At 36.1% G+C, this 72,089-nt stretch overlaps 2 protein-coding genes across 2 annotated transcripts; one reads left to right on the forward strand and one right to left on the reverse strand.

Annotated features, from left to right (window-relative positions):
• Positions 1–10,287: 10,287 nt before the first annotated feature.
• Positions 10,288–10,551, reverse strand: LOC121013090 (translationally-controlled tumor protein-like). The gene has a single exon (XM_040448627.1). The coding sequence runs from the start codon at positions 10,549–10,551 to the stop codon at positions 10,288–10,290; it is 264 nt and encodes an 87-aa protein (XP_040304561.1).
• Positions 10,552–15,112: 4,561 nt separating this feature from the next.
• Positions 15,113–33,616, forward strand: NMBR (neuromedin B receptor). The gene is made up of 3 exons (XM_040449023.1): positions 15,113–16,172; positions 28,904–29,252; positions 32,288–33,616. Exons 1-3 carry the CDS (start codon positions 15,751–15,753, stop codon positions 32,687–32,689), a joined length of 1,173 nt encoding a protein of 390 aa, XP_040304957.1. The 5' UTR covers positions 15,113–15,750; the 3' UTR covers positions 32,690–33,616.
• The last annotated feature ends 38,473 nt before the right edge of the window (positions 33,617–72,089 follow it).

Genomic DNA, 72,089 nt, shown 5'->3' on the forward strand with positions numbered 1-72,089 from the left:
CCACAAATTGCCATTAGCAAACGAAAACCTTTGACATCTGGATTGGCTATGTGCATGTGATTAATATTCTTATTAATAACTTCATGATGACTATGAATATGAGTGTGTTAGCATACACCTTCCAACATGTTCAAGTTTTCATGTTATTTCAAATTATTTCAATGCTAAAAGAGTTAGTGAGCATTATGGCACTGTGACTGGATCCTTTAGATTTATTATTGGAGGTTATTCTCATCTTTCTGAAAAATATTGAATTTTTAAATTTGGGCATGCCCAGTTTTATTTATTTATTTTTCATGAACCAGGTTTCTGTAAAGAGGTACACATCTGATAGCACAAGGTTTTTTTGTTTTGTTTTGTTTTAATTATTTCCTGTAAACTCAAACTCAGAAAGCTCATGCCTAATACTACTCTTTGTTGGTGACTTTCCCTTATTTCACACCAATTTTCATCAATATAAGTTCTGTAAATCATCAATTTGTTGTTAAGTTTTCAATGTTGGACATACTGAGAAATTGTAAATACTCCTGTTGTATGCTTTCATGTGGGGAGAATTTGTGATTCTTTTATGTTTGGTAACTGCTGCTTTATTTTACTATATGTTGACTCCTACTTTGTGTTTTTGAAATTCATAGCATTCCTTTAATTTGTGAAATGCTTATAGAATCAAACTTTAGTGCATATATTCAGTCTTATGTGCACAAACTCCAGATTACTGAATTAAAACCCCGTGCTAAATTGTTGGGCTATCATTAGAATTTCCATTCCTTATTCCCTTTGTGACATGTTACCAGGGAAAATTCATTGCTTTGAATAATAATGAGCTGGAGACAAATTTAGCCTTTGAAAGCTGATTAATGCCTTTCTCTGTTTTGAACACCTAATATATAAGCCACCTTTACTTCTTTTTATAAGGAAAATTTAATGGCCATTTTTCTATGAATTCCTACTTATTAAGTATTGGAATGTGCTAATTTATCTTTAAAATGCTAATATAGATCTTGGGATGGAAATGTACTGGAGCTAGTAAAATATGAAACCATATGTGAGATGACTTTGTTAATATGCTACTGACTATAATTATTTGAATTTTATGAGTCATATGAACTAAAACCATCACATATTCTGATAGTTTCAAAAAATGATTTTTCCAGCTTTATATGTTAGGAGTATAAACTTTTCCAGGTGTATTAAAAGGTCCTGTGAATATCTAGTCACCCTATGATCACCCTGTCTATCACCCTGTGATATCTAGACACTGAAGTGAATGGATACCAATGCCATTTTTTGTTGGTTATCAAGATACAAATAACTTAAGATGAGTGTTGTGCTGTTTCTAATAACATTTTTTATCTGTAAAATTAATATGGGACTTCTTAACTTATTTTGGGTGAGGTGGCAGGTTTCTAGCAATATTAATCATGATAATGTTAGAGGTTTATTTATTAAAACCAATTATATTAAGGATGAAGATAATAAATATGGAGTTATTTGGCTAACAGCCATTCAACTTTACGGTAAGTAACAATAAGCTGAAAGATGACTTTGTGCCAACAGATCTGTTAAAAACTTGTAACACTGAATTATGAATACAAATTTAAATGGATAAGAAAATGAAAATTGTTCATTTGTTATCAAATGACCTGAAAAGATCTTGTAAAAAAGCAAGACTCTTTTGGGGTCAATTCCCTGGAGTTGATAGAACAATTTGGAATTGAATGGTATCACAGACATGATATACAGCCCTTCCATTGATTGCTGATACGTGAGAACTCAAAAGTATCAACAATCTATTAGGGTTTTGAGACTGTCAGTAGGGGCACCTGGGTGGATCAGTCAGTTGTGTCCGACTTGGCTCAGGTCATGATCTCACGGTTCATGGTTTGAGCCCCACATGGGGCTCTGGGCTGGTGGTGTGGAGCCTGCTTAGGATTCTTTCTCTCCCTCTCTCTGCCCCTTCTCCACTTGTGTGCTCTCTCTCCCTCTCCCTCTTTTTCTGTCTCTCAAAATAAATAAACTTTAAAAAAAAACTATCAGTAGTTGTGTGGTTCTATTAGTTTACCCGTGAGTCCTTCATAAAATATAGAAATCCTTGGTCTTCTCTGTGTCCAAATAAGATTTTAATAACTCTTCACACCCCCTTGGAGCCAAATATCCTATATATATAGCTTCTTATAGTAACTGTAGGCTGAAGATATATTTTTGTGTAGACGTGGGTATATGTGTTTGGGTAAGTGTATCTTTTTGTGAGATTAAGAGACTGCAGAGAGCCATGGATATTGAAGTTCTTTCTTTGATTTAACATTTTTGTAAAATCACAATTCAAGGTCTTTGGATAGTTTTTCACAACCATTAACCCTATATCAAATCTCAAAAGATCTTGGTGTTTTAACTCGATGCCTACATGGAAAAATATTAGAATAAGAACTTAAAAAAAAAAAGCGTTCATAGGAAGAAGGAACAATAATGCATTTCTAGTGATTGATTATCTCTCCCCTCCTCTTCCTCTACTTCTACTAGTGTAGTTCAGGTCTGGTATTAATAGTTTGAGGTTGTCTTCTTACTGCCATATTACCTGCTCAAATGCTTCTACACCCAATGTCAGAATAATTGTCCTACATGTGGTTTTGTTGTTTCCCTCCAAAATCCTCTTTGCTCCCCAAATCTTAATCACCAGAGACTACATGCCTTAATTTAGCATTTGGAGTATTCTACAAGTTGGCCTTTTTCAGTCTGTCCTCCCATCCTTCTAGAAAATTCTATGCTTCAGCCCCTCCAGACCATGTTATATACCTCAAATGTGGCTTTTTTCCCCCATATGTAGATCCTTTGCATTTTCCAAAAATGTCCTCCTATTTTATCTTCCCACCATACTGTTTATTTTCCTCATTAAAATCTTACCTATTTTTTATGGCTAAATTTAAATTTCTTACATCTATGATTCCATCTCTGATCAACTGAGCAAACAGCAAACTTTCTCTCTGAATTTTCAAAACATTTGGAAACGTACAGGGCTAATACTAAACAAATTAGAAAAACCCACTTCATCTGGACGGACAGTCCCATAGGCACACAGCACGGTGAGCAGACTGATTAGGAAAAGGACCTCCTAAACCTTGTAGATGAAGCTCCTTGCCAGAATGCGGGGCTTAAAGAATGGAGATTTGCTAGACTTCAGTTCTCTTTTCTGTCACTGTCTGGCTGACCTCAGATATATTATTTTACCTCTCTAGGTTTAGTTTTCTTCCCTGGGAAATGGGGATAATAATATGAAATTCATACTATTGATAAGAATAATATAGAAAATAATGAATGTAGATGTCTAGCTGGATATTTGGCATACAAACTCTAATCAGTAAACTGTATTGACCTTCACAATTATTATGTTTTATGCTACCATGGTTAGTTTCAGGGTTAGTCTGTTTTTCTCCTTGAATTAAAGTTTGGGGTATGGGAATTAAATCTATTTGTAGACACGGATGGACTTTTGTTTCTTTGACTGAAATGTTTACTGATGATCGTTATTAGATCAGTACCTCTTAAATAAATATTAACAAGACTATGTTTCTTGAGCCAAGATGTTATTTTCTTCTGCTGTTGATATTAGCTAGATACATATAGACATATGAGCCTAGAGAGAGAGAAAATAAATATGAGGAAGGTAGTAGTCTTATTAATACCCTGACCTTGATTTAAAGTTATGATAGATTTTGAGAAAGACATTTGTTAGTATGATCAATCATTCCCATTCAACTAATGAGAATATTTTCCATTTTCTGAAAGACAATTGGTGAAAAAATATCAGATTACTGACCACAAAAATGTCAAAACCACCTAGTTATCTGGAAGAAACAGCGATAGAGATGATTCTCCATACAACACCAAAGAAAAAGACCTTAGCCTTGACCCATGGAGATTGCCTTCAAGGCAACAAAGTAATTTATTTTTCCGACCTAAGCTCATTCAAATTCTTGTCTTCTCTGGCAATATTGCTTTAGGTTATATTCAGTGGACCAAATTCATATCAGTCTTTTAACCTCTCCAGAGCACTTTGTAACTGTATATATCGGCTTTGAGTGGAACTTTTCCTATTTCATAATTGGGCTCTTCATGCCAAGAAACCTTTGGGGGATGAGGAGGGGCAGACAGGAAGATATGAATGTAGGAGGGAATTGGGCCAAAGGAAGATATTTGTTAAACATTCGTATATGTGCTTTGGGAGAGTGTAAGTGACTTTAATATTTTGGCTATGTTTATATTTATAAAATATGAAAGCCTCCCTGTGAAAAGGAAGCATTCAGGTAAAAATTGACAATTCAGGCAAAAATGACAAATATTTGAATGTTTATAGATATTTAGATGCTTCCAAGTTCTGTAATCTGCTTGTTATAAAACTGGATACTGTGGATAAGAAAATAAACAATGTAAGCCTTTGTTGGATTCCTCAGTCCTGGTCTTCTACCTGTACTATAGTAGAAAAAAAATGAGTAGTAATAAATTCACTTAATCAGATATATGGAATTATTTCCTTTTTATTTTATTAATTATTATTTTATATTATTTTATTTTTTATTATTATCTTATTACTTCAGACAAGATTCACAGGTAGGTGGTGAAAGAACCAGACTTTGTGGGAGGAACTTTCCTTACATGAGATCATTGTGTTTCATAATACTCACCAGCAGTCAGAAGTCAATGAACTTGATACTTAACCACACTGAGTTTTTCATGTGCTTCGTGACTCAGTAGTTGCAGCAAAATTAAAAGTTTGAATTACCAACTATGTTTTTGTTAATGAAATCATCTTATGCTGTGTTTAGTGTGTGAGACTCAATGTATTTTCAGAACTGAAAAATAAATATGACTTTAGGCTATAAGGCTAACTCCTTTATTTTTGTTTTTACAAATGAGAAGATAAGAGAAGGGTGTTCCAAACCGTCAAATGCAGGAAAATGCTTTTCAGTGAAATAAAATATTTCAGCTTTTCGAAGTGCTTAAGTCAATGGAACCTAAAGTATCAGTCTAGCTTGGATCATAAATTCAGCTATGGAATTTTAAAAATTTTTGAAGAAAATAAAAATAAAAGTGAAAATACCATCCCATTGTGGGTTGAATTATATAGCATGTTTTACATTTTAAATGTTTTGTGGCTTGCAAAGATTTCTTTTTTGCATGCATTATTTTAGGTAATTTATATCATAAATCCATGACATGTGTAAGGTAACTATGACTTAATAATATTTGTTTTTGTCAAGGTAAACCCTCTATTAATCAAATTAAGTATCATCCTTGTATAAATAAAATTTAAAGCTAATTATTTTTCTGACCTCACATTCAAGGTCTGGTTACTGCACCTATACTCAAATAGCACAGATGAAAGGAAAATGCTGGAGATGTAATAATTCTATTGTCATTCTTTTGTTATTTTGATTTGGTTCTTGCATTTACAAGCAGTTGATTTGTAATTGAGATTTACGAAATGTGAGCAGCACTCAGCAGGTGGCGCTAATGAGACACAAAATATTGAATCGTCAACTCCAAAGCCAGAAATGTATTAGTTTAGCAAATAAGAATGTTGGGGGTAAAGACAGTCTGATCACATTTTTTTCTCATTTGAGGAGTGCTGAGGCCACATAAAATGATTTTAAAGATTTATTCAGCCCCTACTTTATACTCAATTCAAAGATAATGTTTATTCCTTCTTTTCTACTTCAGAATATTTGAAAAAAATAAAGCACCTTCTTTCACTGAAAGCTAAACTTTCAGTTTGCTCCTTTGCCCGTATGAACTTTCTTCCATTCATATGCTGGAAAAAACTGAATCACATTGTGGTTATTCCTTTAAGCACAAAATGTGGAATTCAAAAGAGCCACTAACTCCCAAGAAATTATAATCCTTTTTATCTTTGACGATTTTTAATCTTAATCTTAGTAGATTATTTACTAGTTTAAGATTTAGGCCAAGTGTTCCAAGGGGGGAAATTCTTTTGGTCTTGTGGCTCTACTAAACATTCAGAATAAAAACCTTTGTACTGTGGCAATTAAATGAACTTTTCAGCATAAGGAAACACTATTTAATTAGAAAAGATAGAAGTATTTGCTTATTTTGTCAATTTAACAAGCTACACAAAGAGCATACACTCATGTGTTATAAAGTGCCTCGGTGGCCCCTGAGCAAGTTATTTGAGCAATATCCCACCAAGAAATAAAGAGTTGCATTTTAAATGGGGAATTCATCAGAGTTAGCACAAAAAACATACTAATACATGTTCTCTGAAGTTACATTTCTACATAGATAAAGTGTCCATGGACATTTTGGTATCCTCAGTTTCTCAAAGTTTAATTTTCTTCCAGTAAGAACCAATATCATCCCAATTCTATGTTCTATTTTGAATAAAGTGGTCAATTTCGCATTTTTGTGTATCCTATTCGAAACTAGTGATAGATAAAACTGCTTCAAGGAAGTTCCCTCTAAATGACTAAGGTTAAGAGACTGCTATGTAAAGGATGGTCTAGTTAACTTTCTTTTTTTCCCCTAAATAACATTGGTGATTGGAGACTCATAGAAATCACATTATTATATAACCAGATCAATTTTTTCTCATGAAGAAACATATTTAACTTTGGTTTTTATCAACAAATCAGAGATTATGACTGTTGTATCCATTGCCCTTTCTCAATAGAAATGATCACTTCCTGGTACCAGATTTTGTTGTGCATAGTGGTATAACCAAAGGCCATACATTAATGAATTCAGGGTACAAATATTTTATGGACATAGCTATAGATCTTTGATAATTTTATAGGATCAAGTTGAAATGGTTTCTCAACGAAAGGAGTCTGCTAACACAGCCATTCAACTTTTTGGTAGGATTTTCTGAGAAAAATTTAATGTTTCCTGTCCCCACAAGTTCCCTAATTGGATATCAACTGATTAGTTTAGGTTGTTCTTTTCATTGCTTTAAGATGAACGGTTAGGGTAGTAAGTTGAGATTTTTCTTTTTTTTAAATATAGGTGTTTAGAGCTATAAATTTCTTTCTAAACATTGATTTGGTTGTATTCCTGTAATTTTGGTATGTTGCATCTTTATTTTCATCTTAAAATATTTTCTCATTTCCCTTGTGATTTCTTATTTGACACATTGGTTCCTGAGGAATTTGTTGTCTAATTTCCACACAGTTGTGAATTTCCTATATTTCTTTGTTAATGATTTAGAATTTTATTCCACTGTGGTCAGGAAACATATACTGTATGATTTTAATAATTCTATGTTTATTGAAGATTGTTTTGTGGCCTGGCCTATGACCTATCCTGGAGAATGTCTCATATGTACTTAAGAAGAATATGTATTTTTCAGTTGCTGAGCAGATTGTTCTAATGATGTCTGTTGGGTTTAGTCTGTTTATCGCCTTCCAGTTTCTTGTTGCTTCCTTGTCTAGTTGTTCTAGTCACTATTGAAAGTGAGATAGTAATGACTCCAGCTATTACTATTGATTATCAGTTTATCCTTTTTGTTTCACCAATATTTGCTTCATGTATTTTGAGATGTAGTGGGTAGGTACAAATGTGTTTAGAATTGTTAAATATTCTGGATGGACTGACCCTTTTATCATTATAAAATGCCCTTTATCTCTAGTACCCTTTTTGTTTTAAAGGCTATTGTTTTAAATGTTTACTTATTTGGAGACAGAGAGAGAGAGAGAGAGAGAGAATGAGCAGGAGAGGGGCAGAGAGAGAGGGAGAAGAGATTCTTGCCTCCACACTGTCACTGCAGAGCGCAGAGCCCAATGTAGGGCTCAGACTTGTGAACCGTTAAGATCATGACCTGAGCCCAAATTGAGTCAGAGGCTTAACCGACTGAGCCACCCAGGCACCCCCATTTTAAAGGCGATTTTGTCTGATACTAGTATAGCACTCCAGCACTCTCATGGCTGCTGTTTGCATATATTTTTCCATTTTTTTTCCCTTTCAACCTATGTGTAACTTTGAATCTACAGTGTGTCTGCCTCATGCAAATTTAGATCTCTCTCTCTCTCTTTTTTTTTTTTACTGCAGTTTGCCAGTCTCTGCTCATGACTTGCATTGTTTAATCCACTCACCTTTTATGTTATTATTGATACAGTTGGATTTTATGTGAAATTTTTCTTGTTGTTTTTTGCATGTGTCATATCTTTTTTGTTCTTCTGTTCCTCCTTTATTGATGTCTTTTGTATAAAGTAAATGTTTTCTAGTTTAACATTTTAATGCTTTAAATAGTTGTTCTACTATATGTTTTCTTTCTTTCTTTTTTTTTTTTAATGTTTATTCATTTTTGAGAGACAGAGAGAGACAGAGCATGAGCGGGGGAGGGGCAGAGACCGAGGGAGACACAGAATCTGAAAAGCAGGCTCCAGGCTCTGAGCTGTCAGCACAGAGCCCAATGCTGGGCTCGAACTTGTGAACTGAGAGATCATGACCTGAGCTGAAGTCGGATGTTTAACCAACTGAACCACCCAGACACCGCAGTTTTCTGCTTTTTTCTTGGTTTGTCTAGGGCTTATCACACATATATCTTATCAGAATCTACTTCGAACTTACACTAAATTAATACCTGTTTATGAGTGTGGTACAAGCCCAACAATACATTGTTATAATTTTTACCTTATATAATTTATTTCTTTTAAAGACTCTGGGAGAGGAAAGAGTGAGTATGTATTTCCTGTTTGTTATAGTAACTTTCCGATTTACCATCCTGGCTCTTTTCATTTGTTTTTGTGGGTTCATTTAGCATATTTTTCTTACTCGTATCTAGGTCTGTTCCCACCCACCTACTTTGTGCATTAATTGTCAAATATTATTATGTTTCTATATATTATGGGCCCAACAATACAATTTTATATGTATTGTTTTATACAACTGCTTTTAAAAATAAGTTAAGAGATATGCTATCCTTTCTAATTAAATTTACCCACATTCTTTAATTTTTCATGTGGATTTGAACTACTGTCCGAGTCACTTTCTTTGTTTCATTGTTTTTAAGAGTATCTATTAGCTTGGACTTCCTCATACTCTGTTCCTGATATGGTTAGTTCCCTTAGGGAGAGCTTTGGAGCTCTCTGCTTTCACAGCTTATCTTTTCCTTGTGCAGAATCTCTTTGTCATTGAGTGCTGATTTGACTATGATGTACCTTGGTACCATTTTTTTTAAACCATAGGTAGAGGTTTTATTAAAAAAAAAAAAGCAAGAACAATCCCCCAAAGACTTCTTTTGACATTAAAATGTAAAACAGATAATTCTACCAAGGAATTCTTATAGACATAAATGTTTAGGTAAAATGCAGCACCTTAGTAACTAAATATGATTTTATCATAGTTATCTCTTTTAAAAAATACTTTATTTTTTAGAGCAATTAAAAAAATTTTTTTAACATTTATTCATTTTTGAGAGACAGAGTGCAAGCAGGGGTGGGGCAGAGAGAGAGACACAGGATCTGAAGCAGGCTCCAGGTTCTGAGCTGTCAGCACAGAGCCCAATACAGGGCTCGAACTCATGAATCAAACCATGAGATCATGACCTGAGCCCCAGTCAGACACGTAACTGACTGAGCTACCCAGGCGCCCCTATTTTTTAGAGCAATTTTTAAAGTGGCTTTAAGTTCACAAAAAAAGTTGATTGAAAATTACAGATTTTCTATACATTACCTCCCCTCATAGCCTCACTATCAACGTCCTGCAAAGGTTGGTACACTTTTTATACCTAACAAACCAATACTGACAAATCATTATCACCAAGAGTCCATAATTTACATTAGACTTCACCTTTGGAACATCTATGGTTTTGGACAAATGAATGACATCTATCCACCATTATGATATCATATGGAGTAGTTTCACTGCCCCAAAACGTCTCTGTACACTGCCTCCTTTTCTCTGCATCCTTCCTAAGGTAACCTCTGGCAACTACTGATCCTTTACTGTTTCCATAGATTTGTGTTTTCCAGAATATCATATAGTGGAATCACACAATGCGTAGTCAGTTGCCACAAGTTCTGGCATTGTGTGGATGAAAAGCAGCAGCCAATTATGGCAACGGGCAGTAACATCCAAAGTAGCAGCCAATTATGTTACCATTTTGTCACATGTGAACCGTCCTTATAGAAAATCATATATGGGGCCACACCATCCTCATGATAGTCCAGCAGAACAACCATGTCCTCTGGATTTATGTTGTCATAAGTAGAGAATTGGTAGTTTTTGAAATTAGCAAGGATGTGCTTGATTTGTTCTACAGCCCCTGTCATAAACAGTTTAACTCTTTCTTGGTCTCTGTTCTTCAAGTTTGCCTTTGATTGATTTTATATAATCTTTGATGTGCTTCTCGTAGCTTTCTGTTGTGATTCTGGTTTCTTGCAAGTGATACTTCATGACAATATCAACAACAGCAATTAGCATGCTTCCAGTACCTTTGTCCTCAGGGCCTCCAGTGAAAGCATTTCCACTAAAGAGTGACTCATCAGTCTTACTCTCTGTCTCACTGACCTCATGGTTGATGAGGTCCCAGCAGATGATCATGACAATGGCTGAAGAGAGTCAATGGTGGTGCTAGCTTAGCATGAGCCCAGAGCTGGAAGTAAGTGGGATGCAATCAGAAGGGCATACTGGAGGAGGGGGAAATGGGTGGAAAAGCTCACTGTTTATTAATTTGTAATTCCCTAATTATGTTGAGCATCTTTCCATTTACTTATTTGCCATCTGTACATGTTCTTTGGTAAGCTGTCCAGATTCTTTCACCTATTTAATATTGAGTTTTTTGGTTCTTTATTGTTGACTATTAAGTGTTTGTATTTTTGAATAACATTTACCAGCTTTATGATTTAGAAATATTTCTTTTCCCACTTTGTGATTTGTCTTCTCATTTTCTTGACAGCAGTTTTGCAGTACAGAAGTATGTAATTTTGACTCACTAATTTAGTCAAGCTTATAAATTCTTTCTTTTATGTATCTAAAAAATTGTTGCCATGCTCAAGGTCATTTAGGTTTTCTCCTATGTTATCTTCTAGGAGTTTTATTGTTTTATGTTTTACACTTAGGTTGATGGTTAATTTTGTGTAGGGTATAAGGTCTGTGTCTTGATTCTTTTTTTTTTTTTTTTTTTTTGCATGTGTAGGTTCAGTCGTTCAAATACCATTTGCTGAAAGAAAATCTTTACTCCATAGTATTATGTATTATCCAAAATATTATCTTTGCTTCTTTGTCAGAGATTAGTTGATTATGTTTACATGAGTCTATTCTGTGCTCTCTATTCTGTCCCATTGATTTACTTGTTTATTCTTTTGCCAATGCCACATTGTCTTGGTCATTGTAGCTCGATAGTAAGTCTTCAAGTCAGGTAGTGTAAGTTCTCTGACTTTGTTCTTTTTCAATATTATGTTGAATAATCTGGGTCTCTTGCTTTACCATATAGACTTTAGATTCATTTTGTCAATATCCACAAATTAACTTAAGATTTTGATTGACATTGCATTGTAATCAAGGATGGAAGAAGTGACATCTTAAAAATATTGAGTCTTCCTATCCATGAACAAGAATTATCTCTCCATTTATTCCTTTATTCATAAGATTTCTTTTATCAAGTTTTTATGGTTTTCTTCATATAGATCTTAGATATATTTTGTCAGATTTGTGCAAGTATTTTATTTTGGGGGTGCTAGTGTAAATGGTATTGCATTTTTAATTTCAAATTCTACTTATTCATTGCTGGTATATAAAAAAGCAGTTGACTTTTGTATATTAACCTTATACCCTGCAACCTTGTAACTGATCATTTATTAGTCGCAGATTTTTGGTTGATTTTTTTTTTTTTGGATTTTCTACATAAACGATCATGCCATTTTTGAATAATGACAGTTTTATTTCCTCCTTCCTAATCGGTGTACCTTTCATTTCCTTTTCTTGTCCTATCACATTGCTAGGACTTTCAGTACAATGTGTAATAAAAGTGGTGAAAGAGGATATCTTTTCCTTGTTCCTAATCTTGGTGGGAAAGCTTCCAGTTTTTCTTCTTAGTAGAATTTTCTTCATCTTTCTTCTGCCTGGGATTTGCTTTCATCAAATTTGGAAAAATATGGGGCCATTATTTGAAATCTTTCTCTCCTGTCCTTCAGGGACCTACTTACAGAAAGATTAGGCCACTAAATGTTTCCCACAGTGTGTTGATACTCTGTTCATTTTTTTTCAGTTTTTTTTTTTTTAGGTCGATATTTTATTTTGGGTAGCTTCTATTAGTATATTTCAAGTTTACCAATCTTTTCTTCTGCAGTGTTTGGTCTGCTGTTAATCCTGTAATATTTCCCATCACAGACATTGTTTTTTTCCCCTGTGGAAATTTGATATATGTCTTTTTATAGTCATTTCTCTGTTAATGCTAATGTTTTCTTCTCCCTTACTCAAACACATGGTGTAAGGTTTTGGTTACATTTTTAATATCCTTACCTACTTGTTGTAGCATCTGTATCATTATTAGCTTAGTTTTCATTGACTTATTTCTTTCTTTTTTTGGTTGTGGTTTACAGCTTATTTGCATGAATTTTAAACAACAAGGAATGTTTACATATACTTCTGAATAGATTTTGTTCAGTTCAGGGAAATGAAATGTATAATATATATTTTATAAACATTGAATACTTCAGTTAAAATGTGTCTTTCAATTATATAGAAATCACATTTTTTCATGCAATTTTATTCTCTTGGTACAAATAGATACATAGACTTTGAAGGCATATATAATAAATGTCAAAATACCGTTTTACCAAAGTTTTTAGAAAATTAAGCAAGTTATCTTACCTTTATGGGTTTTGATTGTCTCATATGTTAAATTAAGACTCAAATATGTACCTCACAGAACACTTACAAACATTAAATTAGATATGACTCTAAGGAACCTAATGTGATGTAGAAAGCACTGACTATAATTTAAAAAATGTCCCTTTGGTAGATGTGTTTCTGATGTGTGTTGATTCTGTACAAAAGAGACAATACCTCTACACCTAAATATAAGTTGGTGATATATCCAAATAATAACTTCATAACATTTTAGTAAAATATCAGTAAGGCTATCATTATTTTTTTTTCAACGTTTATTTATTTTTGGGACAGAGAGAGACAGAGCATGAACGGGGGAGGGGCAGAGAGAGGGAGACACAGAATCGGAAACAGGCTCCAGGCTCTGAACCATCAGCCCAGAGCCTGACGCGGGGCTCGAACTCACGGACCGCGAGATCGTGACCTGGCTGAAGTCGGACACTCAACCGACTGTGCCACCCAGGCGCCCCAAAGCTATCATTATTAAATCATTCATTATACTCTCCAATCCCATGAACCTAAGATTTTGAGTTAATACATATGGGCTCACTTAAAGTGCAAAAATTTAGTGATCGAGATGCCTCATTTCTACAATGTCAGGCAATTATATATTTATTAATCCAATTTTTAGACTACACATTTTTTTCATCTGAATGCTTAGCATCATACAGACACAATTAGAGGAGAATACAGATATTCATAGAGCAATTTAGAGTATAATATATTTTCATATAAAATAGGTTAAAATGGGATAGTTGCAGGTTGAAAGTGAGAGATTTCATAATGTAGAAGATTGCTTTAGTAGTTAATTTACTTCACATAATAAGGTTGGATGTTAAAAGACAAAATTTAAATAACTTTGAAGATAAAACTCCTAGAGACATGAAATAAGTAATATGAATGGCCTTGATATATGATATATAAAAGTGACTTATAAAAATTGTGATTTATATACATATATCCAAACTTATTTTATTTAGCCAAACTTAACCTAATAGCAAATTATTTCAAGTAATGAAATCCAAGAAGAGTAAAGACTTGTAATCGAGTTAAAAAACATACAATTCATTATAGTGCAAATGTTTAACTTGTCTAATGAAACTACGATAATTAAATGCTGTTCTTGGTCAGAAACATCTGAAAAAAATGTGTACATTTTAGAAATGGGTTGGCACATTTCATTAGCTTCTGGCTACATCATTGTAGGTAGTTTTTGACTAATTTTCTTTTTATCACATAATTTTCTTCTTTAATTACCAAGAACCTGCCTGTTTTTCCTAATGAAGAGTGTTATTTGGCTCACTTCAGAACTGTGCCACTTCTGAGAAGATTACATTAAACTCAGATAGTGTGAATTTGGAAAGTCATTTTGATTTTAGGAACACCCTATTTAAAGCAACGTTGTCAGTGATGGAGATTAAAGAGTACACTTATTAGGATGAGCACTGACTAACATATGGAATTGTTAAATCACTCTATTGTACACCTGAAACTAAAAAATAGTGTATTACATATATATCAAGGATGTATTTAGGGGAAGCCTTGCCCAATCATAGGCATATGTATGTTCAGCCTTAATAGATATTGTCCAGCAAGTTTCCAGAAGGAAAAAAAAAAAAAAAAAGCAGAATTCACTTTGGAAAATTTCCCATTTCTGCTAAAGTTGAACATATTCAATCATTGTGACCTAAGAAATCTACACGTGGATTCAAATATGCACCAGAAGACAGGCAAAGAGTATTTATGGAAACGTTGTCCAAATCAGCTAAAACTATAGAGAATACAAATGTCTTCATAAGAAGGGTAAATACAGTGGGTATATTTATACTGGAATACTATGCAACAATGAAAAAATGCTACACACAAAATCATGAGTGGGTCTCACAGGTGCAATGTTAACTGAAAGAAACTGGACACAAGATTAAACACTTTATGGTTCCATTTATAGGATCCTCAAAAGCAGCAAACTAATCTTAGATGATAAAAGGCAGAATAAATAGTGGTTATTTCAAGAGATAGCAGCTAGATTGTAGGTTCTGAATGGTGATTACATTAAGCTGTACATTTAAGAAGTGTGTACTTTATGCATGCTATATTTCAATAAATATGTTAAAATTAATATGCAGCTGTTGGAAAGAGTTTCCATCTTTGGGGTGAGAAAAATGGATCAGAAAAGAAGAGAGTGTGTGTGGGGGGGTGCGGAATTCCGTTCATTTATTCCGTCTTTGTCACTCATTCTCTTTCCTAAATTCAGTGTTACAGTGCCAAGGCCTTGACAGCTCAGCCCCTGAATCCTGAGGATTGCAAACTGGGGCTCCTCCCGCTTGGAGGCGGGTAAGGATGTAACTATGTAGGGGCGCAGAGTGAGCGAGAGAGGACTCAGATCCCCTCCAATTCCGCACACTACGGCAGGCACTGCAGAAACAAGAGCAAAACTGTGCAAAGAGCAAAGTGCCTGCCGCCCCCAGGGTTTCACCTGCGGATCGCTGGGCAAGGACAAGGTGACTTCTTCCCCTCCCCGCGAACTGTCCGGCAGGTACTTTTTTTTAATTCCGGAGGGAAAAAAATCTTTGTTCACAAAAGGACTGGTTCCTCTGTGAAAGGGAACAAACCGTTGAAGACTGGAACGAAGACGCAATTGCTCTGCCTTTTTTTTTTTTTTTTTTTTTTTTTTTTTTTTAATTCGGAGCCAGCGGAAGCCGTGTGCCCCTTTCAGAAGTGAAGCCCCGAAGCGTGGGCAGACTTCTCCCCAAGGCCCGATCCTCTTCGGGACGCGGCAGCGTGACTCGCTCTCCCCAGACGGTAAACTTGTCCCCGTGAGAGGGAAACTGATTAAGGCCAAGTGGGTGTTGCACTTTTCAGGGCACCTGGGCGCATGAAAACCCAGCGGACTGTCCTGGAAAGGAGAACATGCCCCCCAAGTCTCTCTACAACCTCTCCCAGACCGCGGGCGCGAATCAGAGCGGCTTCGTTCCCGGGGTGTCCGAGGGGGACTTGCTGGCCGCCGCCGACGGGACGAGCGCCAAGTTCGCGATCCGCTGTGCGATCCCGTCCCTCTACCTGCTCATCATCGCGGTGGGCTTGCTAGGCAACATCATGCTGGTGAAGATCTTCATGAGCAACAGCGCCATGAGGAGCGCCCCCAACATCTTCATCTCTAACCTGGCCGCCGGGGACTTGATGCTGCTGCTCACCTGCGTCCCGGTGGATGCCTCGCGCTACTTCTTTGACGAGTGGATGTTCGGGAAGGTGGGCTGCAAACTGATCCCGGTCATCCAGCTCACCTCGGTGGGGGTTTCCGTGTTCACTCTCACCGCCCTCAGCGCCGACAGGTAAGGGCGCAGGTAGTGGTGGCCTGGAAAAGCGGCGCAGAGGGGCAGGGGTGCCCCTGGTGGGGGGGGGGGGGGGGGGAGAGGGAGAAAGGAAAGCCCGCAAGTGGGCAGGGAGAGAGGGAGAGAGAGTGTATCTGGGAACTGGAGTGAAAGGAGTTAAAAACGGACTGAGTTGTGAAGCTTGAAAAAATATATAAGAAAAATATTCCTTTAAAAATAATTAACGTTGTGTTAGTTTGAAAGTAGTTCTAAAATTGCGTAGCCTAGTCTCCCTCCTCCCCTGCACACACTCTGAAAATCTTTACTGTCTATTTCATAGAAAAGCTATAGAATAATTGGGCAACAGGGCACCTATCCCGTAGGAGCTTTGCGTCTGTGCTAAAATCTTACAAGTGCACTTTCCTTGTTCAGTCAATAGGTAAGAATGTCTAACTTAATATTAGGAAAGTGTTTGATGTTGTTTTTTTTTTTTTTCAAATATGGGGAAACATCGTTTATACTTATTAACCAAATTCTGTTATTTATTCCAAGTCAAACAACTACAATAGTAAATGCTCTTCAGACAGTTGACTACACATTCTTGCTTTAATGCCTCAAGTTGTGATTCCCCCTCCCCTGCAAACAGGTAGGTACTGAATTTTAGTATCTTAAAATGGTGGTGTAAAAATACAGGTTTGATATCAAACCTACTTTTCACGTATTTTAAAGGTGAGACAGGTCTAGTATTTTACCTTGCAGACCAACTAAGTCCAACCATGTCATTTTTAGGTGTTGAGGTAAGATATTGAGGCCCAGGGAAAGTGAATCCCGCTGGCAGGGCAGGCTGGAGAATCCAGGACTGCTGACTGCTGGTTCAAGCCTCTCCCTCAGTCTCTCTATCATCATGCTTTCCCGCATTTAAGCAGGAGAAATGTCTGCATGGGGGGTGCGGACAAAATGTCCTATTAGGCAACTGTGCATGGAGCCCTGGTTTAATTCTCTTCGGGATGGGGTGTTGACTTAAGCTATTTAGATAAACAATTGAACTTGGATGATTAAGGTGGTGGATGCACTCCTCTTCTTCAATTTACGTGTTATGAGTGGAAAGTGACTCCATCTAAGTGTCCCGGTATTTGCATTAATACCTTTCCATCACTCTGGTATTGAAGAGTTAATCTTTGGTGAAGGAAAGACAACAATCACTGGCGAGTTGAGAGCTTCTGTCTTTTTAAACCAAATATTATTGACTTTTTAGTTTGTGTCATATTCTTTCTAAAACCACATTCCTATAAAAATGGGTGCCTTTGGGTAAATTATATGTACCTCATTTTGCTAAGATGACACTATTTCTATTACCTTTTATGCAATTTTTTGAACCCTGTAATTAAAATATGACTTTTTAGTTTAGCTGCCCCTCTTTATAGGACCCATTTTAATTAGAAAGTTAAAAGAATACTACTTAATAATTAGAATAAAACATATTGAATAGCTATGAATACAATAGTTAACGTTACTATCATTGTGCTTTGATTTCTGCTAGCAGCAAGATCCAGGGCTAGAGTTTATTTTATGCCATTTTTCTCAATCTATTGTCATGGAGACCCACAGGTAAATTGGCTGGCTCTGACCAAGGTCTGAGAACATGCTATTACTCATGTATTTACTGACCTTTTTGCTCTGTTATATATATCATGTACTTTGTAAATGCAGCGTGGATACTTTAATAATAAGGATAAAGAAAGGTGGGTTGCCTCTTCTGCTTGGTCCACATTCTACGTTGTGTGTTTTGGAAATATAAATTAAGGAACTGGAATCACTGGTGATGAAATTACCCAATACATTCCAATAGTCAATTAAAGTAGTTTGGAAACGTTCTGCTATATATTGTCTACATTTCTATTTTTTTTCCAGAACATAGTGATCAAGTGTTGATAAGTATTTAATCTCCTCCCATTTTATCTCACCAAATGTTTGGATTTCCTGTGAATTTGGAAACAAGTAGAGGACTAATTGTACTTAGCACTGTGCTTTTCTGTGTGTGAGTTTATTACCCTCACAATACTACGAAGCAGGCAGTATTATTATTACTATTTTAAAGTGAAGAAATCTAAGCCTTGAAATTAAGCAACATTTTCACGGTCTCACAGTGATGGAGCCAACATTTGAGCTCAATTCAAAGTCCATACTCTTTACCATTAAGCCACAGTATTACTTTTCCAGTCCTAAGAAATTATTAATGATTTTTCCCATTTAATGGTAAATAGACTGAAAAATTCAATTTAAAGCAAAGCACCCAAGAGTACAAAAGGAATAATGATTTCGAAAGCTGATTCATTAGATTCAACAAAAGGAAAGAATATCATAAAAATTCAAAATTAAGTAGTGGTAGTGGCAATAGGAAAACTTTTTAAGCAACAAATTCAATTGTTCATTAAACCAAATATCCTATCTTCATTGGATGGCTTCAATGTCTTTCCTTAAGAAAATAGAGTATAGAAGTAGAAATCACTGTAATGTAGAAAAAGAAACAGGAAGATCATTCTATTTCAGAAAGCACATCCCAATGTGAAGCGGACTTCAGTGTTATAGAGCATCGATGACAGCATCACTGGAGAGCAGAGACTGAAATAAGAAATATAATATTTATGAGTCAACCTTGGGGCTTAAATCACCTTGTTCTATATGACCAAAGTGTTGGGTGGGTGACACTTTCGGTTCTTGAGATTATTATTCCTTGAATTGCCAAGCTTTTTTGAGAAGTTTCAACGGGTACATCGTAGGAAAGGTCTTTTGTGTCCACTGTAGATGTGCCTCAGGGGCATTTCATAACCCCAGTGGAGGAGGAGACAGGGCCCCATCCGAGATGGTGAGTCTGGTGATTTTAGTTTATTTTCTACTTTTATCTTGATGATTTTTTTTATGTTTTGAAAATGTACCTGTTTGCTTGCTCACATGAAATAGCTGATTAAAGGCATGTGCATAGTCCCTGTGGTATTATGTTTTTAACAGTTTTTCATACACACACATACACACACACACATACACACACACACACGCTGGGATACTGAGCAGGTGGGATCCCATAAACATACTTTGTTTGTGGTTGGCTTACAGGTATCTCCATCACTATCTATTACAGTGGCTTCATTTCCAAACTTAGGATATAATTTCTTTGATTCCTGAAGACCTTTTGGCCTCTAAAAACCCCTAATTAAAATGCAAATAACTTTTGAGAATGAGTTCTCCTATTTCCTTTAGAGGAAAAATTTCCCAGATTCCTAGGGCTGAACTATAAACTTAATAATTTTATGTATTTACCAGTGTAAAACTAGGCATCAACTCTTCTTATTTTTTAAATACAACTGTTAATTAAAATGCACTTTTATTTTTTATTAAAAAATTTTTTTAATGTTTATTTATTTTTGAGACAGAGAGAGACAGAGAGAGACAGAGCATGAACGGGGGAGGGTCAGAGAGAGGGAGACACAGAATCTGAAACAGGCTCCAGTCTCTGAGCTGTCAGCACAGAGCCCGACGTGGGTCTCGAACTCACGGACCACGAAATCATGACCTGAGCCGAAGCCGGCCGCTCAACCGACTGAGCCACCCAGGCGCACCTAAAATGCATTTTTAAATTAAATATTAAAAACCTGTAAAATAATAAAAATGCAATTAATATTAATTTAATGTATCAGATTATGTTGTTTTTCTGGTATTGAATAGCCAATGTTGGATTGAATGCAAACATAATTTTTTGCCAAATCTAACTAAAGTGTTAACATATTAATGATTTCAAGCTTTTAGTTGCAAGTTAGGATACTCAGATTTAATTCCATAACTAAGCTAGTTCTGTTAGGTATGATGAACCTTGAATCATTAACATTATTTGGATATTACACCAATGCAAACAGATATTCTCTTCGGTATAATTATTTGTTAAAATATTGAAACAGATGAAATGTACACCGTGGATCTAACAGTCCCAAGGCCTTCAGAAGCATTTTTATGAGTCTTAGTCCAGTGATGGGAGGGAATGCCATAATCTGTTTTCTGGGTTTTCACCAAAACTCCTGAGTGAAGCTCAGGTACTGATTAACCAGCTGGCCCCACTGGGGATGTTTTCTTCTTTGGTCTGGAGCCCTGGATAGTATGCTGAGAAGCCCTTACTTCTCGGTGCTGAAATTAGCACTTAGAGTGTGTTTCTAAACTCTTCTGAGGAGTTCAGATTGGCCATACCTACCTAAGAGAATACTCCACACTCACCCTACAGATAACCCATTTTACCAGAGCAAGGACTTTTTTTATTTTCAACTTGTTCCAAAAAGAATTTAAGGGAGCTTAAAAACAAAGATACAAACAACACACAGCAGATATAAAAAAGGGAGGAAATCCAGGGAGAGGAAAAATAAAAGTTGAAGACTATAAGGTGACCTATACCGTCACAAATGTGAGTCACATGTTTGTGAACTTTCTAGCTGCCAATGCAAAAAGGATAATTTTTCATAAGAAGTGCTCAGCTGTTATTTTTATGTAGTCATAAAACAGGATAAATTGAAATCTGCACTTAATGTATCAGTTTTTAATCTGAATTTATATGGTTTTTTTGTTGAATAAAAGTTGCTATCTTTGACTCCAATAACTCAGATATCTTTTATTCATTAGTCTCAAATGCTTCTAGCTTATGTCCTTTCTCTTTCTCTTTAGAAGGAATCTGAGACATTGGAGAGGCTGTATAATTCTCACAATATTCATACTATTGCCATAACTTGTGTACTACTTTATAGTTTTTGAAGATTATTCATGCACCTTGGTCCAAAACTTTTGGGACACACTATAACTAAGGAGGGATGCCCCGGACATGTGGGTGATAATCCTGTATCTGTTAGGTTCCGATGTTCTAGTTGGAGACGATAAAATAGTGCAAAACACATGCTCATAAGGCAGTATTTTCCTCATTTGCAAAATAAGAATAATGTCTTCAACTGTAGAGCCAAGGGACTGTAGATAGGATCCTATTATTTCCCTCCCTGAGTATTGAGTGGAGAAAGGCCCAAAGAGAAGAGACACTATATTGGTGAGGCAGCTGAATGGTGAGTTCTGTCTCTGGGGCTCTATCACTGCCCTCCACGTTGCAACAAGTCTTTCAGTTAGTCACTTATGCCGATTCTATTTGGTCCACTTCTCAGTGGAAACACTCTCTACGGTGTACCTTGTCAGTCTTTTGCCTGTGGTGGGGCATTTAAATAAGGGACCATCTGCTCCAGTTGAGCCAGGAAGTCAGTGAAGTTCAACACTTTCCCTATTGTTAGCTGTCCCACCAGTACACTCTCTGTGTGTTTAAAGAACAAAAATAACAATTTACATTGGTCCTTTGGTTGCTGATTCCTCAGGAGGATTGACTGATCTCCAAGGTCTTTAATAGTTTTAATTGCATTCTTATTTTTTCATTCTCAACAAGCTCTTTTTAAAAAAAAAATTAAAATTTGAGTATAGTTGGCAAACAATGTTATATTAGTTTCAGGTGTACCACATAGTGAGTCAGCTTCTCTATACGTTATATTATCCTTACCACGAGTGTAGCTATCATCTGTCACTGTGCAATGCTATTACAATACCGTTGACTATATTCCCTCTGCTGTTCTTTTTATTCCCGTGACATTCATTGCATAACTGGAAGCCTCTATCTCCCACTATCCTTATCCATTTTGCTCATCTCCCACCCCTCTTCCCTCTGGCACCCATCAGCTCATTCTTTGTATTTGTAGATCTGATTCTGTTTTTTTTTTATTCATTTGTTTTGTTTTTTAGAATCCACACATGCATGAAATAATATGGTATTTGTCTTTCTCATATGTCTTATTTAATTTAGTATAATACCTTCTATGTCCATCCATGTTGTCACAAATAGCATGATCTCATTCTTTATGGCTGTGTAATATTCCATTCAATAAGTTCTTACTTAAAGTTTTTTAGTTAGTCCTTACTTTTACTTACTGCATTTCTAGAAAAGTTGATGCTGATATGGGTTGTAGATGATTCTCTTTTAGAAGGTGTTGATCAAATATTCAGTACGAGATAGTTATATGCTATATTTGTGTATTTACTTTCCATTATTACTTTTACTTGTGAAATAGTATGTAGGTTTTAGATAATATTTATGTAACTAGTAGATTATTGTAAGCTCTATGGAGAACCCACCCACATACCAAATATACTGACAACTTTGGTATTTGGAAAGTTTGTTTATTTTTCTATACAAAAAGATACACGTCTTCATTACATTTCCCTTTTTAATTGTTTGTTGTTTTTATTCCTGTATTCTTACCGGTTTCTGTATGACCAAAGTTATTTTCAGTTTCAGTCCAAGCTCCAAAGTGATGACCGAGCTTAATATTGCTAGGTTCAAGCTTAATGAACTGTCTTTTAACTTATTGCTTTAATTATTGATACAAAATATTCAATGCTATTAGGCTCATAGCCCATCTTTGTGAAAGCCACTGATTTATTGACGTGCCGGGCAGTATTTTCTATTTCCAGTTATTCATGGATCTTCAAGGGGAACAAGAATAAACATTAAACATTTATTTATCCCAAGTCCTTATCTTGATTAATATATGTGCAATTAAGTTTTGATTTTTTTCTTCTGCAGATTTTCATTAAGAATATTTTTTTCAAGGGATTCTTGGGTGGCTCAGTCAGTTGAGCGTCCCACTCTTGATTTTGGCTCAGGTCATCTCACAGTCATGAGATGGAGCCCCACATCTCCATCAGATGGATCTGAGCTTAAGATTCTCTCTTCCCTTTCTGCTCCTCTCCCTGCCCCTCCAACTTACTTGAGTGTGTGAATGTGCTTGCTCACTCTTTTTCTCTCTAAAATAAACAAACAAGAATATTTTTTCAACTTTCAATGTAGAGCTTCTTTACTTTTATCATTTGTGGAAATTTGAGAAGAATATTTTGAAAATGAAATTTTAATAATTGTGATTTAAGTTAATTTTTGGAAAAGAATCACATTTTAAGAGAAAATGGGTAGAAGAGGTAAAGAATTTAATTCTTCAGTTGCATTCTCTGTGATGTGCCATAGCTGAAAAAATATAGAATCTGAAGTCACAAGATAGTCTTGTGTGAATTCTAAGTCATCTGCCTACTGGCTCTGTGGTTATTTCAACATCACTTAATCCCATAGTCTCAATGAGCTTTTCTGTAAAATGGGTACACCAATCAATTTTACTACACAGGATTATTTTATCAAATGACATAATTAACATGAACATAATTAACATAATTAACATAAACAGTAGGTTGCTGTGTAACTACTTCTGCTATGTCATCTATGTGTCAGGATGACAAGTGACCCGTTAATTCAAAACAATATTTATTCACATATGCAGTTAATTATTAGATAATAGGCAGTAAAGTGGGGTGCAAAATGAGCCTATTGTAAAATCAGTGATGGTGATCTCTCTACCTTCTATAGCCCTTCCCCAATTCCTTTAATCATAGACTGGCTAGTTCCAACCTGTTGCCTTCGTCAACATGACTTGTCATTGTCATTCCCCTTCTCATGAGACTTTCATGTGTCATTTAAGTCGCACACTTTAATGGGTTAAGAACAAAGTGATTTGGCCAGAGGGTAAATCCATTTGTGTCAAATGGAATTACTGAGCCCTCTGTAATTGAATCCAGTATTTTTCATTTTTTCCAAGGTGACATCCCACTTACTACATTATTTTTAAAAGATTATCATTTTAGACATTCTGTTCTATGATTGTGAATAGATATTTTAAATAATAAATTTAGTAATTTTATTCAGAATAAATTTTACTGCTGTGAGCTATAAATACTTTTTAAAACATGATGTGACGTATTATAAAGGGCAGGCATCTAGTTCTTAATGCTGAACTTTTGCTGGATTCCAGAAACTCTCTACTGCTGAACATATGTCCTTTGCACCAGACAAGCTCACAGGGGTCTTGCAGAAAGATGCTTACTGCCACAGTCAATCTACTTGAAAAGTGGTTTCTGAACCTGGTTTATATTCAGAACCATTTGAAAATCTTAGTAAAATGTAGAGCCTCACATTCTATATCTTAGAGAATGTGTAAGTCTGGAGAGAAACCTAAGACTCTATCTTTCTTCAGCTCTCTAGGTGGTTCTGAATATTGATCCAGCTTGGGCATCACTAGACTTTGTCTCCATCCCTGACATCATTTTCATCTCAACCTAATACCCGATGACCATCCCACTCTACCAAAACTGTCTTAATAAGCAATCTCCTTGCTGCTCGGACGGACCACATTTCCCTATTAGTTCAACAAACGTTTACTGAGAAATGACTGTGGGTCAGGCATTGTTATGCACTTTAGATACAACAATGAGTAAGACATAGGCTCCAGTTTCAAAGGAGGTTTTTGTTTTTGTTTTTATCTTTAAGGAGCATTTGACATAGAGGTCTACACTTCTTTTTGAAATTTCTTCTTTCTCTTGCTTTTGTGATATCTTTCTCTCCTTGGTCAGATTGTTCACATTTAAACTCTTTGTTGGCCTCTTATAAATGAAGGAATGACAAGCAAAAAAAAAAAAAAAAAAAAAAAAAAAGATTACGGATAGTCTAACTAGTATGTGTGCAGAAATGTGTAGAAGGAGATTTTGAGAAATTGAGATGACTTTATATGAGCTAAAATTGATCTAACTTTCATTATATGTATTTTAATACAATGACATTTCATTATCCCTTACATTAAATTTATACTATATACAGATATGGTAAGTGCAAGATTCAAAACAGAAATTAATGAAGAAGCATATGTATTTATTGATATTTAATACATGAATGGTGATTATGTTTTCTTTAATCCCTTTTGACTCATTATTTTTTATGTTTTCAATTAGGGATACCTTTCTGAGACTGTCTAAAAGAAAACAAACATAACTTTTCACACATTTGTATTATGTTACTAAATTTAATGAGATAGTTTTCGTACTGAGGGAAGGTTTCATTCCTATATTTTTTAAATGTTTATTTATTTATTTTGAGGGGGGGAGGGGCAGAGAGAGAGAAAGAGAGAGAGAATCCCAGGCTCCGCACTGTCAGTGCAGAATCTGATGTGGGACTCAGATCCACAAAATGTGAGACCATGACCTGAGCCAAAACCAAGAGTCAGACGCTTAACCGATTGAGCCACCCAGACACCCCTCATTCCTATATTTTCATAAATTTTTAAATAAAGGGTGATTAAACATGTCCATATTTGCTCTGTATTGTTTTACCTTTTATCCTTTCAAAGATGCACATGAAACACTGGTGTAAACCTTCTTCTCTGACAATTATAAACCATGGTTAAGGACTAATATTGATGCTTCACTAATCTGTTGCTTTAAACTATAATTTCCAGCTTTATAGAATTGTCAATACTCCCCTTTCTCGCAAATGTATATCATTTACAAGAAGATCCAAAGTTTATTTCCCTTTCCTGCAGGACATGGCTAAGAACTGTCCCTGTCGAAAAGGCCTTCTCTACCCCTTCCTTACACTCCAACTAGGTTTCTTACTTCCCTTAAACCAAGAATCCAAGAGCTGTTGCTACAGCTCTGTTATTACAATGTTAGCGGCATGTTATTGGCAATGTTATTACAATGAAGGAGGTATAACTTCCATTCCTCTTTGCAGTTTCCCCAACATGCTTTCTGTTTATGTGCTTAGAGATAAGGTGGAAATGGGAATAGGGGAGTGACGTTTTCCTCCTTTTTAAGTCCACAAAGGAAAGTTCAGAATATTCTTTGAGTTTTCTGACAACATAACAAGGAAGGCTAGTTAATTGATTAATTTTTGGTAACCATCACCCCCCAAAACTTCCCTGCTCTTTCTCCATCTCCTCTACATACAAAAGAATTTGCAATCGGCTTTTTGGCACTTTGATCTTAAATAGGAACTGGGAGGTAGTAGATACCTAACTTTTGAGGAGAAATTCCAGCATAAAGAAGCCAAGCAAACACACCACCAAATAAATATCTTTAAGTGTATTGGTTCATTTTTGGTTTGTTTAAAAATCTGATTTAATTATATTTCCATGAATTCCAGTAACATCATTGTAACTAATGCCAAAAAAAAAAAAAGGCAAAGAGAGATATCTGAACATGAAATAAGAAAAAAATGAATCCACAAGTGAAAATAATGTATATTGGTACTAAAATATAGTTACTTGAATCCATAAAGGGAACGGTTCTTCTAATGATCTATTCACTTGCAAAACAAGAACTTCTAGAAATTAAATATATGATAGCAGAGGGACCACTGACTGGGTGGCTCAGTCAGTTGATCATCTGACTCTTAGTTTCAGCTCAGGTCATGATCCAGGGTTGTCGAGCCCACCATTGGACTCCACACGAAATGTGGAGCCTGCTTGGGATATTCTCTCTCTCAAAATAAAACTGAAAAACACATTTAAAAATCTAATGGTGGGAATAAAAAAAATTATAAGGAAGAATGGACGCTAAGGCTAATAAAGCATCTTAGAAAGTAAAACCAATAAGAAGGTGGAGATGAGCTTGATAAAGTGAAGGAGGAATTAGATTCAAGTACTGAGACTCCAATTATAAAGCAAGGTGGCAAAAAAAAACAGTTAGAAAGAAGTAAATTCAGGTACAGGGAAAATTATGCAAAAAAAAAAAAAGATCAAGTAGCAACTGTAGGTAAATCAAAGACATGTTTAGGAAAGAAAACAATATATTACTTAATTCTACAGTAAGAGATATTTGGTTGGTCATAATAACAATCTAGTGACTATTTTATAAACATTTAATATAATTTACTGAATTAGGAAGTTGGTAATGGGAGAGATAGAAGTATATAAGAGAGAAAAACTTCAACTTCCATAATAGGATGTCAAGAGCAAATGTCTACAATATTTAATTCAGGAGATAGTGGCAGAAGGACATTTCTTAGACATATGGAGGTAATGATATGAAATTTGGTTCCACTCAGGAGCAGGATCTGAAATGAAATCAGGTCCTGCTTTTCTTATTCTTTACAGGCTCTTAGTGTTCTCTGATTAAAAACAAAACAAAACAAAAAACCCCACCTCTTTGAATGTATTAAGCTAATAAACATTAAAAAGAAACAGAAAAAAACAGCTAATTCTAGTTACCGATTGTAATTCGACTTTTACTTTCTTCTGAACATGTAATTAAGCAGAAGTGGGGGGGGGTGGGAAACACATGCCTACTTTTTTCTGCTACGTGCAAAGTCTAGGTGAAACAAATGCAGTATGTTCGCTACTTTATTTAATTTGGTGTTGAGGCCCTTTGCTGTTGCTCTACTTTAAGTTTTATATGTATCCTGGTATACAAGGGTAGACTCTCTAGATCAAAATGCAAACTGTCTTTCTCTGATTGAGGGTCTGGGAATGATGCTTGACGCAAATCAGGAAGAAGAAAGAGAGGCTCCCCTCAGAGAGGTATTGAGGCCAGGAGCTGTTTCTCTCTTCCGGGCAATGGGAAACATCTTTACAGAACCTCAGACCTTATCTGCTTGTTCTGTTGCTTGAAGTATCCTGAATTTTTAGAACAGCATTCTAAATCAACTGTAAATAAGGAGAAGGTATAGAGTCATGGCATGGTTAGTATCTGCTAATTGGCAGGCACAGTAATAGGTATTCTCTCCATTTTTTTTTTATCACAAAACTTTGAGAAAAATGTTTTTATCCCCACCTTACAGATGAAGAAAAAGACCTTAAGTGATTTTTCCAAAGGATATTAGAGTTAAGGAAATGGCTCAGGTTTGTTTGACTAAAATAATTTTTTACCGTATCATGTTAACCTCCTAGTTGTCCTATAACCTGAAATACTTTCAGAAATATATAAATAACTTGATGTTCACATATAATTTTGGTTTGTTTGCATTATGATCACCCTAAAGTGTGTGACTGAGTTAGCTGTTTATATTCTTTAAGCCCTTGTGTCCTGGAGTGTGGTTCCTTTACCATTATGATGGTGTTATATAGGAAGAGAGAGGTTTTCATGAGATGTCAACAGGAAATAAATTTCAGCTACAAAGACAGGATGTTATTTCATCTTCAGTTCTTTCAGTTCTTATGATTGAATTATGGAGAAAATCCCAGTCTTTAAGGTTTACTAATGCCCTTAGGGAAAAAAAGTGGGAGACTAAGTCACAGAAGGTGAAGAGCAGCAAAAGAGAAGTTGGTAACATTATTTTGTAGACATTTTATATTTTAGGGTTTCTGTCTATTATTGCAATTATAGCAGTGATAGTTTTTTGAAAATGCAGTGATTTAAATGAAAAAAAATGAAAATATTCAATAACTGATGATACTGGTACTATGTGTGATTTAGAAAAATACTTGCAATCGCTTCTCGGTCTTTTGGCTAAGATCAAGTGTAGAAAAATACTTGCAAAAGAGGTAAGCAAATTAATGGAATTTGGGGAATGACAATTTAAAATCTTTTCCTTTCTCCGTCTTCTGTGTTAATAAGCTATGGAATGTCTTGTAGACAGACATCAGAGATTTTAAGTATTCTATATACTGCAAAACAGCTAGGGAATAACAGAGTTTTAGCACCTCTCTCTCAGCCAGTAGGATCTCTCCTTCCTTCCTTCCTTCCTTCCTTCCTTCCTTCCTTCCTCCTTCCTTCCTTCCTTCCTTCCTTCCTTCCTTCCTTCCTTCCTTCCCTTCCTCTTTCTCCTTTACATTTTTCTTTCTAAGAGAGTAATATGAGTCATGTTGTCTTCCCAGGTACAGAGCCATCGTCAACCCCATGGACATCCAGACATCCCGGGCGTTGCTGTGGACCTGTGTCAAGGTGGTGGGGATCTGGGTGGTCTCCGTGCTGCTGGCGCTTCCGGAAGCCGTGTTTTCGGAAGTGACGCTAATTGAGGGCGTTGAAAATGGCAGCTTCACGGCGTGTGTACCCTACCCTCAGACGGATGAATTACACCCAAAGATTCATTCAGTGCTCATCTTCTTGGTCTATTTCCTCATACCACTTGCTATTATTAGCGTTTATTATTATCATATTGCAAAGACCTTAATTAAAAGTGCACATAATCTTCCTGGAGAATACAATGAACATACCAAAAAACAGGTAAGCTTGTTAGGTGTGTGGGTGGGGGTGTGTGGGTCAGATGCAATAACTGCTGTCTGCTGTTCTATGGCATGGGTTCTCAATACCGTGAATGGTTAGAAAAGAATCACAGGGCACTGGCACAAGCATTAGCCTGAACTAGAAGAGATGTTGGGGTGGGAGGAGGAGGGGAGGGCATCTCCAGTATGTGGCCATGTCAGAGCTTTGTAAAAGCCCACTGAGGTCCAGCGTATCTGCCATCTGGGCCTACAGCTATTCAAATTTAATGTCTTTGAAGGCTTTTCCTTACCAGCAAATGTTCATGCAAAAAACAACATAATAAACCAGAAAATTAACTATAAATTTATTTAATTATTGTCTATTCTCCCATTAGCCCATTAAGGATGACAGAAAGTCTAGGACAAGGATTCATCAGGAAAGGACCTAGGATCTGGGGATGAGGTTTGGTAGGATGCCAGAATGGGGGTCTGGGAACAGAAGGTAGAGAACAAAGGTGAGGAACAGCAGGTAGAGAACAAAGGTGAGAGTGATCAAGAGGTGGTTGATGCTGAAGTTGTACTTTCTCTAACTCAACATTATAGTTTTTCTTATAAAAATTATATATTAATTTAAAAATTACAGTATGCACCTTATGTAGTCTTTCTTCCTTAGAAAATAGAGATATTAACTTAAAGTAAAACCAGTTGTGTTAATCCACAAAGAGATGGAAATATTGCTCTAGTGGGACAGTTTCAAGTTGTGCATTTGTGTATTTTTAGCGAAGAACCTCTTCCAAAAGGTTCTGTAGGTACAGGGATATGATGAGTGTCCTTCAGCAAGTTAAAGACAAGTTGAATGGCGGATCATTAAAATTTGCTGGGCTGTAGTTGGAGGCACAGTCTGGGGCTTTGCACACTTCAGCAACAGCAGAATCTGGAAGGGTTTCTTGCATGGAAGGTAACCTCTATTTATTGATGACCATCAGAATCAGAGATCCACATCTTTTTTGAAAGCTAAAAAAATCAACCAATCATTAAAATAGTTGTTAGATAAATTAATACATTCATTATCTAAATATCTAGCATCGTGGGGCGCCTGGGAGGTTCAGTCACTTAAGTGTCCGAATTCAGCTCAGGTCCTGATCTCACAGTTTGTGAGTGTGAGCCCTGCATAGGGCTCCCTGCAGTCAAGGCAGAGTCTACTTTCGATCCTCTCTCCCCCTCTCTCTCTGCCCCTGCCCCGCTGGTTCTCTCTCTCTCAAAATAAATAGACTTTAAAATAAATAAATAAATAGATACATAGATAGGTGAGTAAAAATAAATATCTAGCCTCATGGTAGCCAAAAAATCCAGTTCATAGACTCACTGTGCTTTTTCCTTTGCCCTGTGATCCAAATTGTATCTCAATTTGAGTATTTGAGTTTTTGCTTTGTTTTCTAAAATTGAGTTCCTCCCACCTTCCCACCTCCACTTTTATTTTATTTTTTTAAATGGCCTTAGTTCTGCCTTGTGTTTTGTGAGTTTTCTATTGGGACTTATAAACCCTGGCTGGGTAACGGGGCTTGATATCTGCTGAGAAGTAATCTCAGTGCTGACGGCCTGCCTGTGTGTCTCCAGACACAGACTGGCATGAAATTCTTCCACCCATACTCCACCTGTTAGTGTGGACACTGCTTTGTAATATAAATTTCACATTTATCTTACAGTCAAGTTGCTTAACTCATGCCGCTGGGATACATCTGGACCACAGCATTTGTTGTTCCTCCTCTTTACTGCACCTTTATTTGTTGCCCCCGTCGCCACTCACTACTACCCCCCAATACCAATTATGTTTGGATTGTAAACCTTTCCAGTTTTGGTATGTTCTAGTTGACTACCAGTAGTTTTAGCCCAGAATATATCATTTTGCCTTCTATCAATATCTTTTGATAAACTAAGTTTTCATACTCATGTTGCCGTATTTAAATATTTAAACAAGTAAGACAAATACGAGCTAAACCTTGAACTCTACATATTGGAAAATAATTTTTAGATTAGAAGAGATATATGTCCAATATTTGAATTTTGTCTCTTTATCACATTCCTGAAGAGTTTCCTATAAAACAGTAAACACAGTATGTAAAGTTTACGAAAAGAAAGAAAATGTACTTTTATTTTTAAAGGTAATCTAACATAGTTAATACTTATAGGATTGACAGTTATGTCAGATGGTTTTGATTTATGTGAGTCAGAAGTTGAAATCTCAAGTTTTTGTGTGTCTGTGTGGGTGTTTGTGTGTGTGTTTAATAAGGATTTAAAAAGTCATGCTTTATTTCAATTACCCTGATTTAAACAAAATCTAATACCGAATATATTTTGTGGTTCATTAATCAGTGGATTTAATACAAACAGAAATGATTAATGTTTAAAGTGAACACAATAAGACTTTAGCAACAGGAAAGTAGTTAAAAAAAACAGAGTTTTTATAGGTCACAGCTTAGCTTGAAGACATAGCCATTTATTAGTAATTTATCATCTGGTCTTACATAAGCTGTCAAATAATTTTATTTTATTTACTTATTTAGTTAGTTTCAAGTTTTTATTTAAATTCTAGTCAGCATATAGTATAGTATTGGTTTTAGGAGTAGAAGTTAGTGATCCATCACTTACATATGGCACCCAGTGCTCATCACAAGTGCCCTCCTTAATACCCATCACTCATTTAGCCCATCCCTTGCCCACCTCCCTCCATTAACCCTCAGTTTGTTTTCTGTCATCAAGAGTCTCTTATGGTTTGCCTCCTTCTCTTTTTCCCTTTCCTGTATGTTCATCTGTTTTGTTTATTAAATTCCATATACGCTTAAAATCATATTGCTAAATATATTTAATGAAAGAGCATAGTGACCAAAATAAGCTTTGTCAAACTGTTAAAATCATCACTTTGTTGAGGAAAATAGTTTTTGTATTTTGGGATGCATTTGCATGCTATGGTAAGTTTCACTTCTTTTGCACAATGTTTCTCATGTCGATGGTTCCATTTTCATTTTAACCAAAGGGACTGTTTGCTTATATTTGCAGATGGAAACACGGAAACGCCTGGCTAAAATTGTGCTGGTCTTTGTGGGTTGCTTTGTCTTCTGCTGGTTTCCAAATCACATTCTCTACATGTATAGGTCTTTCAACTATAATGAGATTGACTCATCTTTAGGCCACATGATTGTCACCTTAGTTGCCCGAGTTCTGAGCTTTTGCAATTCTTGTGTCAATCCATTTGCTCTCTATCTACTCAGTGAAAGCTTCAGGAGGCATTTCAATAGCCAGCTGTGTTGTGGGAGGAAGTCCTATCAAGAGAGATCAACGAGCTACCTTCTCAGCTCTTCTGCAGTGCGTATGACATCTCTGAAAAGCAATGCTAAGAACGTGGTGACCAATTCCATTTTACTAAATGGGAACAGCATGAAGCAGGAAATGACACTGTGATTTCAGCCATTCAACTCACTACCTGGAAAGAACTTACCTTGCTATCTCTATGGAGCAGAGCAGAAAAATAATTTTCTCATTCTTACTATTGCTCAGCTGGTTCATCAAGCGATTTCATGATTGACTCAGAAAAGGCAAGACAAACACAGCTAGCATTCTTCTCTGAACAGGATTTTGCCTTGAAAAATATATATCTCACACTAAAAGTCATTCAAATGAAATTCTATTTGTGTATAAATCAATATTGCTTCAGGATTTAAGCTGTTGTTAGAGCCAACTCTAATGTATTTATCTTAAGTTTGTTTTATCTTGAAATGTATTCCTATATTGACTTGATTCAGTGATGGTAATATTCAAATTCCTATTATTTGGAAAAGGAATCATATTTCCCTGGTGAATTTTATTCATAACCACTGCATGTATATATCTCCTTTATTTAAATAAAATAGAAAATTCAAAAGATAGAGCTTAATTACAAGTCAATAACATTTATTGTGATTCTTTGTGTGATTAATCATAATTTATAGAGATAGCTTATGTCTGTAACTTTTAGGTATGTGATTAAAAGGTATGATGCCATTTGATTATGAATAATAAAATAGATATCATATGAATATGATTTTACATTATGGATGTAAAACAGGTATCATATGTCCCAAAACGATGATTCAGAAAATTGCATGGCCATTTGTGTATACATTTCTAAGTCCTTTAACATTTCGATGTTTCTGTATAGCTATGAGAAGGTTAGTGTAATTCTGGTGAGGTCAGTCACTTACTTGTCTTCTCTTACAATAGCCACCTAACAAGTGTGTGAAATCTCATTTAAGCAAGTTTATTTGGCATAGTACCACAGTTTCCTCTGACTTACCATCTTAGAGTTTTCTCTAAAATGCAAGCATGGTCTTGATTAAATTCTAAAAGCTACCCTTTCTCAGATTTGTATCAGTAAATCTAACATCTGGATTAATATATATACTTTATAATTATTAGTTATTATAAAGTATATTAATAGTATATATACTAATATAAATTATTAATATACTTTTTCTCTTTACAAATTAGGTGAGCTCTTTCTTTTTTTTTTCCAAAGGTACTTACAGGTTTATTTTCTTTAATATTTTGTATTTTCTTATTATATTACATAGCTGAGCTCTTTCTTAAACACCCTTAAGCTGTACTATTTAGGGTGTGAAATAATTGTATGCAGCAATGGGAAAAATAAACACAAGCAAATTACCTATGATAATAATAATAATAATGGTAATGAACAGGAATCAAGTGTTTTCCTTATTCTAGGCACAATCCTAAAGCTTTACCTATTTTATATATCTAATTTAGTACTCAGTATAAACCCTGAGAAATATCAAATTTGGTAGGGTATGAAAAGTTACACAATTTGAAGAATATGTCTATTAAAGAAATACACTAGTAAATTTTACAAATTTTACCCGATCACATAAACACATTGCCAGAGCTCCGATCTTAGGCTTTCTTCACTTCATGGAATTATCTCTGAAATATGTGCTGTCGTTATCTTTATTTTATAGATTAGAAAATTGAGGCTCAGGAATATTAAGAAAGTTAAACAGGAGTTACACAGCCTTGTGGGGAAGGTGATATCTGAAACCAGACGCCTTACCATGGTGCGTGCACCACTAATCCTTTACAACTCAGTTGTAACTCTCTTTTATCTCGATTATTTGTTCTTAACCTTGGCAAAGGTGGTCAATCCACTCATCAGAAAGGTGCAAAATATTACACACCAATTTTACATGAATTCTGAGTATCTTTGAGTCTTTCAAGCCTCATCCATTAAAATCTAAAGAACCAAAGGTAATCCTTGGTCCACTAGTATTAAGATGAGAGTAGAAGTATATCTAGGAAAGATTGCAAGGTATATGCAAATATATCTTGCAAGATTCTTTTAGTTTCTGATATATACATATATATTGCAAGATACATATGCTATATATATATGTATTAAACTATATATATATATGTATGTATATATAAAGCTAAAGGGATATCTATACATCTTAATTATAAAGTCCTAAGATTTAAAGTTTAAGTGAATAATGTTTTTATATAATCTGTTATCTGATTTGTTTTTTAGGAATTAAAAACATTTTTCAGGGGCGCCTGGGTGGCGCAGTCGGTTAAGCATCCGACTTCAACCAGGTCACGATCTCGCGGTCCGGGAGTTCGAGCCCCGCGTCAGGCTCTGGGCTGATGGCTGATGGCTCAGAGCCTGGAGCCTGTTTCTGATTCTGTGTCTCCCTCTCTCTCTCTGCCCCTCCCCCGTTCATGCTCTGTCTCTGTCCCAAAAATAAATAAACGTTGAAAAAAAAAAAAAAACAAAACATTTTTCATGAGATATTTTAGAACTTTTTTTTATTTATACATATTTTGTTAAAAATGTTATGTAATGACACTAATGGAGTAATAATAGTATCAAATTTCAGTTTTTCCTTTTTTAAAGAATTTTAAAAATAGCTATATGCCTGATTATATAATATTATCAATATTATCAAACTCTTAGGTGCATTTTATTTTATTTTACTTTATTTTATTTATTGAGTCTTTATTTTATTGGCTGCATTTAAAATTTTTCTTTCTGGTTACTATTGTTACTGAAAATCAAACTTTCTCTTAAAGTTGTTGAGCCCTGAAGTGTAGAGAATCTGTCAAAACTCAGAACTCTGTTCATAAATTAAACAGGTTGAGGATTATCTATGCAAAATTTTTTTAATGTTTATTTATTTTTTGAGAAACAGAGATAGTGCAAGAGCAGGGGAGGGGCAGAGAGAGGGGGGGACACAGAATTTGAAGCAGGCTCCAGGCTCTGAGCTGTCAGCACAGAGCCAGACTCAGGGCCCAAACTCGTGAACCGCGAGATGACCTGAGCCGAAGTCAGACACTTAACCAACTGAGCCACCCAGGCGCCCCTATGCAAACTTTGTTTTGAGTCTGGCTGTTGCACTCTACCGCTGGGTTATAATCCTAATTCACTCACTAACTGTAATGATTTCTCATTTTCAAGAAGTCCTGTGAATTGTACCATTTTCTCAAATACTTCTTTTCTTGGGAATAGATGCCTGAGAATTAAGACATTAGTATATATTCTATACAAGCACGATGAAGGCAAGTATTTAACATTTACTTTTATCATATACTTCTCAAGTCAAACAAAACTTCATGCCTTATACACACATACATACACTCACATGAATATGAGATTGAGTTCATTTTAAAAAATAACTCAACTTTGGCATTGGTTGGGTTTTATATGTTTAGTTTTTTTTTATACGTGCTTCACATATTTATTTTTAAGCTATTTAAATTTATTTCTGGGCATTTGAAAACTGTTTTAATTTCCAGAGAGTGGAGTTTAAAGAAGTAATCCCCAAATTTCTCTATGAAATCAAACTACAGAAGGAAATCAAGCAAATTATGCATATTAGTCAGAAGTAGAACAAAAATGCAAACCCCCAAATCTGTTAACAAAGAGTGAAACAGATCTTTGAAAAGGTAATTAAATTTCCTGATTTGTGTATTTCTATCTAGTAGGATCTTAATTCAAGGTAATATTAGGAAAAAATTATGTCTAGTGTGGTAATACCTGCCATATTGGAGGGAAATTCCACCAAATTATTATTTTTAGTGTAGATGAATGTCCTTATATGTTAATATCTTCTTTAAACCAGGTGTAGTTCAAAAGAACTAGAACATGATAGGATCTTTGCAATGCTTGGGACCAGAGGATGCTGCCTCTTACTTGTCTGAAAAATGGGTTAACAATATTGTAAAGGTTGAATTGGGTAATGTCTGTAAAGTACTCACATGATTCCTGGCATAATAGTAAGTGTTCAATAAGAGTAGCTTCTCTTATTGTATTTAAAAGTTTTCTTTCCTCATGTAGTAAAGTAACAAAATTCACTAAAGAATTACTGTGTGCCAGATCCTATATTTTACAGGAATGCCTCACATCAGTTTATAAGGCAGGCGTTATTCTGATTCCCATTCTCTGGGTGAGGAAGTTGGGGGTTAATAAGCAGGGAGACCAAATGGAAGAGCTTATTGAACTCTTGTCTATAAGACTTCAAATTCATATGTTCTATGTTAGTCAACAGTGCCAGGAATCTGCAATTCAGTTCATTCATTGGATGATAGAAATAAGCATGACATCATTTTCTTCCCTGGAATGTGGAGGTTACCCAATGATGGAGGACAAAAACAAATGGATCTTCGAGTTTACCTTTATCATTCTAGGCTAAGAATAATAGCTTACATTCTGGCTCACCCATATGAATACTTTACAAAAATAATTCCATACACAAAAATGTGGGTTTATAACATCTGCCCCCAATTTCTTTCTCCATTTTGTGCATGCCCTATTAAAAAAAGAAAGAGGAGATAAAATAAAAATTAATGGAACTTATTTATACCAAAACACATATTTTATTTGACTGTTTGCTTGTTAGAACATGTCTTAAATGTTTATATGATTGTATAGAGCTGTAAAACAGTTAATGGATTTTGAACAAGCGTAATTTTTCCATTTACTAATATTTTATTACTGGCTTCATTGCACACACAGGAAATATTTCCACTAAGTTTCTGAGAAATGAAATGTTCCAGCCATTAAACTTCTCTTAAAATAGAATAAGCTTGTGTATTTCAACTTTAAATAAGTTAATATTTGTGCACATTTTCCTGAAACGTTTTCAAAGCCAGGGGCAAGGTGTAAGTAAATACGGTCAGCTTTAGTGCAGAAAGCCATTTTTTTAAGTAAAGTTGTAAAAGAATAACAAGAATGTGAAAGAAAGTCTGGTTATAAGTGGGTCTTTAATGATTATTGGAGGAAACATTACTTACATGCTGTGGTTATAGCATTTTACACCATTTCATTTTCTAAATTATTTTACCAAGCTATTCCAAGAGGTCTATTTTTTCCATATGTGGTGTTTTACCAAAATTTCAAACGAGAAATTTTCTTATATACAGAGCCAAGTCTTAATCTGTGGTGGGTAATTTGTGTTTGAAGCAATGTACAGCAAAATTTAACCAAGATTTTATTTCTGGGAACTAATTCTTCTCTTGAGAAATAAGCAGATAACAGTCACCCATTACTCCTCTGAGTAGAAGAATAATATAAGTTGAATCCATTTAGGATCCTAAAGAGTATTTTACAAAATATTTAATGGTACTTAGAACTATTTGAAATGGGAAACCTGTAATCACCTGCGGTATTTTGGCAATTGTACACAATCAATTCTGAAAATCAAGTACTAGAAGGTTCAAACTGTTGTTTTCATATGCTGCAAAATTTAATTGGAAACATGAGTATGCTTAAAACTTTTAAATTTCTGCTGAATGTTAGAAATGTATCTATTCACTTTGAGTGTGTAGTATTTTGTTGCATTCTTCAAACCAAAAAGTATTAAGTCCTCAGCAGTACGACCCATCCTTTATCATTTTGCATATTTATTAATGTGGTTATATAAAAGAGAATACGTGAACATGGTCCTATGAGAACATAAAAGTAGGAGGAAAAACAAAAAAAAATCACTAATTTTTTTTTAATGTTATTTATTTTTGAGAGAGAGAGACACAGGGCATAAGTGAGGGAGGAACAGAGTGAGAGGGAGACACAGAATGTGAAGCAGGCTCCAGGCTCTGAGCTGTCAGCACAGAACCCGATGTGGGGCCCAAACTCGTGAATGGCGGTGAGATCATGACCTGAGCCTAAGTTGGATGCTTAACCAACTGAGCCACCCAGGCGCCTCCCCCTCCCACCGCCCAATGTCATTCTAATATGACCTTGTTGGCTCCATTAGAATCACTCACTCACTTAAGTTTATGATTTTCAACAGGTAAAGTTTCTCCATGGAACAGCAAGAAAAGTTTGGTTAAACAACTACGTGGTATCTTGAAGATACTTAATAAAATTCAATAAGAATTTAAATTTAGTGTGCTCCTTTAACTTATTGTAGAAAACATAAATTTATTCAAATAGCAAATTACCAGGAGCAGTGTTATTTCTGCTTAAATGTTTAATCAAATAAATCTCTTGGAATTAACAAGGACCATGTAACAGTGCATGCTAGATATGAGGTGTGCTTGATTTGCATTTCAGCTATAATAAGCTGTCTAGAGTATTTATAAATTAGAATTTATTTCCCCTCTCCAGGTGGTTTGCCAAGAAGCATATCAATGAAAGGTATCACTTTTTAAGTAAAATGATTTGGTACAGGACAGGAGGATACATTTTCTTCTCCCCTTCCTTCCTTCCTTCCTTCCTTCCTTCCTTCCTTCCTTCTTTCCTTCCTTTGCCCTCTCTCTCTTTCTTCTTTCATTCCTTTTTTTCTTCTCTTATTCTGTTGTTTTGCTTCTACTTGAGAGGATGCATTTTCTTTAGGAGAACTTATTAGTGAATGAAATCAAGAAATAGAAAATAAAGATAAATGTCTGAACACTATTATGCTTTTTAGTTCTTTATATTGTTCTCAGTTTTGGCTTCTGTTTAATCAATAAAATATTACTTAATAAAATTTAGGGTGGAAAGTTACACATATGAAGACAAAAATCACAAAGTTCTAGGGTCAAGTTCTACAATTTCCTTAGAACACTGTTTTGGTGTTGAGTGGGGAAATTTCTATTTAAATTTTCTAATAATCATAATTTTTCCTTTACTAACATATCCTGCAACCATTCAAAATTTAAATGTGACTGAAATATCATTTCCTGTTAAGGTAATTACATAACATTTTAGTTAAAAGTAACAGGATAGTCACTAATAGATGAGCAGAGGCCAGGGACTGACTGCAGTTATTCTGCTTCTTTAAAGCATGTGTGATTACTTTTCTTTATTTCTTGATTTAATAAGCAAAATGAGTGTTAGTGCATCCTGAATTAATTTTTTTCTTGGAATAACAGTTCATAAACTCAAATTTGTGGAGTATTGTCTCAGATAAAACACATAAAAAGAATGTATAAAATTTATACTTCCTTACAAAGAGGAGAAAGCCATATGTCAGAAACTTGAAATCGGTAAGGATTACAGAGAAATAAAATAAAGTTGGTTTTTCCTTTTAGACACAAATATTTTCATTGACGAAAATTTGGATTTGATTTCAACTACATATTCTAAGAAAACAGAAAATCTTGCCCCTCGGTATAGTTGAGTTTTTACTTCAAAGTTCAATATGTGAGAAGTCTCTTGTGCTTTTAACAGTTTAATTGCTTGATGTATCATGATGTTTGGTAAATATGTGAATTACCTTCATGTTTCACTGTTGCTATGACTGTCTTCTGTGATGATTAAAACTACCCTTAATGGAAGTATATCTTGACACATATTTTTCATAAGTTTATTGTAAGATTTAAAGTGTATTTGTACCACAATCTCTCCTATTAGAAAGACTGGAAAAGTGGTGACAAATGAAAGAATGTCTTCACTCAAATTTTCATGAGGTAATGTGTCATAAAGTGAGAGAATGGGTCTGGAATCTTGAAGCAAAAGTTATAATACTCAATCAGTCTCAAAAGCTATTTTTCATTCCCTTTTTTACACATACTTCATGGTTAGATAACATTCTTTTTCACTTGAAACTTACAAACCAATAGTATTTTGACAGAGTGTGAAACATCTGGATGGAAAATAAAACATCCATACAGTTGTCTTATTGTTTCTTACTATTTGGCTTTACATGAAACACCTGTGTGATTATTTCCATCTTATCTCAATATTTTAGTGTTGATACAGCTTAAACTTTCATATTAGGTCCTAGTGACTAAGTTAAGTACAAATTAATTGTTTGACTAGTTTAGGTTTAATTTAATGTTTTTCTTAGATTGAGTCAGTTACCTTAATATATATGACATTGACATTTTTAACATCTATGCCTACTTTTTAATCATGATGAAAGAAAAATAATGAATATATAATTTATTTATCTAGATAACTGAGAATTCTGTTCTGAGCTCTTAAGAATAATAATAATCACCATTGTGAGTAATATTCAGAGAAAGCCTTTGTTGTTCTGCTTATTAAATATAGAAGGTAGGCGACAACAACAATGACGGGTTTAATAAAGTCATTGCCTTCTTGTAATAACCTCTTGTGAAAGAAATCAAAAACTAGCATTTTTTGTTTGTTCTTGTTTTTATTTTAGCTAAAAATATTCATAGAGTAAGACCAAAATAAGAAGTATAATTAATGGTGCTTACTCTATAAGATATTTTTCTTTATCAGGGAGACATAGTCAAAATGTTCTATATGATCACTTTTATGTATTTCAAAGAGTATTCTGTTGTATTAGTATGGACTCTCGGGCATCTTTAATGCATTCTTTATGAAGGTTCCAGAAAACTTTAAAAACTGCCTTTTATAGTTGCAGTCAATAAATATTTCATAAAATGCCCACATTTGTGAAAAAAAATCAAGAGGACATTGTTGACTGTTTTAACTTGTAGTGAAGACTTTGAAGAGGGCCCTAAGACTCATGTAGAAGCATCCAATTAAAGTGGAGACAGGGTGGGTATGGGTTTGATTTGGAAGTGGCTGTCTGAAGTTGGTGCATTAAGGTTAGGTTGAGGGAGGCGGGCTCATCATCAGTCATTACAAAGATAACAGAAGTAAGAATAGACTCTTTTTGGTAGAGTAGGTATGTTGAGGATCAAGTACAGTCATTTAAACTTGCAAAGCTATGTTGAAATATGTCATAGGATCCTAGGCTGAACAGTTCAACTTTTTGGGGAATAAGGAAAGGAAGACTTCCACTAAGGATGAAGAAATAAAGGAGAAGAAAAGTGGAAGGATTGTTGAGTCACTTAAGGTTGATTTTCCCAAGGGCAAGGACATGGGTACTGGGCTGGCATTGAGAGGGCAACAGGTATGGGCCAGATCTGCAAATTTCACTGTATCGCCAAACATCTGCTCTGGATATTTCATTTAGCTTTTTCATTTTTTTTTAACGTTTATTTATTTTTGGGACAGAGAGAGACAGAGCATGAACGGGGGAGGGGCAGAGAGAGAGGGAGACACAGAATCAGAAACAGGCTCCAGGCTCTGAGCCATCAGCCCAGAGCCCCACGCGGGGCTCGAACTCACGGACTGTGAGATCGTGACCTGGCTGAAGTCGGACGCTTAACCGACTGTGCCACCCAGGCGCCCCTTAGCTTTTTCATTTTTTAAAGTTTATTTGTTTTTGAGAGAGAGACAGAGACAGAGACAGAGTGCAAGTGGGGGAGGGGCGGAGAGAGAGGGAGACACAGAATCCTAAGCAGGCTGCAGTCTCTGAGCCTTCAGCACAGAGCCACGAACCAAACGGGTGATCATGACCTGAGCTGAAGTCTGACGCTTAACCCACTGAGCCACCCAGGCACCCCTGCTCTGGATATTTCAAAGTTACCCTAAGGTTGGTGTGATTGAAGCTAACTCATTATTCCCAAACTGCATCCTTCTGTTTCCAAACTTGATCCTTCTTTCTTACACATTTTGGTAAATATTGTGCCTCTCACCCTTTACTGAAGAAAAATAAACCCAGGAGTGTCATTGTTTTTTTTAAAGTTTATTTATTTACTTTGAGAGAGAGAGAGAGTAGGGGAGGGGCAGAGAGACAGAGGAGGGAGAGAATCCCAAGCATGCTCCCTGCTGTCAGCTCAGCACAGCAATCTACAGTGGGGGGAGGGGCTCAGTTGATCCCTTGAGATCATGGCCTGAGCCAAAATCAAGAGTCCAGTGCTTAACCAACTGAGCCACCCAGGCACCCCCAGAGGTGTCATTCTTAATTCTTCTTTCTCTTCTCCATGTCCAATCCATCAGCAGGTTCTGCTGATGTATCTTGAGTCTTTCACTCTCACTCCTCTTTGCCTGTTACCACATACTCTAAACAACCAAATTTTCCCCTAGATTAATGCAATAAGTTCTTAATGGATCTCCCTGTTTAGTCCCCAATTAAATCCATTTTCTACACTGCAAACAGAAAGCATGATACACTTAGATCATGTCACACTGTGGGTTTCTAATAAAACTACTTGCTTAGGCTACATAATCTGGCTCCTGACTACCTTTTAAAATTCATTTCCTAATTAGCTCACTGAACTATAGCCTTGTTGGCCTTCATTTTTGTTCCACCAGCACACAGACAGCTTCCCACTTCAATGCCTTTACATTTCTGCTTTGTGTTTAGAACTCAGTTTTCTGAGATATTCACATGGCTGACTCTTGTCAGGGATGCTGTCTTTGATCAAAAATTTATAGTAGCCAACTCAAATCATTCTATCACATCTCCTTGTTCTTATTTCTCCTCCTATAGCATTTGTCTTACTTTTTTTCTTTACTCACTTGTATGGTCTCAGACATAAGTCCGACCAGAGCAGCCACTTATCTGTGTTGATGTATACTATATCTCCAAGGCTTAAAACAGTTCTTGGAATGTAGTTTAATGTAGTTGGTGCTCACCAACTAGAGATTGAATAAATGAAGAGTTGAATGGTGCTAGGCTGCAAGATAAAGAGGGTACTTGGAAATAAGGAATGGAAGTATTTTGTGAAATGTCTCAAGGGATCATCCTGCACCACTTCTTCTTACTGAGCTAAACGGACATACTTCCTTTGAAATAAGAGTTAGAAGACAATTGATCCAAGTCTGTGAAGCGTTGGGTTCATCATTATCTTTTGCTCTACACCACTATACAACAATAAACATGAATTTCCCCCTGTCAGGCACTGATAGAATTTTACAGCTTTGTATCTTTGGCCTCCCAAAGCTTGGAGTTTCTTATAAAATATCATTTGGATTATATCTTTCAGGGAAAATGCCAGGGGCATAAAGCAAAACTGGAATGTTTTTCCTGAATGATGCATGAGCATCCCATGCCTTTAGGATTTGCCTTAATCTTAAATGCTCCATGCTTTGAAGGGAGAAGAAAGCTCACAGCTGCTCATCAGGAAACAACTCTTTGTGTACCCCAAGAATCCGTCTTGAAGGTAAATGCAGTCACTTTGTGATGTGGGACCATAACTCTACTACAGCTGGATAGTAATCCACTGACTCTCATTATATCTTCATGAAAATTTTCTTCCCTTTTTAGGGACTTGTAACTAAAACCTGGATGCATTCTATTCTGTTTGATGGTTTGTCTAAGTGAGAAAAATTTTAAGAAGAGTCACTGTGTAATGTAATTTTAGATTGTATTCTTAATACTATACACAGTACAGATAAATTAGTTTTTTTTAAGATAATGTATAAAATCTATGAAATGCCTGCCAAATATTTTCCAATTTAGATGCTAACAGTTGGATATAGTCAACTGATTAGAATATAAAGGACAGAGATTTAGGGTCAGCTGTGGGCATTTGCTATGATGAGTGTCTGTTTTTCTAATCAAGTTCTTGAATTGAAAATTTTGAACTTCTGAATGCTGTAAATTCCATATTTTGTATGATTTACCAATCTTTCACCCATCCACATTCAGTTCTTTTATCCATTGGGATGCATGTTGCCTAAAAAGGCTGAGTACAATTGAACAACAGCACTGAGAAAAGCTAGAATTATAACTCTTGTTTTGTTGTTGTTGTTGTTGTTGTTGTTGTTTTTTCTCTAGCTGGATGCCAGATGTTTTGTTGATTGAGAGAGACTATTTCACTGACTTACCAAAAAATATAGATGAAGTTAAACATGGTTGGTCTTTTTTCTTTTTTATCTTCTTATGCAGAGTAATAAAAACAAAAATAAAGTTGCCCAGAATCAGACATTGGTAAAACATTACTAAGTGGGGAAATAATCAGCCTTGGGATAAATGTGAAGTCTAACACATCAGGATAACAAGGGGCTGTCCTTTGCTGGTCTAATGTAGATTCTGATCTTACTCCTATCCCTAAATTTTGCATGGCAAAATGGCATTTAAACTGTAGAGCAAGGTTAAGTATGATGGTTTCTTATTGATTCATTGTATTAACTTCTAAACAACCATAAATCACTAGAATCATAATCTGCGTCAAAGCTTTATCTGTGTGTAAGATGACATCTAAACCACTAGTAAGAAAATCGTGGTATCTTATCTTTAATGTCTCCATGAGAAAGAATCATACAGCTTTCTTGGTAATGTATAATAGTGTACAGCTTCAATGTCAGAACATTTTTCTTAATAGTTTACCCTTCTTTTTCTTTTGTTATGATTCAACTAGGGATGAAAAAAACTTTTTTGGTGACCTCAAGGTTAAGCCTCCCAAGACAACATTTTATGATAACTACCCAACAGACCCAAATAGTAAGAAAGGCATGTACAAACCATACAATACAAGCCTATGAAACTCCTGTAAATCAATTATTACTTTACACAGTGGTCTACTATGATACTTATATTTGATGATGATTTTAACCTCACAGTCCCCAGATGATTAGAGCCCTCACCAGATGGAAAATCATTGGTCTCCAGGTTTTTGAAATCTCTCTGTGCCTGAGATCAAGGTCCTATAATAAGACTCTGCCTGAATGTGTGCAGAGAAAGCCTTCAACTATATTGATTTGATTACTGTTTTTTGTTTTTGTGTGTGGAGGATTATGGCAACAGTTCTTATATTTGTGTTCTACTTGAAATATCATAAAAATTTCATTTCAACAAATATTTATGGACCAACAAGTATATATGGGTGCTCTATTAAGTCCTGGTTATACATTGTAAATAAAACAGACATGATGAGAGAAATTTTAATTGTCAGCAACAGGCAGTGGTTAACTCAAGCAGAAGGGAAATCTTGGGGAAGAGTATTAAGAATTCCCCCAAATTAATTCAAAGTGTAAAACTAGGCAAGAAAAAATAATTTATGCTAAATAGTCAAATAGCTAAAGTGTCAGTCCTCATGAGTCTTATGGAGATGTGCAGGATAAATACAATAACCAAGAAAACAAAAACCATTGATATATAAGTATAATGTGATGCTGGTGCTATTAAAGAAATAGGGGCTGAAATAGAGAATAACAATGTTGGGGAAAGAATAAGAAAAAAAAAAACTTCATGTAAGCTGAGAAGAAGGATAAAAAGAAGACTCTCAAAATGCTTGCTTTAAAAATTATTTTATTATTAATGTTGTTTTTATTGCATCATTATATCTGAAGGAGGTATGAATGATACCTCGGGGCTTGGGTGGGTTTGGTGGGCAGCGGTGGTTAGGGAAGGACTCCAAGTAGAAGAAATAGTGCTTATAAAGTTGTCATGGCAGAAAGAAAACAGGATTTCTTTGATGGGCCTAAAGGAGACCAGTTTGGCTGAGACTGAGTGGGGGAGGGAGAGGGTAAACTGAGATGAGGCTTGGGAGTTAGGCAGTGGTCCTGACTCCAGACTTTGGAATTTATTGGAGGGGAAATGGAAATTTTAAAGAGTTTTAACCAAGCCAGTATATATTCATTATTTCTATTTATTAAAGATGACTTTGCCTGCTTTGTGGAAGACAGATTAGAAAAAAGTTGGGAGATGAGCCATGTTACACATATCGGTGAAAGATGTTGTCATTGATGTCTTGCATCAACATGGTGGCAAAGTATATTGGGGAGAAGTGGTCGAATTCAAGATATATGAGAATATACATGCAAGGAATTGTTGATGAATTATATACTAATTTTAGTAAGGTGACATTTGGTTCTTGAATGGAGAACTTTCACTTATGTGCACAATATATTTGCACTATTCCTGGCTCTTTTGACTGCAAATGACCAAAATCTACTTAAAATTAGATTAAGGAAAAAGGAATTTATTGGCTGGTATGGCTGGGAAATCAAAAGGTGGATTAGGGCTTTAGGCAAAACTGTGCCCAAGCCCATAGATTATTTCTGAATGTTGTATCAACCTCTTCTCTCTGTTTCTGTATTTTATTTTATTTAAAAAAGTTTTAAGTTTATTTATTTTTGAGAGAGAGAGAAAGACAGAGAGCAAGCAGGGGAGGGATAGAAAGAGAGGGAGAGAGAGCTAATCCCAAGTAGGCTCCACACTATCAGCACAGAGTCCTGTGTGGGGCTCAAACCCATGAACTGTGAGATCATGACCTGAGCCAAAATCAAGAGCCTGTTGCTCACCTGACTGAGTCACCCAGGTACCGCTGTTTCTGTATTTAAAAAATATGTTACTCTCAGGGCACGTGGGTGGCTCAGTCGGTTAAGTGTTTGACTCTTGATTTTGGCTCAGGCCATGATCCCAGGGCCCTGGGTCGGAGCCCCCCATTGTGCTCTGTACCAGAAGAGTGGAGCCTGCTTAAGATTCTCTTTGTCTCCCTTCACCCCTCTCCCTCACCTCGCACTCTCTCTCTCTCTCTCAAAATAAAAAAAATAATAATAAAATAAATTTTTAAAAATCTAATAATGAAAAAACTATGTTACTCTCCTTTCTTCAAGATTTAGGGCACATGATCTCAGGCAGAATTAAGGTAAAAATATCAGAGGAATCAGAGAAATTTCTTCATCCACAATCTGTGTTGAGTCTCTGAGAAGGATTCTCTCTCTCTCTCTCTTTTTGTTTTTCGTAAAAGACAAAGATTTATTTGATCTGAAGAGAAACAAGAATATTTGAGAAAGATTCTGATAAGCTCTTCTTGGGTGTTCTGTGCAGCTGCAGTGACCAAGGCTTGTGTCTAAGGTCTGATGCATATGCTTACTTCTTGGGGGGCAGCAGTTATTACCCTGTGAAGGTGTGAGCGAAAACTTAACTCTGCATACCAAAACAAACAAAGCTGTGACAATCCACAGCTTTTTTTTTTTCAGACTGCAGAGAGGACGTGTTTGTTCACCCCACACAGAGCCCCAAGGACGAGGGGTTTCTATCTGAGTTGCCTGCTGACTCCACATCTCCCTCAGCTGGAGGGGACCATCCACAGAACAACCCGTAGAAAGACAAAAGTAGTCCCTAGCACGCAGGAGCCGGCCCAGACTCAAGCAAGACCCTTAATGTTCTCCTGGTGAATGTAAACCATTTTGTGTAACATTAACACCGATAAGGCTCTACTGTGACCATGATGGATCAAAGAAAAAATAATACCATCATGTAGTCATGCCTGAGAACACAAAATATGTGCATTCTCCGAGTCACAATTTGTGACCCTAAGCTATCCTGACTATGAGTAACTATTGCTTCTTTGCCATTTACAGTGTTAGCCTGGGTAAATCAGAGAATTACCCTTGCTTCCTGATAGCGTCTAATCCAGAACCCAGTCCCGCTTTCTTAGATCCTTTCCCCACATCGCTTAATACAAACCCGAGTCCTCTAAAAAGTCTTCCCCAACACCCCCCTACCGAGATACCCCATGGGTCCTGATGATACGCATTTATCCTCATAACAACAAGCAGAAACTCAACTCATTCAACGATAGCTTTATTCCTGGTAGTCTTTAGCTAGAGGGCATCGGCATCAGTATTTTTATCATTGATAAATGCAAAACAAGCAACAATAACATCAACAACAAAATCTTTATTCAAGTTTCAGAGGAATGACCAAGTAGCAACCAGTAAATTTCATGCAGCCCTGCCTGGAATTCTTTCTCTCCTCATCTTTTCACTTTGGGGAATGATACAAAAGCCAGCAATAATGAGAAGCCTAGAGTTAAGTAATCACCATGCCATTACTATCATGGTGATGCACTTGATCTCATATGTGATACTATGTCACTCCCCACATACTATATACACTAACTGGTTCCACTGTGGCATAATGCCTGTCCCAATTCTTTGATGAATGAGGAAGCCACGGTGCTTCACTTTAGCTATCAATCTGATAGCACAATACCATCAGGCTTCCTGAGGCCTTCTCTAATTTTAATCATTCACAGTTTTCTCCAGATTTTTCTCTAGGATTGTACCAGCCCTAAATTGGCCATAGTCTTGAAAAAAGGAATCACCTTTGCTTACGTCTATTTCATGGCCATTAAGGCAGGTTGAAGCTTCAGGCAAGTTAAGTTTTTTTTGTCACTTGAAAATGGGATGAACAATTTCAGGATGGTCTTTATTGAAATTGTTGCTTCTTCTGTGTTCTTTAGCAACCAGCTATGACTGAATTGTATATAGATTGCATGATTTTTTGAATGTCTGTCTCTTTCTTAGAGGGCAGTTTCATTTATTCAACTGTAAGTTCTTAATAACTAGCCAGGATTATTCCTGATATAAAGTGGGTACTTAATAAATGTTTGTTGAATGAATGAAGGGATATCATTATAAATAAACTTCACTGTTTTCCCATTTCTCCTTAAATGAAACCCATGAACTGCACAGTTTGGCGTGATAGAACAAATTCTCCAAGTGGACCTCATACCCTATTAAGCAGTTCACCTGGACTTTTAAAAATGTACCAAACCGTTAAAATCTAGGACTTTATTCTTGTAGTTTCTTCACCTGAAATGGCCATGCTGAGCACTTCATAAGCCAGTTTTTTCTTACTCTACAAGTCACAGCTTAATTGTCTTTCTTTCAGGGCAGTCTTTTCTGTTGCCCTAGGCAAAATTACCTCTTAAATTTATAACACCATATCTATTTCGTTCATAGCATTTGTACCAATATCTAGGCTTCTTATTTATTTATTACCTTATGTACAGTGTTTGCCCATTAAACCGAGTTCCATGAGGGCAGGTATCTTTCTGGCATGTGCGTGACTCTATCCCTAATGCCTGTCAGGGGGATTGGTGTTCAGCAGGTTCTCCATGAGTGTTTATTGACTTTATGAATAAAAGAGCGAATGAAAATTGATTTTGTAGCTGACTGGAGGGTTTTATATTCTCTCAGGTGGAGCTAACAATAAGCGCTAATAATTATAATATTTTGAGAGCATTTAATCAGGGTCTTGAATGTAGTAAGATCTGGGATAAGGTAATATCAGGTGGAAAGAATAATGCATAGTAGGCAAGTCTTGGAAATGGCAAGCAGTCTATTTTGCCTGCAGCATAAACTCCCCAGACAGAATTACAGAAACAAGAGTTAGGAAGGTAAGCTGGTGTCAGACTGTGCACGGTTTGAGAAGCATGCCATGCCGGGATTCCGTGTTACTAGTTAAAGGCAATCAGACTTGTTCCTTCATGTGATCGATATGAAAGTAGCAGGGAGGATGGTTTATAGAAGAGAGAAATTGTTAGAGAACAAGTTGGAGTCTATTGCCTGGAATGGTGAAGAAGAACATCTGTGGAGACCTGAACTAGGGTATTGGAAGTGGGAATAGAAAGACGATGGTGAATGCAAAAGATAATTTGAAGATAAACCGAGTACACAGACTATTCAATGGGGTAAATAGAGTTGTGCTAGGCATTTATTCTTTATGTTAGTGTTTGCCTGTGTATAAGACTCCCAAATAGTACAATTAGTTCTAGGGAAATTATGAAATGGAAAATTACTTGATTTGGAAAGAGAGCAAGGTGCTCTGAGACTCAAATTTCAGAGAAAGAAACTCTATGTTTATACAGAGAAATGTTCATAGTCATGCAGTAAACTGATCAGATGCAGTTAGAAATGGATCAGAGGTGGGGGTTCATAGTGAGGCAGAATGTCACATTGATCATGGAGCCAAAAACAATAGCTAATTATGATATTTTGACTATTCTTATAGAGGCATGATCCAGGGGTAAATGCTTTAAAGTCCCACTTTGGTCTTTTTTGAGCCAGTTTTTCTTGAGGCAAATGGTAGTAATATTGTTCAAATGGAATCAATAATATTTTACTACTATTGCATATTAGAATGTTCCATAGTTATCTCAATTCGTCTATTATTGATGAGAAGCCTCTAGCTCATATTTGGGACAGACTACACATAATTTTTAATTCATAAATTAAAGGTTTCATAAAACCATTTGTACTTTGTAAGTCTGAAACTCCCAACTGCATTGGGCTTAATCACAGAGGAATATTTTTTTAGGATAGTAATATCTTATCAACATTAGAATAAATTAATCATTTATTTAAATAATCATTTATTGTGCTTGATATCATAAAGAACAGGTATTGTATCTATGAACTTTTCTGCTAGAATAGTATCTGCCTTATGCATTTAAAGTTTAATTTACTATTATGTCTATAATAATAAAAACCTGGTGTTGAAATATAGACACGTTCTAATTAGATTACTCTTTACCCTCTTTAATCTTTGATTTGGCTGGCATCTTTTAACATTTTGGACCCATTATTATTTGCTACCCACAACCAGTATTTAGTTTAAATGGCTTTATCAGCTATGCATACATTTTAATCAGCTCTTTTTCCATGTTGGAGTATAGTTCAATTCTATTAAATAATTCACTCTGCCATTAATGGTGCTGCCTGTTAAATATGGTGTTTTGGAGAAAATCCATATTACTGAACACTCACTGGTGACATGAATTATCTCCCGAAGATGGTGTTGTGATTCAATGCCATAAGTTATTTGGACAGCTCTTACGGTAACTCTGTTTCACTCAGTAACACCTCATAACTCACGGCTGTCAGCTGAAAAGGGTGGGGGAAGTCCCTTGGTCCTGTATGCCCTCTTCCATTAGTCCTCTTTCCAGTCCTTCCTGGGAGAGAAAAGCTCTGTCAAAGTAATCACTGGTAGTATTTCCCTCTGAACCTCATGGCTTATGCTGTGAGCTGTTTTTAATCTGAAACAATTAAATAACCTCTAGAAAGAAATGGAAAGATTCTGATTCTTTCAGTTCCTAGTGTATTTGTCTTCCAACTTTCTGGAACAAATATCTGCACTAAGACATCCTCACTTCTTCAAGTTCCCTTTGGGACAAAAGGCTTATTTGCAACTTAATGAGGTCACCCAAGAACTGTCTGAACTGGGCCACATCATTATGCTGTGTTAGAAATAACAGAAGGAAATATGAGGGGGGAAATCTTAAGGTTAGGATGTAGAACTGATACAATTATCTGTCATGTCAGATGAATACCAGAAGATGGCAGTCCTATTTGTTCAGAACTTTATGAATTTTGCAAGACCCATGAGTCCTCTTTGGTTTCAACATGATCATAGCTCATGAAGGAAGCCAGAAATTAGTTTTTGTTGCTATAGAAACCAAATGGAATGGCTTAACCTTTTTTTTTTTTTAAAGAAACAGTCTCAGAAATCAAGTAAAACAATACTATGAGAAAAGTTCTAGGGAAAATAAAACATACATTTATTTATTTATTTATTTATTTATTTATTTATTTATTTTCTTCTCATGGCAGCATTGTGAAATCCTTAGGCTCTTAAAATTCTTTTGGACAGTTTCTTTTCTCTCTCTTTTTTTTAAAAACAGAAATATATTCAAGTTGATTTCAAAATTGTCTACTGCTTTAAAACAAGTTAATTTATATTGTTTTAAGTGCAATAAATATACAAGTAGGAATCTGAAATTATTTGTTTCAGTACAAGAAAGAGACCAGGATATGTTTCATGCTTTTTAGTTGGGTATAGAGAATTCAATGCAGAAATAGTCCAAAACAACGCTAGACTTTGAAAACAAAATTGTTCTGTTTCTTGCCTCCTTCTCAAGCTGTTATTAATTCAGATAATTTGCAACCGCTTTAGCTGAATTTATTTATTATGTGACCTACAAGGTACAGTGATCATTTTTGACTATTCCAATAGCACATTCAACATTAGGGCACTGAATGTCTTTCTTTGTATTTAGAACTTGATGAAGTCTGTGTTTTATTACATTCTAATTTTACATAGAGTCCACTAACTAGTGAGCTAAGCAATACACATAAAAACTGCATTTTTAGAAAGCAACTTTCTTCTTTATGCTGGGAGTAGACAGTCGCATGGCCACGGGCAGAGATGGTCACAAGGAAGAGGTGCTCTGTAGAATAATTAAGAGGAGCTAGTGCAAACAAGCTGAATAACTGTTTCACCCTGGTTGATTCCCAGCCTCTAAAATTCTCCTTTAGCCTCACCTGGGGTGTATAACTCTCTGCTGAATCTCTTAGATTCTATGGTCTATCAGGATCTAAGGCTTGGATTTATCCCAGATTTGTACAGTTTAGCATTTTTACCCCATATCTTGGACACCATCTAGATAACTGGGTTTTTCACTTCCCTTCAAACCTACCCCCATCATGTGTCTTTCCTCTATTACTTGGACTCTTGCCTCAATACCATAACCCTTGTTTAGTTGAGCTAACATCCCTATTCCTTAACACTAAGTCACTGCTTTATTCTACCTGCTGTTTTTGGGAGACAAGAACTCTGGCCTCAAACCACATCTAGGTCAGTGTTTAAGGGTCTGCTATCTGATGGTTGACTCCTGCTTATACCCACTGAAACTCTGTTCTTCCAGGACTACCCCTTCCACACCTCTCTTTCCACATCTCTTGAGACCATTCCCCTAATGCCTTGGTCACCCATGGACCCACTTAGACTGTGATCTGGCATCACTAATAGATCCTTATCTGTGTTTTCTTTGTCTGATGGAAACTTACAGCTGTATTTGCAACTAAATATGCTCCTAAATTGTGCCCACAACTCCAAAGTAGCACTCTTGGTTCTGGAACTCAGTTTTGTATTTATATGGTTGAAATGCTACTACGCAATGGGTGTTACTCAACACCTCTTCCCTATTCTGCGACACCACATAGGTAGCCTGAAATCAGCCACCATGAGAATTTTACCCCATGTAAATTTGCAAGCCCTACAAACCATGCTTCCCTCCTCCATCCCCTACTCTGGACAACAACTGTTAAACAATCACCAGAGCATCACTATCCTTCAACCTTTAATTGTCCAATGCTGACCTCTCCTAAAAGTGTTTCCTTAGCCAGTGTTATTACAGAAAATGTTGCAACCATTCACCTAGGTGTTCAAGCCAGAAGCATGAAACGATCTTTGACATTTACCTATGAAAAGCTCTTAGCTCTTGACTAGTGATGCTTTGGTAAGTACAGATGCTTTGCCTGTACTGCAGCAAGAGCTTTTTGATATCCTCCACACTTCTTCCTCTTGAATCCATTTTCTACTATAGACTAAAGGTGAATTTTCTAAAGAATTAGTCTCTTCCTCTGTTGAAATCCTTCAGAGGTTTTCCCTTAAAGAGGCTCTCAAAGGTGACCTGTGGATTAACAGAATCAGCAATCCCAGAAATTTGCAAACAATGCAAATTCCCAGCCCCCCCTCCTACCCTCCAACACAACCAGACCTATTGTATCAGAAACTATGGGGTGGGGTCCAGGTGGGATCTGTTGTCACAACCCCTCCAAGTGATTCCAATGCACACTTAAGTTTGAGAACCACTGACAGGGTGAACTTCAAACTCCTTTAGTGGTTATAGAGTCTCTAAAAATCTGCTCTGGTTTACCTCTCCCTTAAGCTTCCTTTTCTTGCTAACTTGAATTCTTTGCTCCTGCAATATAAAAATGCATTCAGCTCCTTTATTTGGGGTTTTTCTCTTTCACCAAGTCCTCTTTGGTAACTTGCCATTTGCATTTGCCAGCGATTAAGTTTCCCTGTCTATCTTCTCTTGCCTGGGCATTGTTCCTTTGATCTTCCTGTTCCCCATTTCTTCATTAGAACAATGCTTCACCATTCTTATAATTCAGGATTATAATTCAGGATTATAATGACAATTGCATGTCCAAATAGAGCAATGTGGAATATGACCCAGTTTATCCTCAAATTCATAATTGTGTATTTCAAATAAATTGTAACTATAGCCTTATACATCATGATGACAGAAACAAAGTCAAGAGAAATGTAGCTTAAATTAAATCCCCTTACAGCCTGCAACCCACTGATTGTCACCTGAAAAATGCATAGGGACCTTCCTCAAGCAACTCATGGCTGCCTTACTGCCTTGATGTTTTTGTTTTAATAAACACTAATCTTAATTGTAGCTAGCCCCTCAAGGTCCTGAAAGCCTTGCTTCCAAGTTCCTTAGAGACTTATGCTATCCCTGACTGCCACAAACTTAAAAGCAATAATTAGTCACTCCTCACAACCCAGTGCAGCTCTTTCTGACCATGGGTCCTGTCCCCGTGCTTTAATAAAATCACCTTTTTTTTTTTTTTTTTTTTTTTTTTTTTTTTACCAAAGACATCTCAAGAATTCTTTCTTAGCCATTTGCTCAGGAACCCTATCACTTTGGCGCCCTTGTGTGGGGCTTTGGGTCCTTTCATCTGGACTCTGAGCCTTGGTGCAAACTTGGTGAGTGTTTCTCTTTTCTTTCTTTACTCTCAATTCAGGGGCTTTTTAGGGAGTATGATCTTACTGGAATATTTTCACGTTGATTGCCCAGGCTGAAATCGTCTAGCCGGGGGCTACCCTGTGGGGAGTAGAAAGCCTGCTTTTTGGTTGGAAGTTAGTACCCTGGCTGGAATGGTAATAAAACTCAGAAACTTGATGCCCTCTCTTTATTCCTGTCCTTGTACAAAACTGTCTGTCTTGGGCACGGGACAGCCACCTAAGTGACTAGCACGCTGCCAATCTTAAGACTCCCTCCACATCCCTGTTCTAGTGGCTTCTGGCTGTGAGACTTCCACTGAGAGCCTGCTGAAACCAGTACCCAATTGAATGAAAACCCAACTGGGATGTTTCCTAGGGAAGTCGGCTGTAAAGACTCTATGTGTTGGAATGTCACTTAGATCATGATGGATTGCAATCTTTATTGTTTTCTGTCAATGCCCTTTACCTACTACTTAAATTACAGAATTGGGTATTCCCCATTGTAAAACTTTTCTAGTGTTTTCCATGGGTTAAAAATGGCACAGCCTTCAAGAAAACGAAGGCATGACCTTCATGGCATGCTTCTTAAGACAAGGTAAACTAAAGCACGGCCTTTTACAGTATGGCTTTCAAGGCACAGATGGCACAGCATGGCACAGTATTTCAGTCCATATGCCAGGCACCCATTTGTAGCCTAGGATGCAATGGGGAAGTGAAGGGATGCTAAGATCCCTTCTCCAGGGACCCTTAGCGGCTGGTCAGGGATCATAGTGATTTTTGTTTGAGGGATGCCTCCTGTAGCTTTGATACCAGGAATCTCTGACATATCGTGCGTGGGACACCACCCCGGAGTCAGGGGAATTTTTGGTAATGGACCTTTTCTACTTCTCTAGAAACATGGGATCTTCTTCCTCAGTCCGTAAGAACTACCCCTTGGGATGTCTTTCAACCTACTGGAATCGAGTTGGATTGCAAAATTTAGGAAAGGACTGATCTTCTGCAACACTGAATGACCTTAATACAATCTATCAGATCTCTTCTGCAAGAAACAGGGCAAATGGACTGAGGTACCCTATGTCCAAGTTTCATGGTCCTAAACCAGGATCCAGGACTGAGGGCCTTTTGCAGAGTGTGTTTGGCCACTGACCAGGCTGATAAACTCCCTAGTGATATATTGGAACATTGTTTAAACAAGCTTCCCAATAAACTCAGGTTGCTGGAAGAAACACAGGCCATCCCTAATGAAGGGAACTCTGATACCCTCTCTCACTGTTCCTCCTTCCTAATAGACTGGGGTTACTCTAGCTGTATGTGGGGTCTCTCCTTCATTCATTTACTGAGTTAATGACTATGTTAATTGGAGCCAATTGTCTCTGGTTAGTCTACCTCAGGAAGGAGACTTTAAGGAATTTTCCTAAGCAGCTGCTGAAACTCCTTTTGTTTTGAGGAAGTCCCCTGTCTTCTCTGGCCTGACATGGCCTATTTCCACTTGGTGGGAAAAAAAAATCTGCATCTGCTCATCTGTCCGAGCTGACAGACTTTAAGACTGGGAGACATCTTTCTCTGTCCTCTGGGCTTTAATACACCTCCAGCCTTTCTGGTTGCACCTCACCTCTTCTGCCTTCCCCTCCCCTTCCTGTTTCTCTACCACCTTGGGTGCAACCTGCATCTTCCATGCCTCTGGTACCATCAGATCCTCTGCCTTCCCTCGCTGTCAAGGAGTGAAGAGCACCCTCTTGGACTTACACTGTCCACTTCAGATCTCCCCACCAATGTCCCAGGCAAAAACTGACAATGGTGAAAAAATTGCTTGACTTTTAAGTGGACCCAAGTGGAAAGTATTTGGTATTTAAAGTAATTTAAGTTCGTTGGTTTAATTAAGATAGACATTTGTTAACAAAAAGACAACTTAAAATGATGGCTAATTTTGTCTGTCTCAAAGTTTTCATGGGTAATTGTTAACAGCTTTCAGGGTCTTTGGTAAATGCTGAAGCATTGATTATTAAACATAGATTTGTGCCTTTACAGTGAAACTAAGGATATTTGGGTCCGTTGGAAAACCTGCTTTGTGCTTAATTAATTCATAAGTTTGCCATCTAAAAAATTCTGGCGTCACAGTTCACAATTGGTTACTACCTAGTTTTCGCTGGAGACTAAAGTTTCTAAGAGTTAAAACTCTGCTCTGCTAAATGTAATTAAGACTGATGGAAATGAGGAAAACAACTTGCTATATCAAAAAGCAGGAGACATGTAAGAAAGAGGTAAGGAATAGAAATAAATTTTGTTAAAGGTAAAAGAAAGTAAATTTGTCCTAAATAAGAATCGTTGTTTGGAGAAAAATGCTTGGGTCAATATCTGAATGCAAAGGAAAAGTTGTATAAGGTTCATGAAAGGAAATCTTTGGAAAGGAATTTTATGTGTGGTTAAGACAGACTAAGGTTGAAATGGATGGATTTTAAAAATACACTGGTATAAGATTAAAATTCTGCTTTTCTCTTTCTTGGATTGTGGATCTGCTCTTGATTTAAAAAATGTAATCAAAAGTTTTTTCTCTTTTGTCTACCAGGAAAACCAAAGCTTTATAAAGTCTTTGACTGCTTACTTAAAACTCTCAAAGTTAAAGGAGCTAGGTTTTGCTAACAACTATATAAACCTACATATTTGCCTTGAGAATCTCTTATTGCCATGTTGGTTAAATAAATAATTCAGATTTATAATGATCTGTTATCCTATTTGGGATGAGCTTTATAACTTTCTAAGGTTTTAACAAACCTCCCAGGATTTAAATTTTAAATAAAATGTTTTTGACCAATTGGGCCTTTTTATTTGGTATACTACCTGGAAAGCCTTGTCAAACAAATAATAGTAAACTTTAGGTTATATTGCCTTAGTAAATGCTCAAATATATACATAAAATTCCAAAAGTTTTAATTTGTTTTGATTTGAGGTCATCGGTTGATATTCTGATTATCAAAGTGTTATGTATCACAGAAATAATCGAGTTTCCTTGTGAATTGCATCATAGTGAACTCTCATATCAGATTGTTAACCATGTCCACTTCTGAGTATTTGTCATTTATGGTTATTGTTCTGATGCTCTTAAAAAACGTGTTTCATCTTCAAGGAGATTTATAAAAGGACTTTTAGGACAAATACAAGTATTTGACATCTTTAAGATCAAAAAACAAATGCGTAAACATTTTCAGAATTAAAAAGCTGCATTCAAACTAAACAAGAATTAGTAACCTGTGACTCTTGTTGGAAATATTGCTGGTTCTCTAATGTTTGCTCTTCCAGATTAAGGAAACTTTCTCTTAAAATATCTATGACATACAAAAATGTGATAAAGTATTCATTCATAAACAAACTGAGGCATTTAACTTTTCTTTTACCTGAACCCTTTGAAATTCAAAAGCTCTCAGTAAGCATTCCTTCTTTCATGGCAATTACAGTTATTTGCATAAATTCAATAAAAATCTGTTCTCCTTGTAACAGGTCACCATTGGAAATACTGGTTATTTTACCAAGTCTTTGACTAGAATGTCATATTTGAGAGCAACATGCATAGACTCAGATATGACCAGTTTTAAGGAACTAAGGTTGACTTTATGAAACATGGAGCAATAAAGCCCCTTGGAAATGCTGGCCTGATGCCTTGCTTGCAGAGTTCCCAGCAGCCTTACCGGGCAAGTAAAGAATGTCACGTCCTGGCAGGTGCAGGAACTTCAGGATATCTTGGGGACCATGTGAAAAGAAATTTGCCCAAATCTACAGGTATCGCAGGCATGTCTGATGGCAAGTACTTGGCTTGGTTTCTGGCCTGGAGGGGCTACTAAAAGTTCAATATAGATTCCTTATAAAAAGTTCCCGCAAAGCAGATTTTAAAAAATCTATATGACCGATCACTGCTTTTGCTGAGCTTATGTAAATAATTAGGCCAAGTTTGTTAAAACTGCACTTGTTCTACATATGAATTAGTCTTGATTTGGATATCTCTAGAAATGAGAGCTATTAGAGAGAAAAATTATGTTTCAATAATGCATCTTTATGGATGGTAAGTTCTAGTTCTGATTGTCTTTAAATGTTTATTGTTTGCCCACACTAGGCAACTTGAGGTACACTTCAGAGAAATAGCTCAAAACTCATATATAGACAATCTTTGTGCCTGTTGCTCTATGGGCCATTCTAAAAGATCACCACAGACATGTGAATTACAAAGTAAAGACAAACAAACCAACAAGCAAACAAACAGCCCATCTGATTCTGCCTATTCCCCATCCATCTGAGGTTGCTTCAAGCCTGACATCCAGAAATCTTCTCACTGATGGCACTGGCAGACACTGGGTTTATAATTTTGCTATAACCATTAACCTATATGTTTCTTGTTTCTATAACAGTGCTTCTTATTAATTACCTGACTGCTGACTGAGAGAAACAGAGTCTGTATGATGGTTAACACCACCTACTACACAATCAAGACCTTAAATGACTCTCAAAAAATAACTGTATATTATTAAACACTAAAATAACTCAAATGCATCAAACAGTTCTACAAAATAAAATGGCATTAGATGTTTTAACTGCTGCACAAGGTGGAGCTTGTGCTCTCATAAAAACAGAATGCTGTGTATACATTCGAGATTACACAAAAATATTTCTGAGTTTCTAACAAATACTCAAATTGGTGCTTTAAATTATTCCTCTCTTTCCTTTAGTAGCTGGTTAAATTCCTGGACTAAAGAGAGATATTTGTCAATATCAAAGTATTCTTATTTGGGCTTCTCTTTCTTTTGTTATTTTAATCATGTTTTGCTGTTTTCTCCCATGTCTCTCCACCTGGTGCCAAGACTCCTTCAGTGTCACAACTTCAAGCCAACAGATGATTCTTTCTACTCAAGAAAACTCCTAAATGTTATCAACTCTAGATACAGCTGCCTTAGCTTTTCTTAACTCCTGTTAAATTCTCAACTGACCAACCTTGACCCATGGGTAGAGACATCTTTGTGCCCCTATTCAGCAGGAAGAAGCTAAGAAAATAAGACCTTCAGCCTTCAGCAACCTTAAAGATTTAAGGGTCAAGGTAGGAAAATGATGAGGGAAACAAAGGCAAGAGAAATCTAGCTTAAATTAAATCTTTTTACAGCTTGCAGCCCACAGATAGCCACCTGAAACATACAGAGAGTGACCTTCCTCAAGCAATTCATAGCTGCCTTACTTCCTTGATGTTTTTGTTTTATTAAAAACTAAAGTGGGGCGCCTGGGTGGCTCAGTTGGTTAAGCGTCCGACTTTGGCTCAGGTCATGATCTTGCGGAGCGTGAGTTCGAGCCCCGCGTCGGGCTCTGTGCTGACCGCTCAGAGCCTGGAGCCTGTTTCAGATTCTGTGTCTCCCTCTCTCTCTAACCCTCCCCCGTTCATGCTCTGTCTCTCTCTGTCTCAAAAATAAATAAACATTAAAAAAAAATAAATAAATAAAAACTAAAGTAACCTTAACAGTAGCTAGCGCCTCAAGGTCCTGAAAGCTCTTGCTCTCAAATTCCTTAGATACTTCCGCTATTCCTAACCCTCACTAACTTAAAAGTGTAAAATGAGTCACTCCTCACAACCCCAAGGCAGCTCTTTCTGCCATGGGTCCTATCCCATTACTTTGATAAAATCACCTTTTTGCACCAAAGACGTCTCAAAAATTCTTAGCTGTTTGCTCAAGAACCCCATCACATGATATTGACACAGAATAATTTAAATAATTGAAAAATCACTTTACTCCTAACATTGAAATAATATTTCAGTAAAAATGTATTTAAAACTATATGGCTGTCTAGTATCTTTATCAATAATAAACTTAGAGACACAGGAAAGCAATGTACCTCTTAAAACATTAATTATATAATGAGAGAGAATCCAATTTATGTGGAAATGTAGACATTGGCAATATAATAACATAGTTCCTGGATTTATATTAAGGCATTATACTGAAAAAGAGAACATTGACTTAAAAAAAATGAGCTTTGTACTTTTGAAAATAGAGTTATCATATGCTGAAGAAGTTGGTGGGTGGTGAGGAGAAGTGGATGAAGGTGGTCAAAAGGTACAAACTTTCAGTTATAAGGTAAATAAATCTGGAGAAGCAACTTACAACAGGGTAACTATAGTTAAATAGTGTATTGTAAAAAAAAAAAAAAAGGTGGGGGAGGGCCTGGGTTGCTCAGTGGGTTACACGTCCAACTCTTAGTTAGGCTCAGGTTATGATTTCATAGGTTTGTGAGTTTGAGCCCCACATGAAGCTCTGTGCTAACAGTTCAGAGCCTGCTTGGGGTTCTCTCCCTGCTCCTCCCTTGCTCATGTGCACTCTCTCTCTCTCTCTCTTTGTCTCTCTCTCTCTCTCTCTCAAAATAAATAAACTTAAAGCAGAAGAACTTGCTACGAAGAAATAAGAAGTATTATAACATAGAAAGAAACATTGTCTCATCATATTGGAAAATTTAATATAAACAAGGCTGTCAAAATTTGTTGATTTTTAAAAAGCATTGTATATTCTGGTAATGTCTCAGTGTTTTATATCTGTTTTGAATAATAAAGTTATGTATAGCCGGTGGATGGTTCAATAATTGTCTTTTTAATTTCATACTTTAAGCAAAAATTTGGTATCCTGGGAAACATTTATATAACAGCAAGTTTAGTGGAGTAAAAAGAACAATAAGAAGCACACTATTTTACAGGTGAAAGTGTCACCAAATGCCATTGAATGCTCTCAACATGAGCCTGTCTTTATTCTGTCTCTTTCTTTGACATCTTCAAATGAGATCTTTTTAATACTCCCAACCATCTGATGGATCTGAGAAAAGACTATACCCACCATCAAAGTAAAAAAAAAAAAAAAAAAAAAAAAGAGTTCTTGATTTGGAGCATACACAAAATCAAGGAAGGCTAAAAAGTGAAGGGAAGAAAATTTCCCTTCATCCTTTATAATCCCCAGTGATTTATGGAAAAGTTGTTTTGATTAATGGTATTGTGATAGAATTAGGTTGACCTTTCCTCTTCCTTAGCTGCAAATGCTTACATCTATAGCTGTTATATACCTCTCTCTTCAACAGCCAGCCACCTGGACCATTTCTATGGAATTCTGCATCCTGGATTTGGAGTGATTCCATGCATTCTCAAAACAAACGAGCTTAGGGGATGCAGAAAAGAACAGCTGCACGAAATCAGGCTCCTCATTATTTAGAAGCATTTCTAAGACGCAAGGGATTCTGTTCTCTTTGTTGCCTGAGCTTTTAGGCACACACAAATAAATTGACTCTTTTTTTCATTAGCTTATTGTGTGGGTTAAATAAATTAATACAGGTAATGCACTTAGAATAGTGCCTGGCACATAGTGTTTGCTCTTATTTGCATTCAAGTCAGTAACATTTATTAAATACTTCTGCCAGTAAATGAAATATGTGGCAGGGCTCTGCACACCCCCATGTATAACAAACAGGACAATCACTGAACTGTGTATACACTGGAGAAGAACTGTCCCTTATGTTAAGGTGAACATAAACTCTTAGGTTTGAGGAAGAGTAGAAATTAAATGAGGGATTCTGGAATTTTCCCAACATTTACCTTTAGGTTCAGCCACAATTCTGAGTAGCTGCTACAGGTCAAGTTCTGGACAAGACAATTTCACACTTAGATGTTGCCATCACTGCTTTAGGAAAGGAAACCGAGGCTTGGAGGGTGGTGCGATTTGCTCAAGATGGCACATATAGAACGCGGAGGAATCTGAATTTGATCCCAGGGAATTCTGATCTCAGGTCTGGGGTGATTCTCACTGTGCCTTAGCCAGCTAAAAGTTGACCTTGTCAGGAAGTGGTGCTTCTGGGCTGTTTTCTGTTTCAGCTCTAAAGTTCCCCTGGCGTTTTAGGAGAGTCTTGTGGTATCTATCGGCTCGAACCAAGTCTGTGTGACAAGTATGGGAGTGAGGAAAGTCATAATCACCGAGAATAGGAGACTATTCTATGTATGATTGACCAGGCTATGGCAAGTTTCAGAGGGAAGATTCCTGCTCATAAAAAGAGTTTTCAGGATATTAAAATGTCATATTATGCTTCCTAATGTTACTCTAGGAACTTTAAAATGTTGTCAGTCGTTGGTTCCTAATTGGTTCCTCGATATGGTAGAAATTATTCTCAGGTATAGTTAACATCATAAAAGTGTGTTAAGAGGCCTAAGAAAAAAAGAATCGGTTTCATTCTATTTAGAAGCTAATTATTTTCATACTTCAGACTTTTGTGTTCACTAAATCCTGTGGGTTTTTTTTTTTTTTTTTTTGTCATAGATACTGGTCCATTGTCCTTTATGTCATTCTTTTTTGCCCATTCTGTCTTCCTTTGAAGTATCCTCCACAGGCTTTATGTTACTACTAAGGTTGTTCCCTAAGTGAAGCAAATTGGTCCGTGAAATGTACAACTCATTCACTAAAGCAACCTGCCTTCAGTGAGTTGAGGATGATGGATGTTATTACCTACGACTATTTTATCACTGCCCAGATACTGACGGAGTTAAAAACTACCATCCTTAAGTATCTTTTAAAGATGAATATTTCTCACATAACCCAATGAATGGTCTGTAAAACTCTAAGCAAATATTAAACCATTGAGAGAAACTCAGTGAATGATAACCAATTTTGGGGGGGGGACTGGCATAATTTTCTGTCTATAAAAGTTCATCATACACTTGAAGCATGTTAGACCATGAGAATATTAACTTGTTTCAAGTTAAACATGATTGATACTTCTCTGGGAACCCATTTCTCTCATAATTCTTACTCTACTTTTTCTGAACTTGCTGAAACATTAATCCTTAGACTAGTTCTCAAAATACCAATGGATCTCACTGACATGTGGAATTCATTACAATTAAGTGCTGTTGGTAGGAGAAGTGAGTAAAGAGAGGGAGGTAATACATGCAAGAGAAGACATCTGAGTTGGCCACCTGGAAAAGTAGACAGTTTAACTCGTATTGCATGACATATTGGTGATGGTATTGAGTTAAAGTCTCAATTTGTATGGAAATCATTGAATGTAGAATTCTGGATATGTATTGGAAGCATTTTGAAAGAGAATGTCCACATATTTATGTGTAAGTATAGACACCTAATGATATCCCCATCTTCCTCTTGAACTGGCCATAGTTTGATGAGGTGCCAGTCATGGATGGTGAAAACACAACCGCCACACCCATACTTTTGGGGTCTTTATGAAGAGACAAAATTTGAATAGGGAATGTGTTGAGACACTATCTGAAAGGTGGAGATTGTAGATTGTACAGTTTCTAAGTACAATCTGGTTTTGTTTTTGTTTTTGTGAGGAAGTGGAAATCAGAAGAGGTGGCCCTGAGGAAGGAAGCTCCCTGCAGCAGGGATTCCACGTCTTGGAGAAAGAAAAATGATCTGTAGACTCTGCTTGACATGGCAGCCATTGATTTTAAGTATCTGTTCTTGCAACACCAGCAGCATATCTGGGTGTGTCTATCTTCTTCCCATCCCTGACTCACTGTGTTCCACAGGTAATCTGATAACATTCCTTAATCTGAGAAGTTTGTCTTTCTCTTTTCTTAAGGAAGCGATCATAATGATAGAAAATGCTTCCCTTTAGGTCCCTCCTTTGGGCAGTATTTCTCAAAATATGTTCCTTGAAACCATCTTTATTCTATCACCTGGGAGGCAAGGCAAGGACTTATTGAATGTGCAAACCCAGAATCTCTGGAATCTCCATTTTTTTTAAAAAAAATTTTAACGTTTATTTATTTTTGAGAGACAGAGACAGAGCATTAGCAGGGGAGGGGCAGAAAGAGAGAGAGTCACAGAATCCAAAGCTGGCTCCAGGCTCTGAGCTGTCAGTCAGCACAGAGCCCCGACGTGGGGCTCGAACTCATGAACGGCAGGATCATGACCTGAGCTGAAGTCGGACGCTTAACTGACTGAGCCACCCAGGTGCCCCCCTCCTTTTTTTGTTTTGAATCTCCATTTTTAACCTATTCTCTTCTGGCAAATCTCCTTTCTCTCTCTCCTCTCTCTCTCTCTCTCTCTCTGTCTCTCTCTCTCTCTCTCTCCTCTCTCTCTCTCTCTCTCTGTCTCTCTCTCTCTCTCTCTCCTCTCTCTCTCTCTTTCTTTCTCTCTCTCTCTCCCTTAGTATTTGAGAACCCAAACTATTGGGAGTGCATCATAACAGGCCAATTCAGATAATGCTATGTATATATGAGTGTATACTTGGGACAAACTATGATCTGATAGTTTTAAGAGTTATTCTTAAAATCTTGTTTTATAGATTGCATAAAATCATAACGGAAGACAGATGATAATGCAGTGTTTCAACAAAAATGAAATGGGAGTTATTTTAAACATGCATACTCACACTTTTGTGAGCCTTTGTGTTTTTTCTTCCTGTCCTATGGAGTGGAAAGTCAAGAGAATCAGTAACTTCAGGTGAGGCAATACCTATAAATAATTTCAGTGGAGATAGGAAAATAAGTCTTGGATTTTTTTTCTCCTGTGAGACTATTCTTATGACCAAACATGGAATTATTTTAAGTTGGTTGCTTTCACAAGATCATTAAGTCAGAAGGAGAGAGTCCTAAGAAGTGGGCCCAAGCAGGGATTCAATAATGGATGCATATAAAGCTTAGCAAAGTGGATGCCACTAAATTACAATAGGAAACACTTCTATGTAATGTTCTCTGTTATGTTGCCGGGTACTTTCCTAAATGCTTTATATATATTTAATCAATCACTCTATCATTATAACAGATCTATGAGATAGGTTCTATTATTATACTCATGTTACAAATGTGAAAATGAGGCATGTAGAGTTCATATAATTTGCCCAAGTTTATAGAGTTAGTGTGGGATAGAGCTGGGGTTTTGAATCTGTGCAGACTGGTTGAGAATCAATGCTCTTAACCACTGTACAAAATGGCAACAAAAATGGGGACTTCATTCCTATCTTAATACGAAGATGCGAAACATTGCAAAACTTTAAGAAAGGAAGAATAATATGTAGGTACTAGTTCTATAAGATAAAACTTTTTCTTAGACTACTATAATTAAATGTGTAATTTAAATGATTAAACTCTAGTAATTACTGGGTGAAAAATAGACTGGCAGATCAATGGAATAGAATAGCTCTCATGAAACCAGATCCTTTAGTGTAATTCATGATAAATGAGACCTGATGAATCAGGTGAACCAGATGGATCCTTCAAAATGTATTGCTGAGAGTATTGAGGAGCTAGTTAAAAAATCCATTTCGATTTTACTTCACTCCATTTTATCCAAATAAATTTAAAAAGGATGAAAGGGCTAAACATAGAGATTGAAACTCAAAAACAAAAACCGAGAATATTATTTTAATTTGTCAGTGGGGACAAACTTTATGAATCCGAATAAAATCAAACACCTACAAGTGACCAATGCACCTCACGGTATGTAAATTCCTTCAAGTCAATAAAGTAAAGCAAAACAAAACCTGAATTAAATGAAAAAATATGGAAGTGTATTTGAAATAAAATGTGACAGATAGTTAGGATTCTTAATTTACAAAGACATTAAACCACTTCACACAGGGAAAAATGCCCTAAAGTAAGCCACAGCTGGTTGAGCCAGGCACACAAACTACGAAAATAGGAAGGTGTATGGTTCATTAACACCGGAAAGAGATTACTCTTACTAATAATGAGTAGATGAATCATAGCTATGATAAACCATTTTCAGCAAATTGTGAAATATGCAAAAATTAACAATTCCACCCCTACTTAGTGCTAGTGGAGGTATAACTTGGAAAACAAGTTTTTTGGAAACTGTTACTATGACCCAGAGCCTAACTCTGGGTTCATGTGCTTTTACCCAGAAATTCTATTTGTGAATACATACCTTGAGGAAAATTTCTAAAAACAGGGGAAGATTTAAAGAATAAGAATTAAAAATACCTGCTTTATAATGGCAAAATATCAGCAAACTTCTGAATGTTCCAAACTCTACTATGGTGTAGTATACCATGAAATAATACAAACAGGTTTAACATTTTATTATCATTAGAAAATAGTGGCTGCATTAATTTAACTGCAAATATGTGTGACATCTTGTTTGCTAAGCAGTTTGCAACAGTAATAGGGTAATGAATCCAAAATGTTGAAGAGTAAAAATCTGAGTAATTTTTCTTTATTATTCCTCTATATTTCTCAAGTATCTCTTTTTCACAGTGTAGATGTATTCCTTTTGCACTCAGATAAGTTGTTTGCCTGTTTTAGAGCTTCCTTCCTTCCTTCTTTTCTTCCTTCCCTTTCTTTCTTTCTTTTCTTTCTTTCTTCTTTCTTCTTTCTTTCTCTTTCTTTTTCAAAAATGAGGTAAGGGGAGGAAAAATGTGTTAGAGAACAAGGGATAGAATAGAGATAATATGGACAGAGGTGAGTGCTCCCCTCAAGAGGATGATCACTTCCTGTTGGAAAAATTATACCCATGTGAATTGTATCTAGGAAAGTGGGAAATCTAGTGTGTGTTCTCAAAGATTTTCCAATATATTTCAGAATTTTCTAACAAAGAAATGTTCTTTCATTCTGAAGTTAGTGGGACTATAATACTATAATTCAGTTTCCTTATAAGTAATGCAAAGGTATGTACTCACAATTAAATTAAATATCTCTTACTAAACGTTCTACTGAAGATGATTTGGACTCACAAATAGGGGTGGGACACACTTCGAAAGTAAAGAGAAAAAAATTCGAGAGCTGCCTAGTGATAGATGGGGGCATAGGTTACTGAGGCAAGAGAGCAGGACTGAGGAGCCATCCTTTTTCTGCAGTTGGCATTTCCATTTATCAGTTCCAAAGCCCACCAAAGCCCAAGAAATAATTGTCTATATCGTTGGCCTTTGAAAAACACAGGTTTGAACTGCATGGGTCCATTTATACCCAGATTTTTTTTTTTTACATATAAATACAGTATGGTACTTTAAATATATTTTCTCTTTCTATTATTTTCTTTTCTAAAAAATTTTGTTTTTAAGTAGTCTGTACACCCAACAGGGGTTGAATTCACAAGAGATTAAGAGTCACATGCTCTACCCACCTAGTCAGCCAGGCATTCCTCTTCCTACTATTTTCTTCATAACATTCTCTTTTCTTAAGATTATTTTATTGTAAGAATACAGTATATAATGCATATAACATGCAAAATATGTGTTATCAGTAAGGCTTCCAGTCAACAGTAGGCTATTAGTAAAGTTTTTGAAGAATCAAAATTTACATGTTGATTTTTGATGGCAAGGATGTCAGCACCCTTAACCCTGCATTTATACAAGGGTCACCTGTATTTGCTGACTCCAACCCTATTCCCTGTTTGCCCCATTACGTTGCTGTTACCAGTGACTTCATCTTGACAAACCAATGGCCATTCTCAGTACTCACCTTACTTCACCTATCAGCAACATTTGACATAGTTTCTCTCTCCTGACTTCCTGATACACTTTTTTCACCTGCTTGGTGGGACACCACATTTGTTCATTCTACCTAAAATCTCTCTGGCTTTACTTCTTAGTTTTTTAACTAGTTTTTTGTTTTCCTCATCTTTTTATTCTCTATCCACACTACTTAGGAAGTGATTTCATCTACTTTTGAGGCTTTAAATACACTTATATGATTTGTCCTTCAAATTTATATCTCTAATCCAGTCTTCTCCTTGAAGTCTTGATTCTCTTATCAAACCACCTATTGGCCATGTCCACTGTTACCCTTCCTGGCCCAAGGCAAAATCATCTCTCAACCGGATTGTGTAGTCTCCTAACTGGTGTCACTCCATTCTTATGTTCTTAGTGTGTTCTTTTCCAGGAAGCAGACAGAATGCTTTATAAAACAGTTTTATCAGGTGAGTCCTTGGCTCAAAATCACCTAATGAAAAAAAATCATCTAATGGCTGCCCTTGTCAGTCAGGGAAAATGCAAGCCTTAAAGACACCATCTGACTTAGCCCCACCTACATCCGTATGATGTCACTCTATTCCAACCTCACTGGATTCATGGAAGACAGATGCATAATCCTGTCCTAAGGCTTTTTCCTTTTTTTCTTTTTCCTTTTCTTAGACTGCTTTTCCTTAAGCAAGCTAAGTGACTTGCTTTTTCACATCCCTTAAGTATTTTTTCATCATTTATTTTGCTCTTGATTCCTATCATCTCCAGACATGCCATTCACTTATCAATTATTTCCTGTCATTATAAAATGACCTCTATAAGAATCAGGAATTTTTAGTTTGCTAAATGTTGAATTTTTGGAGCTTTCAGAATGCCTGGCATACAGTTAGTATCTTCTAAAATATATGTGGAATGAATGAATGTATATGAATTCTAGCCTACCATTTTAGGATAAACATCGAGTCTTAAAGGACCCAATCTAGCTTGAATAAAATAATACTATTTGGAAACTTATCTTCTCATAATCAAATCATTTCATGATTAGACTGTATATTTTCATGATTTTGAATGTGAGAAAACGATTTAACTGTTTCATATTCTCCCTGAAATTCAGATTGCCATTCTGTTCTTAAGATTTTTTTTTTTAATTTCTTTTCTAAAAAGCATGGGGCTTTGAAAAACAAAAAAATGTCTCTACAAAATGTTTTTTATCATGTTAATCTTTTTGTATTGAAATGTAAGTGAGTCAAATACAGCTTTATAGTTTGTAATTGTGTTCTCAGGAAAAAAAATCACCATCCTCATTGACATTAGTTAATACCCTCAGTAAGAGTCTATCATATCATTAAGTATTATCCCCTGGTGTGAAGGAGAAAAGGCACTCTTACAATCTTTTTAATTTATTGTTTTACATTATAACTGGCACAACCATAATTATAGAACCCCAGTCTCAATTTTTTTGTGTGGTTCACATAATTTTAGTCAACTGATTTTTCACATTGAAGAGGTGTTGTTGGTTATGTCAAGGAAATTATCAAGAGCTAGCACTTAAAAAAGTACTAATCAAGATTACAAAATAGAGTTCCATTCTTGTGAGGTTTCAAGAATTTCTGTGTCAGTTCTTGCATAATGCATGAAAGATTTGAATTCTTTACTATTCATGCAAGGATGGGGTAATATAACAGAAGGTCGTAATTCATATTTATTCATAGTAAAAATGTTCCATTTTATACGTGTCCAGTACTTTTTAGGTGTGCATGTGTCACAGTTCAGGGCTCTTCATAATGAACTATCTTTTTTTTTTTATTAACTTTTAGCCTGGGGACATAGGCTAATATTGTTACTATTACTGAATATCAAATGACCCCCCCCCCCCCAAATTTTAAAAGGTGTTTTTGGGCACCTGGGTGGCTCAGTCAGTTAAGCATTCGACTTCCGCTCAGGTCATCATCTCACTGGTCGTGATTTCAAGCCCCGCATCAGGCTCTGTGCTGACAGCTCAGAGCCTGGAGCCTGCTTCTGATTCTGTGTCTCCCTCTGTCTCTGGCCCTTCCCCACTTACACTCTGTCTCTCTCCTTCAAAAATAAATAAACATTAAAAAAATGACTTTTTGCTTTTCAATGATTTATTAATTTTCTGCAGGTTGGATTGGTAAAGCTAGACTTCTTTAAAGTTGAATACTTCTGTTCCTCAAAAGACATCATTAATAAGAGAAATGAATAGGCAAGCCACAGCCTCAGTGATCATATTTACAAAACATACAGCGCAAAGAAACTGACAGCCAAAATATAAAGAACTCCCATAGCTCAATAATGAAAAGACAATCCAATTTAAAAAAATGGGCATACTTTTTTGGTAGACACCTCACAAAAGAACATATGCAAATGTTCATTAAACAGATATAAAATTGCTTAATAACATTAGTAATAAGGGGAACACAAATTAAAACTAGAAGATACCACCTTACATCCACTTGAGTGGTTAAAATTAAAACCACTGATAACATCAAATGTCGGCCGGCATATGGAGTAACTAAAGCTGTCACATGTTACTGATGGGAAGGTAAAATGCAGCAGCCACTTTTGGAAAACGTGACAGTTTCTCATAAAATAAAACACACCATCACGTGACCCAGAAGTTTATACCTCTGATATTTATTCAAAAGTATAAATTGAATACCCTGCTCATGCTCTGTCTCTGTCTCTCAAAAATAAATACACATTAAAAAAATTAAAAAAAAAAAACATGCTAAGGAAAGAAGCCAAACACAAAAACCCATACATACTATATGGCTCCATGTATATGAAGTTCTGAAATAGGCTAATCTAATCTGTACTGGGGGAAAAAAATTGATAAACAGAACAGCAGGTGTCCGTGATGGTGAGCTTTGTGTTGACTAGGAAGGAGTATGAGGGAACATTCTGTCTTGGTAGGAATTTGTCAAAAGTTAGTAAACATCATTAAACTTTATGTATTTTGTTGTATATAAATGCAGCAAGTTTTAGATAAATGCAGCAAGGATTAGATAAATGAAAAGCTTTACAATACTTTACAGAGCACACTTATGGCTTTAATCAAGGCAAGAAGAATGACATAGGAAAGTGTAGGTAATGACGGGGTCAGAGAAATGTTTGGGTCTCATAGAATGCACTTAGTCTGTGGATTACGAGCCACTGATTGAGGAGTGAGTGAAGAATCAGTTTTAGGAGACCTTGAGGAAAGATTTCCAGCAGTCTTTTATGCCCCACTAGTCACATAGGCAAGCCTGGGTGTTTGACCACTTACACCTGGTGTAAGTGGTCAAGGTCCTGGGTAAAGTTTAAAGTTCGAAATTAAACAGCACATTATGAATTTTTAATTAGCCCGCTTGTTCATATCTTGGTACTAGACTTCCAGGCATCTTTGGAGATAAACACAGAGCTGTCACAGTTTAGATGTCAGATAATAGTATTTTACGCTGTAAATTTTACCTTTACAGGAACGAAACTATAAAAAAAATGAACTCTGGTTTATAACATGCAAATTCTGCAATTGACTTTAAAATGTATCAAAAATTAGAGAGATTGCTGGATGGGTAGATGCGTAGATATGTGGCCAAAAAAAAAAAAATAAGTAAAATGTTAATGGTAGAATCTAGTTAGTGGATATACCAGTTTTTATATATTAAAATTCTTTCAACCTTGCTGTATGTTTGAAAACTTTCATAATATATGTTAGAAAAAAAGATCCTTGGGGCGCCTGGGTGGCGCAGTCGGTTGAGCGTCCGACTTCAGCCAGGTCACGATCTCGCGGTCCGTGAGTTCGAGCC

The sequence above is a fragment of the Herpailurus yagouaroundi genome, unplaced genomic scaffold (genome assembly GCF_014898765.1).
Source record: "Herpailurus yagouaroundi ecotype Mexico unplaced genomic scaffold, PumYag 198, whole genome shotgun sequence".
NCBI classification, from domain to species: domain Eukaryota; kingdom Metazoa; phylum Chordata; class Mammalia; order Carnivora; family Felidae; genus Herpailurus; species Herpailurus yagouaroundi.

Excerpts from the sequence above, each read along its gene's own strand:
- LOC121013090 (XM_040448627.1), bottom strand. The coding sequence starts at position 10,551 with ATGATCATCTGCTGGGACCTCATCAACCATGAGGTCAGTGAGACAGAG.
- NMBR (XM_040449023.1), top strand. The coding sequence starts at position 15,751 with ATGCCCCCCAAGTCTCTCTACAACCTCTCCCAGACCGCGGGCGCGAAT. Across the intron at positions 16,173-28,903 it reads ACCGCCCTCAGCGCCGACAG|GTACAGAGCCATCGTCAACC; the intron begins GTAAGGGCGCAG and ends TTGTCTTCCCAG. Across the intron at positions 29,253-32,287 it reads ATGAACATACCAAAAAACAG|ATGGAAACACGGAAACGCCT; the intron begins GTAAGCTTGTTA and ends TTATATTTGCAG.